Consider the following 72,089-nt stretch of genomic DNA (forward strand, 5'->3'; position numbering starts at 1 on the left):
TCCCGATATCATCGCGCACTTGCGCGATACCTCAGACGCCGGGCACACACAGGAGTTGGCAGCCTGCCCGCGGACAATTAAAAGGCCTATTAAGGCTAGTAAAGTAATAATTAAGTTCACTTTTTCGCTGCCCGTCCAACCTTATGGTTGGCGGGCAGGCGAAAAGGCCCCTTTGGATCTTTTAGGAAACCTCATCCACAGGTTGAATGAGGTTTCCAACAGCAAATAAAAATAAAATTAAAATGTTTAAATTTCATTCACAACATGTCCTTGCTTATGTGACAGAGGACGTGGCGGCTGACCTCTGGAACCTTCAGGGAGACAGGGACACCAGGGAGGCCTTCCTTCAGCTAGGCTGCCAAGGCACTGCTTTTACCTCAAGCCAGGGGTGCCGGCTCCTTACCAGATGTTTGAAATGACCCATTCCATTGAACCCAAAGTCCACTCAGTACCTGTGCAATAAAGCTTAGAGCCACTCATGTCCAGCATGACATATTGGTGTGTCCTGCACCTAAAAAACAAGTGAAGCATACTCAGGCCATTAACACAAAAGAAAAATTTATATAATGTTGACACTCACAGGAAATGAACATAACAATATAAGATGTTAATGGTCACACCAGTAAACAAATTAACCAAACATGGCAGAACAGAAGATCAGTGAACCGTCCCTCTTGTGCTCCCAGTGCCTTAAACTTACTTTTGTGAATGCTGCATCTTGGTGACCACCCCTCGCTGGCATTGGAGGCAACCTACTGAATGTGTTGTCCTGTTGGCCTTGATGACCTTGGCGGCCGTCCTCTGGCCAGTGGAGTATGTGCAGGCCCCAGCTGGGAGAGGGAGTCCAGCAGCTGGGCACTCCTCAGTCATCGTGGCCTCATCAGATGCCACGGTCACTGGCAGAGGAGCAATGGAGCTACTGCCATCATCCAGAGTGCCCTGAGAGGAGCCCCCAGAGACAAGCAGCTCGAGCGCCAATGTGAGGTCGGTCTGGACCTCCCTGCTCATCATTGATGGACGGGCACCTAGCAGAGATACTACATACCTCATCTCTCACACTGGCAGAGACTTTCTGTGGTCATTGCCTGTGTGAGGGTTGGAGGTCCAAACTCAAGCCCAGGAACTGCTGATTCTGTTCCAGGAGCTGCCTCTCCTTGAGAATCGCCACTCTCTTGATGCAGGAGGCAGTGTGCTCGGTGCTGAGAGTCAACGCAGAACTCATGCTCCTCATGGACTCCTCCATGACATAAACCAAGGCACGCAAACCCTCAGGAATCTCCGCCAGACCCTCCCATGCATTCTGCTGGACATCCAGCATCTGCCTTCTAATAGACAACTCCAGAGGCTCGTCATCTGCCCCGGACTTAGCATGATCCAGATCTCCAACAGTCCTCCGACTGCCGGCGCCCAGGGCACTCTCTGCCTCCGCCTGCTCCTCATGCAAGCGTGCCATGCCCTCATTGCTGTGCACCAACATTGTAGCTAGTATCTGCACTGGCACCTGGTGCAGAGAGGGAGTGTGATGCAGGCACATCTGACAGCCACTGGTCCTCCAGCGTCAAGGGTGGCTCATTGGGGTCCTGCAATCGTTTGCAGGGTGGCAATTCTAGGGGAGAAAAACATCATGTCATTAATATTAGTCATCACACTGTCACTGTGCATGCTAGACGATCTGGGGAGACAATGGAGACCTGCATCACGTTGCCATCATCTTTCAATGAACAATAGGGACTCCAGGTTTGAGGTTTCCATTACAGATGAGACAACACAACAAATGTTGACACACTCTGACACTCTCACATCTGTGCACTGCACTCTTACCTTCATCAGAGACTGGTGGACTGAACTGGGTGCCGGCTCTACATCTTTAAGGCATCCATCTTGCACTTTGTCGATATGAGCAGGTTTGTGGGGCCTAAGCCCGTCCTTGACCTCTCGATGTTGTTATGGTTTCTCTTCTTCTGAAAAGACAGAGGAGCATTGATTAGTCCACTCTCTACCAGCAGCGCCATTGCAGCCTGGCCAAATCCACCTGAGGAACACCTTGCAGGGCACATCCAAGTTGGGCCTTTGAGCTGCAAAGCACTCAGGCCAAGCAGCCAGAGCTCACCGCCTTGGCTGGCACTGATGTAATTGACAGTTGGCACTCAGATTCTCACACCCCTGAGCACCAGGAGGGACGGAGAGCCAATAACACTTCCCTACACAGCTCCATGCCAACTCAATATTCACCCTTGCCGAGCGCAGCACATCTTGAACCTTTTGTGGTACCGCGCCAATGTGTGCCACGCAACATCATGGCCGCTGACCTGGGCTGCCACCTCTGCCCATGCTTTCTTGGTCAGGGGCAGTGGCCTCCTCTTGTCATCCCTGCGGATCAGGATGTCCTGCCTGGCACTGACCTCCTCCACGAGGATACCCAGGCACTCATCTGAGAGCCAGAGGGATGGGTGGGTGGGGGGGGCAAGTGCCTACAGGACATTCCCTCCAGCCTGGCATGCCCAACGGGTGCAGATGCCCTTGCAGCTCAAAATGGCATCTTTCGTCAAACAACTCCAAAGCTACAAGGTGTCCCCTGTCAGCCTTCAGGGAGCTGCCTTTGCTGCTTTTAAATCCCCCAGCGAGTCACCATTGGACCTGGTGCCCGACAGGCTCCCACCCCCGACCGACCATTGAGCAGGTGCATTTCACATGACACACCCCTTTATTGGTCACCCAGCGTGAAATAGCGTTGGAAACGTGATCTCACCCAGGAGCGGATTATACATCCGCTTCTGGACCTGCCCACATGGCTCGCACGTCAAGCGTGAAACTCAGCCCAGGTGGGCCCAGAAACAGGAGAAGCACTGATGCCCAGGTTAGGTTCCACCAGGGCCACTCAGCTCCTGACCTCATTACAGCCTTGGTTCAAACATGGACTAAAGAGCTGAACTCCCAAGGTGAGGTGAGAGTGACTGCCCTTGACATCAAGGCCGCACTTGACCAAGTGTGGCATCAAGGAGTCCTAGCAAAACTGCAGTCAATGGGAGTCAGAGGGAAAACTCTTCACTGTTAGCAGTCATACCTCGCACAAAGGAGGATGGTTGTGGTTGTTGGAGGCCAGCCATCTCAGCTCCAGAACATCACTGCAGGAGTTCCTCAGGGTCATGTCCTCGGCCCCACCATCTTCAGCTGCTTCATCAATGACCATCCTTCCACATGGTCAGAAGTGGGGAAGTTCGCTGATGATTGCACAATGTTCAGCACCATTCGTGACTCCTCAGGTACTGAAGCAGTCCATGTCCAAATGCAGCAAGACCTGGACAATATCCAGGCTTGGGCTGACAAGTGGCAAGTAACATTCATGCCATACAAGTGTCAGGCAATGACCATCTCCAACAAGAGAGAATCCAACCATCGCCCCTTGATGTTCAATAGCATTACCATCACTGAATCCCCCACTATCAACATCCTGGGGGGTTACCATTGACCAGAAACTGAACTTGGCTAGCCATATAAATACTGTGGCTACAAGAGCAGATCAGAGGCTAAGAATTGTGCGACATGTAACTCACCTCCTGACCCCCCAAATCCTGTCCACCATCTACGAGGCACAAATCAGGAGTGTGATGGAATACTCCCCACTTGTCTGGGTGAGTGCAGCTCCCACAATACTCTAGAAGCCTGACACCGTCCAGGACAAAGCAGCACTCTTGATTGGCACCACATCCACAAACATTCAACCCCTCCACCACCGACGCACAATAGCAGCAGTGCGTATAATCTACAAGACGCACTGCAGGAAATTACCAAGGCCCCTTAGGCAGTACCTTCCAAACTCACAACAGTTACCATCGAGAAGGACAAGGGCAGCAGATAGATGGGAACACCACCACCTGGTAGTTCCCCTCCAAGTCATTCACCACCCTGACTTGGAAATATATCGCCATTCCTTCACTGTCGCTGGGTCAAAATCCTGGAACTCCCTTCCTAACAGCACTGTGGGTGTACCTACACCACATGGACTACAGCGGCTCAAGAAGCCAGCTCATCACCACCTTCTCAAGAGCAACAAGGGATGGGCAATAAGTGCTGGCCTAGCCAGCGAAGCCCACATCCCATGAATGAATGGAAAAAAAAACTAAATAAAAAAACAAAGCCTTACTAATCAAACAGGCAATCTTTTTATTTAATTCCAAAATAATATAAGTTCCTGATTCATTGGAATATAAATGCCAACAATCACCTTCCTCTATGTAATCAGTTAATATGTGTCAGCCCAATAGTATTCACCTTCAACTAGTAGAGATGCCAAGCAATATATTTAGGACAGAATATTTAGCGGATGCGATCGACGGGTCCATGATTAGCCGGGGAACGGACTGCCGACTGCAATCGGCCCCCAACTGCGATTTCACATTGGCTGGTCGATTAACGGCTCAGCGCTGCTGGGGCGGGAGCAGGAGGAGGGCTGACATCGGTGCGGGTGTGGGTGCGGGCGAGCACTTGCAGAAAGCTCCCTGAAGGCAGAGAGCTGCCTCAAGAAGCTGAAGACTTGCGTGCCTGCCGACCGAAATATCATGCGAGCGCAGGATGACGTTGGGACACTCACCTGACGTCATCACATGTGATTTTGCGTCCGATCGGCTCGGGCACGCAGTCACCCGATCAGCATAAAATTCTGCCCTTAATTTTGTTTTCCAAGCTGTAGATAAATATCTCAGGCCTACCTTGGAGCCAGGAACAAAGGTATAGTGGCAGCAACCTTTTCAGGCTCGCCCCTTTACCCTCTCACCGCTCTCAGCTGGACAAGGGAGGAGATGTGTTGAAGGAGGATGGTGCAGTTGGGCTTTGTCAATGGCTGCATTGACAATGATTGAGAATGTACCACAATCATATTGGACATTTCAATGCTGTGATAAGGACAGAAACCTAACTGGAAAGGTTCAAAGCCGTGCGGAAGGTGGATAGGGATTTGGGAAGCTTTGAAGAGCAAATGGAGGTTAGAGATGGGACAGTTAGTTGCAAGGGCAGAAATTCAGGAGTGGGGTGTTTATAGAGGGAGAAGAAATTAGAGAAAGACAGTGATTCAGGGATAGGGCTAGGAGAGCATGGAGGGGCAGCCATAGGATCGTCTGAATCTTGATGAGCTCATTGCGCTTGTTGTTGGAAGTGAGGGTGGTGGGAACAGGAGAGAGAGGTTTAAGGAGATTGCAGTTAATGGAGGCCCATAGGGTTATCCTAGCTGCCTTGGATGATCTTGGAGAGGTGAGGCACTTGATCTGACTAAACCAGATCTGGTGAAGATGGCTAAACGAGTTATGTGCTCAATACGCTCAAATCTGCACCATTTGGACTTGAGGAAATGATGATGGGGGCCAAGCTGGGGGGAATAACTAAAATGGGAGAGAGTAAAGGTTTTGCTGTCAGGAATGAGCCTTGGCTTTAGTGGTTGTATTATCACATCTGAGTCAGAAGGTTATGGGTTTGTGCCCACTCCAGTGCAAAAAATGATTGCCTCATGTACCATCATGAATGGAAGAGAAAGATAAAGAAGGAAGGTTTTTCTAAGACCAAGAGTAGCAAACGTTGAGCAGGTTGATGGCTGCAGAGCTATTCAGGTGAATAGAGGGTCAGAAGCTAAGTAGTTAGGAGTTGTTGGCACTGACTTAGGAGGTGAGATTTTTTCCCCCAAGGGTAGACACAGAAAGAAGCGGTGTTGAAATAGAGTAAGGACTTTTAGATGGGAACAGATACAAGGAATGGGTCAGATGTGGCTTTGCCATTGATCAGGTCTAAAGGTGTGATGAGGACACAAGAGCTGTTTCAGTGAAGAGGGCACTCAGGACTGTAGGTAAATAGTTTATGTGGATGGAGAGGTATGAAGTGTGGAAACATCACAAGTGAAGGAGAGGAACAAAATAAACCAGAAGCAGAATTTGATAATATAAGGATAAACGGAAACTTTCAACAGGGAATTGGATATATATTCGCAAAGTAAAAAATGTTACAAGACTATGGGGAAAGAGCAGTGGAGTGGAACTAACTGGATAGCCCTTTCAAAGAGCCAGAATATGCACATGGACTAAATGATCTCCTTCTGTACTGTAGGATTCTATGTAACATGCTATGCTTGTGGCTTTAGTGATGTGATTCAAAGCAAGATGCTTAGTGCGAATACTTAATGTATCTATTTATGGTATGGATATTTCCATTTCTCATTTCTACAAAAACCTTTGTTTTGGCTGCACAATCATAACATTAATTCATAGAAATTATGTTGAACTTAGTCCAGAAATTCATTAACCAAGTTATCAAAAAGTTACAATCTTGGTCCGTTTGTCATCAGCCTTACTGCCAGCGTTAAAAATAAACTTTCGTTGAATTAGTTCAGCAGTTCATGATATTATTGTTAGAGTCACACCCCCATTTGTTTTAAAACTTGGGTTTCCCCAAGCAGTAAGTTTCCAATCTCAATCAGGTCATCAGGAGCAACACTCTGCACCAGCGAGTGTGAAGTGGTTGTTTTGAGCTGTCACTATATATTGATGAGGTTTGGCTTACTCTATAAGTGACTTGAGTATAGTTTTTCTTGAAATTATTTAAGAACTATTCACAAAGACTTTATGGTAAGCACATGGTTCTATGGACACAGACTATTCTGTGTCGTGCTCTCTTGGAGCCTCTTGGTCATCTGACCCTGATGTCATACTTACATCAGCATTAACATCATTGTCTTACTATCATAACCATTAAACCTTTACATCTCCCCCAAGTATAATCTCAAAACTGTTACACTATTTTGATAAATTATTTACATTGCTTCCCCGCGTTTATTAACCTCATGCACTGTTCGCAGTTTCCATCCAACTCCTACCTCCACCCCAGCCAAGTCACTGTCACCAAAGGTGTCACTACTCACAGTGTTCTCAGCTCTCTGGGAGGATGTATAGGATGCACGTGTTCCCTTATCTTCTCCTTGGAAGGCAAACACTTTGGTGGAGTGTGATAGCAGCTTCCCACGATGGCTGGCTCGTGGGCTGTGACTCTTATGACAACCCGAATGTAAAGGCTGTGAGAACCGATCGAGGAAAAACTAATTCAAGAGAGAAACCTTCAGAAATCAAACAATCGCAACCCTTTGAAAAGGAAGACAACAAACTAAAATTCTCTCTGTTATCATCTTCTGCTTTCCATTCTGGGGAAAGGTGAACGCACCAGCTTGAGAAAATGAAGCACTTTTGCCCAGGGCCCAGGAGTGGAGGGTGCAGACGATGCCAAACACCAGGACCTGGGGCCTGGGGAGGCCTGGGCATGGATTCAAGCACTTTCTTGTCCACTCTGAGCAACCGGAGCTGCAGACCTGAAAGACTGGCTTAAAAACTCAGACCTGTCAGGCTGACAGTTCTGATATTCTTTAAGCCAGTCTGTCAGTGTCAGGTCAATTTCACTAGTGGCTGCTGCTGCTTCCGACCTTTGGGCAGCTTCGTGATTCCAATTTTTTTTTTTGAAAAGTCACCAGGAAACCACGAAGCTGCCCTAAGTCACGAAGCTGCAGCAGGAGCAGCAACTGAGAGTGTCTCTGCTTGAAAAATGCTAAGCTAAACCACTGTAATTTTAGAACCAATTGGATGCTGTGTGTCTGTGAAGGTGGGGGGGAGGAGGAGGGAGGGTGTGTAGGGAGGTGGGAAGGTTGGGGAAGATTGGAAAGGGGGTTGGGGGAAGATTGAAGGGGGGGTTGGGGGGAGATTGAAGGGGATTGGGAGAAGGTTGAAGGGGGTTTGGGGGGAGGTTGGAGGGGGATGGGGCAGTTTGGGGAAGGTTGGGGAGAGGTTGAAAGGAGTTGGGAGAAGGTTGAAGGGGGTTTGGGGGGAGGTTGGGGGAAGGTTGAAGGGTTGGGGGGGTTAGGGGAGAGGTTGAAGTGTAGGTTTGGGGGATTGGGGGTGGCTGAAGGGGGGTTGAGGGAGGTTGCGGGGTTGGTGGGAAATTAGCTGCAGATTTGAATTGTTTTTGTAAATGTAGTGATTTCTTTATAGCCAGTTTCCTGACATCAATTGATTGTTCTGTGATTAATCATCCTTAGAGAATCAGCATTGGGCCTCCTATTTCACCATTGTTACTCACTCTGCCTACTGCACGCAGTTGTAATGAAAGAAAGACAAAACCTATATTTTTACAACACCTTTCACAATGTCCCAAATTGCTTTACAGTCAATTAAGTACTTTTGAGTTGTAGTCACTGGTATAATGTAGGCAATGTTATCAAATCACAGACCAGGCTCGGGAGGCCGAGTGACCTACTCCTGCTCTTAATACCTATGCCGTAGGTCATTCCGGGATGGATGAGATGAACTGGGCCAGATGGCCTTCAACATCCATAATTATCTTGCGAACAAGAGGGTGGAATCATTTCTATATGTCTTAGTTCTGATGAAGGGTCATACGGACTTGAAACGTCAACTGTGTTCCTCTCCGCAGATGCTGTCAAACCTGCTGAGTTGCTCCAGGTATTTTTGTTTTTGTTCTAGATTTCCAGCATCCGCAGTATTTTGCTTTTAGCTTAGGGTGGAATCATGGCTGGAGTTCTGTTTAATTTGTTGCAAATGAAAGTTTACTCTGAGCAGGATTTGTGGGGTGAGATTGTCAAGACAGGAGTGCCTAATGGGCTCATAGTGAATTGGTAACCTGTTTTACACTGCACATGATTCTCAAGAGTCTTTTCCATTGACTTCATTCTTGTCCTTTTGTCTACTTACCTATTATGCCACTTTTGGTGCTTTTTATGAGTTTTTTGAGGTATTGAAATACGATAAAGTTGTGTTGCATGGTAGATATTGAAAATATATTGTAGTGAGAAGCAGCAGTCAGCTGAGCCTTCAGACTTGTTGATCAAGAAAACACAGACACAATTGTGAACCATTCAGTTTTTGTTCTCTGGCCTTTCAAAAGCTCTGTTGCACAGACACACCTGAGGGCCCAGAAACAGGAGAAGCACCAGGGCGTATGATTTCTCTCCCCGCCCTTGCTTTCATCCCCTATGAAGAACCTTGCAGCTGTATCATTCACCGTTATTGTGACAACAAGAGAAGTATTCAATGCCTGACACAGTGCCTGGGGTGATGTGGTAATGTCACTGGACTAGTAATCCAGAGACCCATGCTAATGTTCTGGGGCCACCAGTTCAAACCCCATCATAGCAGCTGCTGGAATTTACATTTGACTATTAAAATCTGAAATATAAAGCTAGTCTCAGTAATGGTGACTGTGACGACAATAATTGATTGTTGGAAAAAACCATCTGGTTCACAATGCCCTTTAGGGAAGGAAATCTGCTGTCCTTATCTGGTCTGGCCTACATGTGACTCCAGACCCACAGCAATGTGGGTGACTCTTAAATGCCCTCTGAATTGGCCCAGCAAGCCACTCAGTTCAAGGGCAGTTAGGGATGGGCAACAAATGCTATCCTTGCCAGCGATGCCCACATCCCATGAAAGATTAAATCACTTTTTTTAAATGAATCAGGCGGACGAAAAAAAGAACGAAGAACATCCTGAAGACACTGCAGTATACGAGGAAAGGGAGACTTCCTTACTACTCTTTAGCGTAGTAATTTCACCTTCTGTAGTTAATGATATCATTCCCATGCTTGTTTCAGTGTGAGGCTGCTCCACTGCAGACAATGGGATTGCAAGGTCAGCATGAGAAAGGAGATTGGCACCACCATCTACAATGGAATAAACCCCCAGACCTGGATATATATGAAGTTCCTACATAGGCACTCTTCAGCTGTAGAGGCTCTAGTTTGGGCCTCTGCTTCTTTATTGAAAGATGATTTGAGTACATCCAAGACTTGCTGGTGAGATCCAAGTGTGAGCTGCAGCTTGCATTCATACAAAGTAAAAAGCTCTGAACTTCCACTAATGGTTTGATCCAACTGGAATTAAGCATCTCGTTCTCCTTGGGGTAGCTTTTTGCTGGGTGCTGGCAATTGTTGTTGGATGTCATCGGTGGGCTCAGTGGAATAAGTAGACAAATTCATCAACTTCTTTATCAACTTCTTCAACGAAAGGATGATCCTCCTCAAAAGCGACAGCAAAGTCTTCACTGGCAGTGGAATCAAAGAGTGCAGTAAGATCTATTCTCCCCATAGATCCTCTGCTTCTGCAACAGATTCATTTGTTTGAACTCTGTCCCAGAAGAGCCAACCAAGGTCTAGAAACTCCTCTAGCGAATGGTCACCATCTTGTTTAATGCATCCTGTTTCTGCCTCTTCTAGACTGTTCTCAAAGAAAAGTGAGAGATCTGAATCTCCTCCTGTGGTCTAGTGGATGGGGTTTCTGCAATAAAGCCTGGCTTGCTGCGTAATGAGTGCACTTCCCTTCCTGCTATAGTGTTGGGCTTTTCCAGCCCTCGGACCACCTTTGAAAATTCATCCTCGAGTATTGCTCCGTTGCCCTCTATTGTTACCTCATCGACCTTTTGGAGAAGACCAAGTCCTAAACACACTGTCCTGCTGAGCAAGGAAATTTACAGGTTCTGGAAACGAAGTTAAGAGCTTTGTTAATTTCTTCACCTTCATGCCTAAGGGTTGTAGTGAACTGACCCTTCACTTTGAGGTCCGTGCCTCCAGGCCCTTGCAGCTTTAGTTCAGATGGTTGGAATTCCAATTTCTTAAACTGGACCTGAAGCCAGTCCATTTTGTCCATTTAGACTGTGACCCCAGTGCCAGTGTCCAGTTTAAATTCTGTTCTTTACCCTTGGACTTCCAAATCTACAGACTAGAACTACTTATTGGGATCTGTGATTTCCCCTAGGAAATCGTTGGCTTGAAATGCTGCATTTTCAATTTCCTGGACTTCAAAATGGTTGGAATCCCATTCCAGTTTTCTTCTTCTAATTTAGACTTCAGATCTGCAGAATTGTTAAAATGTCCAGGCTTGCTACAAAGAAGGCTTTCAGCTCCCTCTCTAGGCAGTCTTTGGGGTGGTGCTGTTTTTGGAACATTTTAACATAGGTGGAAGAGTTCTTCCTGCCCCTATGGCGGTTTGGGCAGGATTTCTTGCAGGCTATCCGGTGGGCGGGGCTCCCAATTTTGGGCCTACATACAGGATCAACCCCTCCCGAGCCTCAACATCTCCCCGAAGTACACCCCAATTCTGCTGTCACAGCACCACCTGCCTTGCAAGTGGTTTGCCCTTCTCTAACGCTAAATCCTCCTTGGAATTCAAGAAGTTCAACAGCGCGCCATCGAGCATGCTGCTGACAATGCAGTCGCGAATTAACTCACGCTTTAAATATTCATAGCCGTAACTACTGGCTAGTCAATACAAGTCATTAATAATGGCTACTCTGTTTGAATCTCGACCCTCCAATGACTAAATTCTTCTTAGGGCTGAAGTCATTATCAAAGGCCCTCATAACCTCGACACCGAGGTCTCCTCAATTCCTAGTCACGTCAGGGCATCATCTGCTATGGCCCCTGTTGTATATAAAAGGCATATACAGATCTGGTGTTTTTCTGCCTTTCCTTGTAAGGTCGAAGCTGTTCAGTGCCTTTCAAACTGTCTCCTCCAGAGCTCCCAGCGTTGTCCTGACTGCAGACCCTCGATGTGTTGGAAAGGCCGTGGAAGGGCTAGCGGCTGTCCAATGGCTATTGACATTGTGCGAGGCTCACTGTCCCCTACCAAGGTACATTTCAGTTTTATTCTTCTTCGTTGCAAAGTCGAGCTGTTCCAAGGTCTTCGCCCATGGTTTACCAAACCGTGGTCTCAGTTTCTTAGACTGCAGCCTGCAGTGTTGCCAGCATGTTTTGAGCTGTCACCATGTTTTGATGAGGTATGGCTTACCCTATGACTGACTTGTTTTTCTTAAAGCTATGGCTGGGATTTTCCAATCCTGAAATTCCCACCCGAAGTCAGCAAAACATTGGCTGCTCCGTCAGATTTTCCATCCCGTCCACGACCATCCCCACTGTGAGTGGGGCTGGAAAATCCCAGCTATTTATTAAGAACTATTTACAAAGACTTTATGCTAAGCATATGGTTCTGTGGACACAGACTATTCTGTGCCTTACTTTCTTGTTCATCTGACCCTGATATCATGCTTACATCATCATTGCCTCATTAACATAACCATTAACCCTTTACTCTAGAGTGGTCAACGGAACAGGAAGGATAAAAACAGAAAAATTGCTGGAAATATTCAGCAGGCCTGGGACATCTGTGGAGAGAGAAACAAGACAGGAGGAAGTTGCCTTTTATTTTGTTGTCCTGCATCCCTAACCATCAGTCACAGATATAACTGGAGTGAAAATTCAATTTATTGGGTCACTCCACTGAATTCTTTTAACGTCATAAAGTACTTGATACAACTATAATTGAAAAAGTATCGAGTGAGTCCTTCTTTCAAACAAACTAAATGATGTGTGGAATCTGAGATAAACAGGCCAATCATCAAGCCATGAGTTAGAACTGGTGTCATTCCCAGAAGTGAAAAACAGTAAAAATTGGTTCGAACTGGTCTTGTATACCTTGAAACGGAACACCAGTAAAAATTGGGAAATAAGAGTACTGGTCCAAACTGTTTTTCCCTTCTGGGATTAATTTACCTGAGTGAGAACTAGGATGATTTAACCCACCAGACTGTTGTTGCATTTATCAGGTGTTCTCAGATTAGATAGAACTCTGCTTCCAAACAGCTTACCGATCTCTGAAAAGTACATTATTGGACATAAGCTGTCAGAAGTTACCCCTCTCTTCATCAATGGCTTCACAACCATATGCTGTATTACATCAGGTGTTCAGTATCCAAGTCATAATAACAAGCTGAGAGAAATTTTGATGAGAGAAAGCGAGGGGTTGTGATTAATGGTTATGGACCTTTGTATTATTCAAAAGGGGGAAAGTATATGTTAGCCTCCTGAGGATGAGCAGTGAGAGATTGAGAAAGTCTCAGAATGTGTGGAAGTTCAGACAGTGCATTTTGCCCAGAGGAAGCAGAACCCTGAAGCCCTTGCCTCAACACGTTTGGCAACAAACTCCCCGCTGTTGGGAAATATCCAAGAATGAAGGTTAGAGCTGGGAACACTGGGGAGTGGTGGACCATGAGGAAGTTGCATTCATAGATAAATGTGTAGATTTCCCAAATAGCTGTGCAATAATTCTACAATTGCCGCCACGGCCACTCTGATGGATTTACAGGAAGGTTACAAAAGTTGATTTTTAAAGGGAATGACTTCCTGTTTTCCAAGCAAAGAATAAGTCATCAGTCAGAGACAAATGGAAAGGTAGAGAAAGAGGGCAAAAATGTCTGATGTGTGTTTATAAGATTTGGCAAACATGCCTATGTTATTAGTAATACTCAAAAAGTATGCAATAATGCTCAGTTTTGTAATAGGGCCAAAGCACAAAACGTGGTTAATCAGTCTGAAATATGACTGTCCTCTAACCCATCCCTGAGGACTTTTTTAAAAATCTACTGTCAAAACTTTTAAAGGCCAAGTTGATGCTTTTTTCCTGTGAACATGCCAGCAAAGAGTTAATTATGCAATAAGAAAATAATACCAAGTTCAAATGAATAAATTACTGTCATATATCTCCAAAAATTGTTAAAGTGTTCTCAAAATGAACCAAGGAGTGTCCAATTTCAGCACAAACATTCATTTAAGAGAAGTCACGTGATTTACGGGGCCTGTTTTTGATTTCCTTTCTTTTCTTCAAAGCTCTGGAATACGGTATTCATTTTACCTAAAAGTCAAAGGGTGAGGTTAACTGTGTGAATTAAATGTGCTTGGATATTTTCTTTGTGACGGTGTAAATTGGATGTTGTTTCAAAATATGAGCCAGGGTTTTTCTGGAGGTAACACTACCACTGCATTTAGCCTCACCTCTGTCAGGTAACTGCATTCAGAATCAACTGTAGTGCAAATGGCTTACCATTAATGTGGGTGAAATAGGGTAATTGGGATTCCGGCAACAGGACTCACACCACTCCTGATTTTTGCTCTTTACCACTAAAACAATGGTAGAAAGGACAGTGTTGTTTATAAGGTGATAAGGACAATGTTACGTAATGGCAAGAGAGGGAAGTGTTTTGTATGGGTCAGGGATATCTGCGCTCTTCCAATCCTGGCCTCTTGAGCATCCCCAATTTTAATTACTCCATGACTGACAGCTGTACCCTCAGTTACCTAGGCCCTAAGTTCTGGAATTTCGTTCCCTAAACCTCACCACCTCTCTAACTTTCTTTCCTCCTTTCAGACACTCCTTAAAACCTATCACTTCGGCCAAATTTTTGGTCATTTGTGCTAATATCTCCTTAAATGGCTTGGTATCAAATTTTATTTGATATTGCTGCTATGAAGTGCCTTTGGATGTTCTACTATGTCAAAGGCACTACATAAATGTTGTTGTGAGAGCAATGCTACTTTTTGGATGGTGAAGATAGTATATATTGTGTAGGGACGTCATTGCTACGTGTTGTAATGGAAGGCTCATGCTATTTATTGGGTGAGAATGCTAATGTTATATCTGGGAAGGGCAATGTTGTGTAGGAAGGTCAAGATAAGGTATTTGGTGAGAAGGCCATGTTACTTATTGGGTGGGAAAGTCAATGTTACACATCGAATGAGTGGGTTAATGTTATGTTTGAAGGTCAATATAATGTACTGAGTGGGAAGACCAATTTTTTGCAATGGGTTGTATGGGCAGTGCTTTGTATTGAGGTCCAGAAACAAACCAGCCCACATACTTCATTAAGAATACTTGAGCAAAATTAATTTACCAAATTACTATCTTCTCCAAAACAAGAAGACACAGGGAAGAATCTTATCAGATGCATGAGGTGGCTTTGTGGGGAGGGGGTGATGGGATCTTTAGAAAGTTATTTACCGGGATACCTAGCCACTGCCAAATATCCTTGCCACAGGCAGATTCAGAATGGAAAAGGCAACCCAGCTGGCAGGGGTAGGTAGCAAATTAGTGACAATTAAGTGTGGGATCTTTCTGACAGCGGACACACCCATGGATGAGGTCAAAGTCCAGCAGGTGGCTGGAGGTGGCTTCCCCATGGCAGGTCAAGTAACCAAGAGGCCTTCTTTAACTGCCACCTCCAAGAAGCTCACGCAGGCAGCAAGGACTCATACCCCTTCAGGGTGGTCCTAACATCTGAAAATCATCTAAGGTGGTAAGATTCCGCCCATAATATGAAGTCATTCTGTCTTAAATTCTATTGTGTGTAGCCCTTAACCTGGCTGCTGCCTACTGTGCAGAAATTATTCTGTTTCTTGTGCTTTGACCTATATGATTTTTCCCAGAATGTTCTAATCAGTCACATGTTGAACACATGGAATTTCCAAATGGGGCATTTGTATTAATTTCCTCTTATTTACAAAAAATATTCTTCCTCTTTCTACAGGAATACAATAAAGGCAAAAGGTTGTAAATGTGAGTTCTACAATGCCTGCCATTTGGACTCCCTTCCCTCGAGTAGTGAGTTCGACACGATTTGAGCCAATGCTTCATCGCAAAGGAAATGAAGGAAATGTGGAAGTCATCAGGCTCGAGCATAGAATGCAATGATGATGGTAAATCTGGTGTATGTAATGAAATGTTGCGCAACATTTATTGTTGTCGCAAATATTATATCTGACCTGAAATGCAAGCATGTTAGTCTGACATAGACCTGCTGGGCTGAATGCTCTGTTCCTGTGCTGTAAATACTATGTAATATTATGTGTGTATGTGTAATACAACTATTCAAAAGTTTTATTTGCTTCACAAGTTCTCAGACTTCTGGTTTACTTTGAGAATGTTGGGACAAATGTACATGTACCTAAAACACTAATCTCAAACTTTAATATGAGCTAAATCACAAGATAGATAGCAATGAGAAAGACATGTCTCATTGTAATGCATCCACCAAGAAAGGAAAACCAATCATTTCCTCAAATCCTCTTCAGCTTTTGAACAATTCCAAGGTTGAGGCCTCCACTGCAACTCCCTGGAATCTATTTCGAGTGTTAATTGTCTTTTACGTGAACAAATTCTTCTTAACAAAAACAAAAATACCTGGAAAAACTCAGCAAGTCTGGCAGCATCTGCGGAAAGGAACACAGTTAACGTTTCGAGTCCGAATGACCCTTCAACAGAACTAAGTAAAAATAGAAGAGAGGTGATAATGAGGACTTGAAACGTCAACTGTGCACTTCTCCGCCGATGCTGCCAGACCTGCTGAGCTTTTCCAGGTATTTCTGTTTCTGTTTTTGTTGTAGAGGTGAAATATAAGCTGGTTTAAGTGGGGTTGGGACAGGTAGAGCTGGATAGAGGGCCAGTGATAGGTGGAGATAACCAAAAGACGTCACAGACAAAAGGACAAAGAGGTGTTGAAGGTTGTGATATTATCTAAGGAATGTGCTAATTAAGGGAAAGAAAGCAGGACAAGCAAGGTACAGATAGCCCTAGTGGGGGTGGGGTGGGGCAAAGGAATCGAAAAAGGCTAAAAGGTAGAGATAAAACAATGGATGGAAATACATTTAAAAATAATGGAAATAGGTGGGAAAAGAATAATCTATATAAATTATTGGGAAAAAAAGGGGGAGGGGGATTGGAAAGGGGGTGGGAATGGAGGAGAGAGTTCATGATCTAAAATTGTTGAACTCAATATTCAGTCCGGAAGGCTGTAAAGTGCCTAGTCGGAAGATGAGGTGCTGTTTCTCCAGTTTGCGTTGAGCTTCACTGGAACAATGCAGCAGGCCAAGGACGGACATGTGGGAATGAGAGCAGGGTGGAGTGTTGAAATGGCAAGCGACAGGGAGGTCTGGGTCATGCTTGCGGACAGACCGAAGGTGTTCTGCAATGCGGTCACCCAGTCTGCGTTTGGTCTCTCCAATGTAAAGGAAACCACATTGGGAGCAATGAATGCAGTAGACTAAATTAAGGGAAGTGCAAGTGAAATGCTGCTTCACTTGAAAGGAGTGTTTGGGCCCTTGGACGATGAGGAGAGGGAAAGTGAAGGGGCAGGTGTTGCACCTTCTGCGGTTGCATGGGAAGGTGCCGTGGGAGGGGGTTGAGGTGTAGGGGGTGATGGAGGAGTGGACCAGGGTGTCCTGGACCTTCATCAGTTTAACTCTACCCTTGTCTCACAGACAAGGTTACTGACAAATGAATTGAATTTTTCCTTCTGATTTTATTGTCTATCCCTAAATAAGTCTGACCAGATAGAAACAAGTATAGATAAGACGTTGATCTTGGTAGCGCAATGGTCAAATGCCTGGGTTTAAAAATGTAACCAAGTGGCACTCTCTTCAATAAGAATTCTATTTCTAGTCCATTTTGCAACAGGGCCTCAAAGAGATTTAACATCCATAAGAAAAATAGGAAGTAGTAAAAGCAGTAAAGTTAGATTCTAGCAGACCTGCTGAGTTTTTCCAGGTATTTCTGTTTTTGTTTTAGATTCTAGCAGGATCAGCATCCTTGCAACTGGGGGATGGACTATTCTTTCAAGGCAAACACACAAAGGGGGTGGAGCTCATGGAGTTCACCCTCCTGAGACAGGAACAAACAACTTAAACCTTCCATACAAAGCAACATGCTTTCTACAACATCAGGAGTGCTATTGCACTCTGATATAACAGAACCTGAACAAATGTATTTAACATGGTACTCTTCCAACATTGAAAGTGATTCTTAAACATTTTCACCATTTGGAGGTAATGGAAATAATAGCCAGTCACTCAGTGTCTGTCTTCAACTGTATTAAACTTCATTAATAAGTATCAGTAATTCATTTAGACATTAGTGCAGACAAATTGATTGCACTCTCTGTGTCTGGGCCAACAGCGTTTAGATCCTCACCACAGCATTTAGATGGTAATTGGTACAATCTTTCTGTCAAAACATTCATTCATTTTACCACAGCCTTGGATGTCAGTTGTACTGTACTATTCGTATTAATGAAAAGTAGTTTTAGCTTCACATCAACACAAATTTTGCAGTGTTACTTTAGGGTGAAGTTAGCCACGTTGTATTTAGACAAAAGGTGCACATCCACGTCAAAGAACTGATGTTAAATCACTTTGAGGTTTTTTTTTTCTCTGGTCCGGATGTCTGGAGGAACCCATTGCCATAGTAACATAAGAAATAGGAGCTGGAGTAGGCCAGATGGCCCATTGTGCCAGCTCCAATATTCAATACGATTTTTCCACCCTATCCCATTTTTAGGAGTTTTAGAATTAAGCTGGCAAATCCACATCAGCGGGATGCCTGCTTTCCTCTAAAGGACAACGCCTTGACACTTTGCAGAGAGAAACCTCATGGAAATGGATGTGACAACTGAGGGGCAGGTTGGCAAGCCACTGGGCCAGATTTTAACTCTGTGTAAGTGTTTTGAATGAGTTAAAATCTTGCCCATTACCTCAGGACTTTTCGCACGCTGCTCTTTAGGTCTCCCATCTAAAGCATTAACATGTTAGCAATGCTTTTTTTTTCTGTTCTTTCTAGGCAGGGCTACAAATTTGAAGCAATCCTGAGCTGCTGATCCTGAGGTGGTTTCCAAGTGACTCAGCAGCTCAGGGTTCTGATGAAAGATCGTTGACCTATAACCTGTTAACTCTGTTTCTTTCTCCGCAGTGTGACTTCACCTGCTGAATCTTTGCAGTTTTTTCAGTTTTGATTCAGAAGTTCCACTTCCGGTTCAAGTAAGCAACGAGCTCTTAAATATATATGTAGCTTTTAAACACAAGACTGCTTGTGTCCAAAACAATGTCAAACCCTAGCAATCAGTATTCACATCACATTTACTTTTAAAGGTGAAATTCTTATAATATCACATTGGAACAGTAGAAAGGGAGGGATATATTTCAGCTTTTACGTATCCAAGTAATTTGAACAAAGATTTTAAAATAAAAACAGGAAATGCTGGAAAAACTCAGCAGGTGGGGCAGCATCTGTGGAGAGAGGAACAGAGTTAATGCTGAGTCCGACACAGCTGCTGCCAGACCTGCTGAGCTTTTCCAGCATTTGCTGGTTTTATTTCAGACTGCCAGCACCCGCAATATTTTGCTTTTATTTTAATGATTTTAAGAATTTTTCTGCGGATACACTGGAGGGAAATACCTGCATTTATATTGTGCTTTTCAAGATTTCAGGATGTCCCAAAGTGCCTTACAGGCTATGATTTATTGACTACACGGATAATAAAATATCCTGTAAAACTAGGACCGGCCAATATCATAACCATCACTCTTTTTCACACCAGCAGATGCAAAACACATTGGAACATTTGGCTAAACAGTGGCAGTTTTCAGTTTCAAAATAATTGCAGGGGAATCTGCGGGATGTAAAACCGCATTTGTATTTTCCCTATTTCCAAATGAAGGTATGTGTAGTTTGAAAGTAAAGTTTGACTTTTGGTCAACCGTCCCAACTGGTAGAGCGCCCATTGATTGGCCAACTGGCATAGTGCCTGCTGACCTGCTGACTGGCACAGTGCCCACTGAACTGTTCACTGGAAGAGTGCTTGCTGGCCAGTAAACTGGCAGAGTGCCCGCTGACTGGCAGTGCACTCACTGAAAGGCCGACAGGCAGAGCGCCTGCTGACCAGTCAACTGTCAGATCACTCCCTGACTTATCTGACTGGCTGACTGGTAGAATACTTGCTGACCATCTTACTGCCATAGTGACCACTGACTGTCCAACTGGCAGAGCACTCACTGATCATCTGACTGGGAGCACTCACCATTCAACTGGTAGGGCACTCGCTGGCCATTGGATGGCAGAGTGCCCACTAACCACAGACTGGCAGAACACTCGCTGACCAGATGACTGACAGTGTTCCTGCTGACCATCAGACTGGCACAGTGCCCGCTGACCATCTGACTGGCAGAATGCTCACTGAAAAGCAATGTAAAAGGAAGTAGTTCCTTAGAAAGGGTGACAGCATTAATAGCCATCCCCCCCGTGGAGCTCAGGGGTGTTAGAGTCTGACTGCCAACTGTCACTGACACCGGCGCCGGCCAAGGGGGTGAGCCCTGGCTGCTTGGCCTGAGTGCTTTGCGGGTCGAGGGCCATGACTCGGATATGCCCTGCAAGGTGTCCCGAGTGACGGGGGATGGGGTTTGCCAGGCTGCAATGGCACTGCAGGTAGAAAGTGGACAAATCAATGCTCCTCTGTCATTTCAAGAGGAGAAGCCATTAAACCAATGAAAGAACTAAGACAGGCGGCAGTCCCCCAAATCTCCTCATTCGGACGAGTTTTGAGACGGATGCCTTGGAGCTGGAGAGCTGCCACCCACCTCGGTCAGCCAGTCGTGGAGAGGCAGGGGTCTCTGGCGATGGTAAGAGTGCAGTGCACAGAGGCAAGAGCGTCAGATTGTGCAAACATTCTTATGCATTATTAATGGGAGCCTCAGACCTGGAGTCCCCATTGATCATTGAAAGATGATGGCACCATGATGCAGATCTCCATTGTCTCATCAGGGTGCCTGGCATGCACAGTGGCAGTGTGATGACTTAAACTAATGACATGCCCTTGTTCTCCCCTAGAATCACCAGCCTGCCCATGAACGCAGGACCCCAAAGAGCCATCTTGACACCAGAGGATCACTGGGCTTTAGATGTACCTGTGTCACACCCCGTCTCTGTGTCAAGCACCAGCGCAGATACCAGCACCTTGGTGGGCATTAGATCATCGGCTAGAATGTTGGTGCATAGCGGTGAGGGCCCTTCACACTCGCTTGAGGCGGAGGCAGAGAGTGCCCAGGGCACCGGCAGTCGGAGGACTGTTGGAGACCAGGACGATACTGATTCAAAGGCAGATGATGAGTCTTTGGAGTCGTCCATTAGGTGGCAGATGCTGGATGTCCAGCAGGATGTGCGGGAGGATCTGGCGGAGATCCATCAGGAAAAGCATGCCATTATCTCTGTTGTGGAGGAGTCCATGCAGAGCATCAGCACTGCGTTGACCCTCATGGCCCAGCACACTGCCTCCTCCACTGAGACAATGGTAACTCTCATGGAGAGGCAACTCCAGGGGCAGGATCAGGGGTTCCTGGGGTTGCGCTCGGAACTGCGAGCCTTCACACAGGCAATGACCTCAGGAGGACCTCCACGTCCTCACCGTGCTCCTGGTGTGGGAGATGAATGAGGCACCCAGTATCCCAGCTAGGTGCCCGCCCATCAATGCTTGTCATCTCTGCGGGCTCCTCTCAGGGTGCTCTGGACGATGGCAGCAGCTCCTCTGCCCCTCTGCCAGTGACCGTGGCATCAGATGAGGCTGCAATGAGTGGGGCGAGGCCAGCCGTGGCACTGGCTACTCCCTCCCTGGTGGGGCCAGCACAGGCTCCACTGGCCAGAGGACGACCGCCAAAGTCATCAGGACCAACAAGACAGCAGAGTCAGCGGGCTGTCTCCAATGCCATTGCCAGCAAAGGAGGGAGGGGGCGGCAACAAGATGCAGCACTTGCAAATGTAAGGCTAAGACCATGAGCACAAATTGGTCACAGGTGGTCTTCTGTTCTGCCATGTTTTGTTAATGTTTACTGGTGTGACCATTAACACCATATATTATGTTCATTTGATGTGAGTGCCAACATGATATAAATTTTAGTTTTGTCTTAATAGCCTGCGTATGCTTCACTTGTTTTGTAGGTGCAGGGCATGCTAGTATCTGGGCATAAGTAGCTCTAAACGTTACTGCACAGGGACTGAGTGGACTTTGGGTTCAAAGGAAAGGGTCATTTCAAATATCCAGGATGGAGACGGCAGCCCTGGCATGAGGCGGAAGCAGATCTTTGGCAGCCTAGCTGAAGGAGCATTGGATCAATACGTCCCTGGTGTCCCTGCCTCCCTGGAGGATACCGAGGTCTGCCTCCACATCCTCACCGTGCTCCTCTTCTGACTCACCACTGGATTCACCCTCTGTGGCCTGTGGAGCTGCCTCAAGATCCTCTTCCTCCAGTGGGTCCCCCCCTGCCAGAGTCAGATTGTAGAGAGCGCAGCATGCAACAGTTATCAGTGACACCCACTCTGGCAGGTATTGTAGTGCCCCCCTGAACGATTCAGACATTGGCAGCGCATCTTCAGAAGACCTATGGGCCTCTCTATAACTGCCCTTGTGGAGGCATTACTCCTATTATAACACTGCTCTGCCTCTGTTCTTGGGTGGCGGAGAGGTGTCATAAGCCACCTTTCCAATGAATAGCCCTTGTCACCCAGCAGCCATTCATCCAGTCGGGCTGGAGCACTGAATAGCCTCGTCTCAGGATGTAAACGTCATGGGTGTTGCCAGGGTACCTTGCACAGACTTGCAGAATCTGCATCCTGTGATCACACACTATCTGCACGTTCATGGAGTGGAAGCCCTTCCTGTTGACGAAGGCACCCTGCGCCTTGATGGCCACATGTGTGCAGTCGATTGTACCCTGGAGGCGAAGGGAACCCGTCAATCGCTGCAAACCATCTGGCTCGCTCAGCCTGGCTGGCCTCATCCATACAGAAATGAAAAAAGTCATTACCAACCTGAACAGAGCTCCTATCACCAGCTCGACGCAACAGTGGACAGCTGATTGGGAAACTCCACAAAGCTCCCCCACTGACCCCTGGAAAGAGCCGGAGGCATAGAAGTTGAGGACCACTGTGATCTTCAGAGCCACTGGCATGGGGTGTCCACCCACACAGTCAGAGCTGATCTCAGGCCCAATCATACGACAAATGGAGGTCACAGTCTCCCTTGAGAGGCGGAGCCTTCTTCAGCATTTCACCTCAGACATGTTGAGGTAGCTGCATCGCTGTCTGTAAACCCTGGCAGCAGGCTAGTGACGTCTTCTGTGGCCCTTTCCACCTTGGACTACCTGCCGGCCCTGTGCCCCTTGTGCCTGCGCCTCTCCTCCCACAGGTCCCTCCCCTGGAAGCTGCATAGGGACACCTGGCCTCCTCTCCCTTCTGCCCCTCACTTCCTCCTCAGAGGAGGTGCCACCAGCAGAGACCACAATCCCCATTAGCAGGGTAACCGAAGGCTGTCTGGTTCCAGGGAGGGTCCACATGGTCAAAATCCTCCGGGGGCCTTGGAGACACCAATGAGTCCTGAAATGAAGCCTAGAGATGCTAAGAATGAAGCTCAGAACTGAGATGAATCTGTCAAGTTCAAATAAGCAATCAGCAGCAAACTATCTCCTAAACTCCTCACTACTCACACTGGCAATGCTGCTGACCCTTTCTATCCCACCCTTGGATGAGGTTTTGTTAAAAGTGGGCTGCCCGCCTGCCCATTTTCCCCATGTGACGAGCACGAAATCGCACAGGCAACGTAAAATCAGGATCAATTGCCTTTTTTAATGGCCTTAGGTGGCACTTTAATTGTTGGCAGACACAGCTCTGCCACACGCGCACACCCGCCGACCTGAAGATTGCTTGCATGCGGGATGTCATCAGGACAGGTCGCCCGACATCATCTCCCACTATTTCATGCCCATTCGGGTCGGGCACGCGCCCGCCCACGAGACATAAAATTCTGGAGCATAAGTCAATAGGAACGTATGTTTTGAGTTTTCCTATTTGGATCTCGGTGCTGTCAGGCCTATTTTAAATGTAAATTTAGATGTTGCAGCAGATTTACACAATGCCCTTTTACCCGCTGGATCAGAGTTCAAATCCAGCCCAGATAAATAAGCTGAGTTGCCGATCTCAGCAAGTTACCATTATCCTATGTGAAATGAATTTGAGCAGTTTCAAGTGTTCAAAGTTGTTCAAAAAGACAATGGCTGCACTTCCTGCTGAAGTAGGTCAGGACTGCATTAGAATTGTCCTAGAAAAGGAGCTCGGTTCTCCATCTGTTCGGTAACTGGAGTAATAAAACCTGATGAGATCTAGTCAGTCACATGTAATGACAGCTGAAATCTGTCTAGAATAGGACACAGGGCCCTTTTGGTAAGAATATCTGCACAGTATGAACTTAAAGCTATTAAATTATTTGTTTTTATTTCTTTATGAATGTTACATTAGCTTATCTTAGCAGGGAGGATGTGCACAATAAAGCAACAATGGTTCTGGGTGTCAGTAGAAAGTATCTGTGGACTAAATTTTCCCTTTTGCCACCAATGGAAATGAAAATGAGCAGCCAATCCATTAACACCTGTTTTCCGCTCGGTGTAAAAGTTAAACCACCCCTGTGTGCTTTGGGAGACATATTGGAAATGATTTGGATTGAAGTTATAAAAGACTTTACAGATATCCTGGACAGCAGAATAAACTACACCAAGAAATATTATTACAAATAAACGGCAGACTTAAGGAAAAAAACAGCCCATCAGTCACCAACATTTTGCTTACCTTCAGAATGACTAGAATAACACCAGTGGAATGAGTGAGGAAATCTGCCTGTTCCTTGGGGGTAGGATAGGTTTGCTTTCAGACATAACTTAGCCAGATATTATAGATTTATAGATATGATAGATTTAATCATGCCCACCACCAGCCTGAGCAGTGAAAGCTGAGGGCTTCCCACTTGGTGCCATCTTCCACGCAACATGGGAAAAATATATGACGGGGGCAGGAAGAGGCATTTAATTGGCTATTAATTGGCTACTTAAGGGTCTCAATTGGGCAGGTGGTTTGTCCAACGACTACTTGTAAAATTGCAGAAACACTGGAGGCAGGCAGGTATAGGCACCTGGAATGCATCGATAGCATTACATTCATTATTACAACCCTCCGCCCACTTGTGAACCCTCCCCTAGAGGAGCATAAAATTTGGCCCTACGGCTCTATGGCCATTCAACGGGAAGAACAGTCCCCAACTATCTGCCTGATGGAGCATTCGCTGACCAAGTACCCTCTTTGGCAGCAAGGAGGTGCCCATGATTTGATGCCCTGGTCATATGTGAATCTAGCAGATCAGTTGCTGTCACCAGTGAGGTGCCTTGATATAGTTTGCCGCTCTTCAGCATCAGGAACGTTGGCAGGGGCCCACAGAGTGATGATGGAAGGACTGGGGGAATACTGTGCCATGGGGGCTGGGGAAGGGGGGAGGACAGTGCCACGGAGGGACAGTGTGCAGAGTACAGGGGGTGGATGAAAGTAGTGCCATAATGGTAGGGGGAGCGGCAGGGCTGAATGAAAACCATGCATAGGTTCAAAGTTGTGAAGGACAAGTTTAAGACAGACAGCAGAATGTTTCTTTTTACACAGGCAGTGATCAACAGCTTGGACAGGTTATCAAAAATAAAAACAGAATACATTGGGAATACTCAGCAGGACAGACAGCATCTGTGGAGAGAGAAAAACCAAGTTAACATTTCAGGTCAACCTTATATCAGAACTGGGAAAAGTTAGAGATGTAGCGGGTTTTACATCAATAAAGAGGCATGGAAACTGGGGAAGCCAGCGGAAAGGACAAAAGAGGAGATCTGTGATAGGGTGGAAGGTGGAAGAGGCTAAATGACAAAAGGGTTAATGGTGCAAGGCCAAAGGGGACGGTAATGGGATGAGTAAAGAAACAAAAGAAAGGTGTAAATGGCAATAGCAGAATCATAAAAACAAAAAGCTAAAAGCTACTGCGGATGCTGGAAATCCAAAACAAAATAAAAACAGAATTACCTGGAAAAACTCAGCAAGTCTGGCAGCATCGGCGGAGAAGAAATCAGTCAACGTTTCGAGCCCTCATGGCCCTTCAGCAGAACTGCTGAAGGGCCATGAGGGCTCGAAACGTTGACTGATTTCTTCTCCGCCGATGCTGCCAGAATAGCAGAATCATCATCAACATCTGCTGTCGGAAAAAAATTGGGGCCAGTTATTGTGATCTGAAATTGTTGAACTCAATGTTCAGTGTGGAAGTCTGTAAGGTGCCTAATCAAAAGATGAGGTTCTGTACCACAAACTTATATTGAGCTTTATTGGAATGGTGCAGGAGGCCATAAAGTGGTCATCCAATCTGTGTTTGGTCACCCCAGTGTAGAGGAGACCACATCATGAGCAGCGAATATTAAAGCAAATCAATGTTTCAGCTGGGAGTGTTTGGTGCCCTGGGTAGTGAGAAATAAGGAGGTAAAAGGGTAGGTGTTGCTTCCCCTGCATTTGCACGGGAAGGTACAGTGGGAAGGAGCAGGGGGTGTTTTGGATGACCGAGAAGTGGACCAGGATATCAAGGAGGATATATCCCAGTGAAATTTTACCCAAGTGGAAGCATATCATGACGGAACTGTATCAAGTGAAACTCTACCCAAGTGGGACCCTACTCAAACAGAACTCTACCCAAGTGGAATTCTACCCAAGTGAAACTCTACCCAAGTGGGACCCTACTCAAACAGAACTCTACCCAAGTGGAATTCTACCCAAGTGGAATTCTATTCAAACAGAACTCTACCCAAGTGGAATTCTACCCAAGTGGAATTCTATTCAAACAGAACTCTACCCAAGCAGAACTCTCCCCAAGCAGAACTCTACCCAAGTGGAACTGTATCCATGTGGAACTATATCCAAGTGGAACTCCACCCAAGTGAAACCGTCCCCAAATGGATCCGTACCCAAGTGGAACTGTACTCTAGGAAAATTTGAATATGTACTGGGGAGGAGAAATTTGGAAAAGAAAGAACTTCAGTAGTAGTCAGATAACATTTTATTTGTTCAGACTATATCACAGAGTTATTACAGTGTAGAAGGGGGCCATTTGGTCCATCGTGCCTGCAGCAGCTCTCTGAGCATTTTAACTTAGTGCCATTCTCCTGCCTTTTCCCCGAACCCTGCACATTGTTTCCATTTAAATAACCATCCAATGCCCTCTCGAATGCCTCAATTGAACCTGCCTCCACCACACTTCCAAGCAGTGCATTCCAAGCCCGAACTACTCGCTGTGTGAAAAAGTTTTTTCTCACCTCTTTTGCAAAACACTTTAAAACTGTGCTCTCTGGTTCTCAATCCATTTGCAAACGGGAAGTTTCTCCCAAGTCTAAGGGAGCATGACAACTAAAATCCGACTATGGTCTTTGGAGATCAACTTTGATGTAAGGTCATCAAACTGAAACATTAACTCTGTTTCTCTCTCCACAGACGGCCCCTGACCTGCTGAGTGTTTCCAGTATTTTCTGTTTTTATTTTAGATCTGAAAGTGGGCTTGTTTCCCCCAAAGTGCCTGAAACTGCCAGTAATAGACTGTCATGTTAAATCTCTCTGGAAAAACCAATCCCACATGAGCAACTAAAATGACTCTGTGGGATGTGTTCTTGGAAATTATTGGTTTCCAAGCACATATTCACATTCTCTTCCCAGTTCACAAAGTGGAACTAATGATATTATCTTCAAGTTACAAGGCAGAATCATTTGCTTTTGTAATGAAAAGCTGAATCTCTTTTACTGTAAGGCTTTGACTGCTTAGCAACATGGGCAATTGAGTCTGTCTGCTTTTAATTTTACAAATGCAGCAGGGAAAGGAATAATTAGGCACTGGCTGGTTTTTAAAATTGCAGTGTAGGGAATATAATTCCTGTCATTACAGCCTGAATTGAATTTTATGAAGTTTACAAATAAGGAACATTATCAATAAGTCTTTGCAAACTGGTGAAGTTCCTCTGGAAAAGTTTTGCCTCTAACATGATCTCAGAATGCTGTGCTGATCCAGGCCCCAAACCTCCATGAATTCCTCTACTGCGGGTTTCAGAGTATGGCTGTAGGATGGCCTGATGACTCAGTGAGTATTTGTATCGCTCAGTGTGACACTAAGCCTATAAGGAAAATTTAAGTCTTGCTGCTCGCTCTACGCTTACAGAGCTTCATCTTGGACTTCAGATACTTTTTCAGTAGAGTTTTAAGCCACCACAAGCCTACAGTTTGAAATTCTCTTTCCAGACCCACTCCTGCAACTGCAACTCTCTTCATTTTCCAAAAACTCTTCAAAATCTATCCCTTTAGTCACCTCCTGTATTGCTTCTCCTATCTCCAGCTTGATGTATGGCTATATCTCCTTGCCTCTTCCTACCTTTCGAAGCATCTCAGTACGCTTTACTGCATTAAAATGCTGCACAAGTGCAAGTTATTGTTGGGGTGTGCAGTACCTTTGCTTTTTCACAAAGTGGCAAAGCATTTACAACAGAAACAGGCCATTCCGGCCAACAGATCCATGCTGGTGCTTATGGTCTGTACAAGCCCAAAGATAGAGCAGGTAGGACCTTCACCGAATCTAATGACAACATGCAAAATTCTCCAAACAAGTCATTTGTAAACTTGCTTATTTGTTCTAGACTGTGGAACTTCACTATTTACCCTAATGGAGGAAATGGTCCAACAGGATAAGGATAATTGACAGAAAATAGAGAATCATCACATTTTGATTTCATAGATATGGTACATCAAAATCCTCGACACTGGAATGAAAACAAGCACAATACTAACAACATGCATTGAAATTATGTTTTCCTGGATTATTAGGTGATTTATGTCAGACAGAGGAGTTGGGTATGCATCTGATATTAGGCCTTGTCTTACACAAACTCTGGTGGATAGTTGAGAGGCTGGGTAATTAGAATGCAGATAATGAAGGTTCCACTGTAATGTAATCAGGGGGCAATCACACTTTAAGAACCAATAACAACAGCTTATATTTATATACCACCTTTAATATAACAAAACATCCTAAGTTGCTTCACAGGAGGATTATAAAACAAAGTATGACACCAAGTCACTTAAGGAGATATTAGGTCAGATGACCAAAAGCTTAGTCAAAAAGGTAGGTTTTAAGGAGTGTGTTAAAGGAGGAAAGCAGGGTGAAGAGCGAGAGAGGTGTAAGGAAGGTATCCCAGGGCTTAGGACCCAGGCAACTGAAGACATGGCAACCAATGCTGGAGAAATTAAAATTGGGGATGCTCAAGAGGCCAGAATTAGAGGAGTGTAGATATCTTGGAGGATTGTGGGGCTGGAGGAGATTACAGAGATAGGGATTTACTGCCTGTTAAGACATGGGCGGCAGAGATTCGGATGATCTCAAGTTTACAGAGGGTAGAATGTGAGAGGCCAGCCAGGAGTGCATTGGAAAAATCAAGTCTAGAGGTAACAAAGGCATGGATGAGGGTTTCAGCAGCAGATGAGCTGATTTTTGTGCAAAATCAAGCCAAGGAGGTGGAAATAGGCCATCTGAGTGACCATCATGTAACTCAAGTTATTCCATGATACAGTAATTGACCATTATCTAATTAAAATACAGAATTTATGTCAATGATCATGTAAACTGGTGGCATCAGAAACAGCTGTGACCAACTTTATTTTTTGAAGTTACAATTTTATGATTCTATAGGTTCCGTCTTACAGCCATTCTAAATTTAAACTTTCAATGCACTTTGATATGAGTACAGTGTAGCTGTACATACAAGGCTGATCAGCTCAGTCACCTGTGTTGTTGCCACTTTGCAAGTTGACAGCATCATCAGGTGGCCGTGACAAAGTACAAACAAGTAGCACCGTGAACATATTCGGCATGTCACATTCACAATCTTACCTGTGACTCCTTGGGGTAGTGACTATATCCTCAATCAGAGAAAGTCTCTGAACCCCCCAAAGAAGGGATGGAAAGGGAGCGTTTTCATCATCAGGGAGGATGAATTTAGACAGCTTTCTGATGCGCCTCCGGACTATATCGCTTTTATTTTTCCCCATATTCTTCACCCAAACAATAATAAATTAAAATTATCATCAGTACTCTTCACTTTCCATTGATGCCATTAGAATGACATCATTCATCAAATGGTTTCGACAGAACATTAATGCACTGTTGGACCTGAGCCAGCCAGGCTTGCTTCAGAATCCTAAGTTGTGGTTGATGCCTTTGAATAACATTTTTGATGGTGAACCAACCCTCCCCACCCTATCTCCTCCCCTCGCCTGCTGCCAAGAGGCCCTACCTACCCCATAGAAGGGCAGAAACAACCATAAACAACATTATCCCTTTTTTCCATTTTACAGTAGACTACACACTAATGGTCTATTCTCTTCCCATTTCACCAGCGCAGGGATATATAGGCACAAAATACTGAACATAAGAGATAGGAGCAGGAGTAGACCATTCAGCCTCTCAAGCCTGCTCCACCATTCAACATGATCATGGCTGATCTTTGGCCTCAACACCACTTTCCTGCCCACTTCCCATATCCGTTAATTCCCTGAGAGACCAAAAACCTATATAGCTCAGCCTTAAAAATATTCAATGATGGAGAATCTATAATGCTCTTAAATAGAGAATTCCAAAGATTCGCAACCCTTTGACTGAAGAAATTTCTCCTCATCTTAGTCCTAAATAACCAGCTCCTTATCCTGAGGCTGTGCCCCCATGTCCTAGATTCCTGAGCCAAGGGAAACAACTTCTCAGCATCTACTCAATCAAGTCCCTTCAGAATCATGTATGTTTCAATGAGATCACCTCTCATTCTTCTGAACTCCAGACAGTATAGGCCCAATTTACTCAACCTCTCACCATAGGAAAACCCTCTCATCCCAGGAACCAATCTACTGAGGTGGTACCGCCTCCAAAGCAAATATATCCTTCTTTAAGTATGGAGCCAAATTTCTGCACAGCACTCCAGGCGTGGTCTCACCAAAGTTCTATAAAATTGTTGCAAGACTTCCTTATTATTGTACTCAATCCCCTTGCAAAGGCCAACATGCCATTTGCCTTCCTAAGTGCTTATTGTACCTGCATGCTAACTTTTTGTGTTCCTTGTATGAGTACACCCAAGTCCCACTGACCTTCAACATTTACATGTTTCACGGTATTTAAAAACCTATTCTGCTTTTCTGTTCTTACTGTCAAAGTGAATAACCTCACATCTGCCACCGTGTTGCCCTCTCACATAACCAGGTGGCATGGCAGATTGAGAAAGTGGTTAAAAAGGTAATCAGGATCCTGGGTTTTATAAATGGAAGCATAGGGTACAAAAGTGGAGAAGTTATGATGAACTTTTATAAAACAGTGGTTCAGCCTCAACTGGAGTATTGTGTACAATTCTGGGCACTGCACTTTATGCATGAGAAGGTGCAGAAAAGGCTTATGAAAATGGCTCCAGAATGAAGGACTTCAGTTAATGGATAGATTGGAGGCACTGAGTCCATTCTCCCTAGAGAATAGTTCAAGGGAGATTTAATAGAGATGTTCAAAATCATGAGGGGTCTAGACAGTAGATAGAGAGGACCTTTCTCTCTATTGGCGAAGGGTCAAGAACAAGAGGACACAGATTTAAAATTATTGGTAAAGAACCAAAGGCAACCTGAGGAAAACCTTTTTTACACAGCAGGTGGTTAGGATCTGGAGTGCACTGCCTGAAAGGGTGGTGAAGGCAGATTCAATCATGGCTTGCAAAAGGGAATTGTATAAGCACCTGAAGGGAAAATATTTGCAAAGTTACAAGGAAAGGGCAGGAGAGTGGGACTAGCTAAATTAGCTAAATTGCAGAAAACTAACATAGGCTTGATGGGCAGAATGATTTCTTTCTGTGCTGTAAACATTTTATGATTCTACGTTTGCAACGGTATACTGACCTTTGTGTTTATGGTGGAACAAAGGGCCTGTACCTGATTAATCCAAGAGGTACCAAGTTAGCTTCAACTCTGTTTTTCAACACTGGTAGTGTGTCACAGAAGCATAACTCAGGTTTCAAAAGCTAAAGAGGCCTAATTTACAACAGGAAGAATGAGAGGAGCCACGTGCTTAGGCAGCTTTTCTTTGGTAACCAGCTCGTGTAATTGGCTTCTGGGAGTGGATCACATGTCTGCCCCCACACAGGGGAACGGTGTGTAATGGAAAGAGAGACAAATAAATCAGACAGCCGAATAATCATTCTGAGAATTAGTGGAAACGAAATAAATCAAGGACAGATCAATAGTGGCAGTTTAAGAACTCACAAAGATGTTACTTGTATGAACAATGTCGGCACTTATTGTGTCAATGCTCAGCGGTCAGATCGGGTTGCATCTTTATAGTTCACCTTACTTCCCAACATTTGGACACTATCATTGATCTGATCTGTGTATCTGAATGGCGGCAACACAGTGTTGGATAAAAGGGTTCAAATAAGTGGAATTTGGCAATTGAATAGTTAAACTTATTATGCAGAGTTCAGAGAATTCCATAGAAAAGATCAAAATACCGCGGATGCTGGAAATCTGAAATAAAAATAGAAAATGCTGGGAAAAACTCAGTGGGTCTGGCAGCATCTGCGGAGAGAGAAACAGAGCTGATGCTTCGAGCCTGTTTGAGTCTTCTTCAGAGCCATGTTTTCTGAAACAGATACATATTGTACTCCATTTGAGTGAGAAGTGATTAATGCTTTGCTAATAAATGACCAAAATAAATTTCTCTTTACATTTTTCTCAAACGGCATAACGATGCTGAAAACTCAGGCACTGCAGTCAGCGACTGTAGAATTTACAGGCATAGCGATTAGAAACTCATAATTGGCCCACTTACAAACATCAGATAAGGACATTAATTATTATAGAGGCCAAGAAAGGCTGATTATTCTCCAGAGGACACTTCTCGGTTCCCTTGTTCTCATAAAGCAGCTTTGTGCAATTCAACTGTTCATTAATTAATTTCTCGGCGTGTGACAGGGTCAGCCTCAGGGCAGCTCTGCTTGATGTTTTTCCATTTAATTTAAATCAACTGCAATGTAATGTTCCGAGCAGTCACCTGACTTCCCAGCCTACAGCCTGAAGAAGTATCAGTGTGTGACAGCTGATCTAGCAGAAAGCTGTCAGTTATTGATAAATGCCTGGCACAGCAGAGTGATTATCAGACGTATGCAAGCAATTTGCAACAGGAATAATTGCAGTTATGTGATACTTTCTCTCATGTCCTTTCCAAGCAAAGACCAGATGGGGAATTTCAAAACCAAGCAAATAATTGTGAGAGGCTAGACTTTCTGATCTGTTCAGCGATAAATTATTTTGATTAAAAACGAAATAATATTTCACTCTTCATAACTGGTACTTGGCCTGAAGTTGATTTATACAGTTTTCAAGTAATTTCAGAGAGGTTTGCGCTCTTTTTCTCCCCGCCATCCCTATGCCACAAGCAAAGCCTCTCGATATCATATAACTCCTTTCAGTTACAGGCGGAAGTCTGAGTCCCATGGAAGGATTCTTGAGGGTTTTCAAATAAATGGGCGGTGTGGGGGGGTTGGAGCAGTGATAACACGGTGCTGTGGAAGCATTCACACTGGGAATGCCCATATGGCCTGCTCTGTCCCTGCTCAGTTGGGAGTCCATTGAATGGATTCCAGGTTTGTTGCTGGCTTCCAGTACTGTGGCCAGTAAGAGCATCCTGAGGAAGAACTCTGCATGCCTGCATTGTCACTTTTGAATCATACATAATTGCTACGATTCCACTGAATCCCAAATCTCTGAATTATTTACCATGTGTATTTTTCACCCAGCATTTTTTTTCTGAATGGACGCACACTGGAGCTAAAAGCTGTCAAACATCATTTGAGCCTCATCATGGAAGAGTTAACTTAAGCGAATTGGAGTCAGCTGCTGTTGCCATGATGCATTAAAATTCTCAACACCATTTCTTTTAATTCTTCATGCTCAAAACAGAACAGAAAGATCTTCTCTGGATCTGTCTTCTTTCTTCACAATTTCCATATTAATTCTGTCCCATCTCATCTCTTAGTCTCCATAGACTTTATTTCACCATTCTCTGCCCTTCTGTTGCCTCCCCAATGCTGATTGGTGCCAGGGATGAGGGATTTTAGTTAGCTGGAGAGACTAGAAAAGCTGAGAACATTCTCCTTAGAGCAGAGAAGGTTAAGGGAAGATTTAACAGAGGTGTTCAAAATGATGAGGAATGTTGATGGAGGAAAAAAAGAGAAATTAATGGACCTGCCCGTCCAACCTTAAGGTCAGCGGGCAGGCCGGGAGCCCTGGCGGGCTTCAGAAAAAGCATGAAACCTCATCCACGGGCGGGATGAGGTTTCATGTAGGTTTTTAAAAATTTAATAAAAGTTTGATTAAAAGTGATGGACATGTCCCAATTCATGTGCCAGTGTCACATGAGGGGACATGTCAGGGAAATTTTATTTTTGTACACTGACCATTTTTACATTTGGAGCTGATCTCCCTGAGGCAGCACTTAGCCTTAGGGAGATGAGTGCGCTCTTTCGCGCGCATGTGTGAAAGAACGCACTTTCGGCTGAGGGAATCCTCCTCCCTTGCCCATACAGGGAGCGCATAGCGCTTCCTGGCAGACGTCACGCTGGGCGGGCCTTAATTGGCCTGACCACGTAAAATGGTGGCGCGCCCCACACACCCACTCCTGCACTTCCCCCCCTCAACACGGGAAAATTCTTCCCTATGTGAATGGGACTAATTGAATAGTTCTTTCAAAGAGCTGGCATACAATGACTCGCTTGATGGCCTCCTTCTGTGCTGCATGATTCTGCAATAACTCATTTGCTCTTCACCGCCATAAGTTACACAACCAGCAGGACTTTGATTTAAAACCTGACAATTCCCCATGCTCCAGTTTTTTTCTTTATTTATTCATGTGATGTGGGCACTGGCCAGGCCAGCACTTATTACCCATCCTTAATTCAGAGGGCATTTAAGAATCAACCACATTATGTGGGTCTGGAGTCACATGTAGGCCAGACAATTTCCTTCTCTAAAGGACATTAGTGAACCAGATGGGTTTTTACAATGGTCATTAGGCTTTTAATTCCAGATTTTTATTGAATTCAAATTCCACTGTCTGCTGTGGTAGGATTTGAACGCAGGGCCCCAGAACATTACCCTGGGTCTCTGAACTACTAGTCCAGCAACAATACCACTATGCCATCACCTCCCTCTATTTCCCATCCTTTGTGGATTTGATCTGTTGCTCTTCCTCGTAGCGATGTGCTTGCTCATCACACGGTGTTTGCAGGTGTGCACGGGAGTTCTCAGAATCAGCTATATAGTGACTGCACTTTTGTGAAAATCACCAGCATGGTTTTATTTTATTATATATTTTATTATTCTCTGTAAATGTTATTTTCACCTTGTTGTCTGGAACCAGGCTCCTGTTGCTTCCCACATATCTAGTGCCTTTCCAAATGAGTTTCCTGATTCCCAAAACATGCAGGAGGTTCATTGCAGTACCTATCACAGCCCAAATCAAGAAAATAAGATCTCCTTCCACTTCTAAACCAAGTACCAGGACTAATGTGCTACTTCAGTACTGTGTATAGTTCTGGTCACCATATTACTACAAGGATATAGAGGCACTGGAGAGGGTAAAAAAATGTTTACAAGGGTCATCAAAAATACGAGCTTATACTTGGCAGGAAAGGATAAACAGGCCAGTTCTCTTTTCTCTTGAAAAGGGAAGGCTGAGGGGTGACCTAATCGAGGTCTTTAAAATTATGAAAAAGGTGTTAACAGAGAGAATGTTTTCACTCGTGAGGAAGACTGTAACCTGTAACTAGAGCCTGTCGATATAAATCAAATACGGAATTCAGAAAAGAAACCCTCTTTACCCGGAGAGTGGTCAGAATGTGGAATTTGCCATCTAAGTTGTTGAGGCAAATAGTGTAGATGCATTTAAGGGGAGACTAGATAATCATGGGAGAGAGAAGGGAATAGAGGTCAAACTGATAAAGCTACATGGTGAATGATGGGAGGAGGCTCAAGTAGGTCACTATCATTAGCATGGACTTCATTGGGCCAAATGGCCTGTTTCTGGGTTCCATATTTATGTAATTCACGTTGACTCAAATCTGAAATTGTTGGAAAATTTATCCTTATAAATGTTCAGAAATCTCTCACACTTCGGTTGTCACATTTCAAAGTGTCAATATATCTTTAAAAAGAGAAAGAAAGGCAGTCATCTCACGTTGCATTCCTCTGAGCATAGGTGGGAACTTACACCCCTCTAGCATTCCCTCACCGCCAGCAAATAGTCTCAGGGTGTAATGAGAGTTTGGGGCCTTAAAGGTAGAGGCCACTCAAACATGTCTGTACATTAACAGCAGAATAACACGTCATAATTCTACAGTCTGTCACATTCATGTCCTGAGATACCAGTGTTTTATATCTGAGGACCAATGAGCAACATCACAGGAGATTTGCTGGTTTTAACGGGAAGAACTGGGAGAAATTATGCATTGTACTGGAATCTCACTCACCAGCAATCTAAGTTACAAAGGATTAAACTGGAGGCCCTGATTTCATGATTATTCAATGTCAATAAAGACCAAGTATACAAATGGGAATAGACTAAAATTCCTAAAATGTAACTTAGTAAATTGCTAAGGTTTTCTGTTAGTAGAGTTTTCTGGAGTGTAGGGTTCTGTAGCTTACAAAAATGACAACTAAGACCAGCTGGTCCATGAAGCCTATCCCACACCATGATGGCTGGATCATCATGCTGAATACTTCTTACCCCCTAAATCTGCCCTCCCTCCCCCTCCACATCCACCCTCACAATCTCCTGGGTGAGACAAAAAAAACCCCAAAAATCACAAGGCAAATAAGGGAAAACAATACTCTGTAAAATTCCTCTCTGACCCACTCAGGCAATGAAACTAGTCTAGGAGATCACATCGATCAATTATTACCTCTAAAGTCGCTTTAGCTTCTATAAAATGTAATCTCTGTCCCGGTGAGGAACTAGCCCAGTTTCCTTTTGAAAGCAGAGCGTCAGTACCCATCCCACCAGCTGGCAAAATATTCCAGAGGCTCATAATTTTCTGGGAAAAATAGAACCATCCAATATCCAGTCAGTTCATACTCTTAAATAGTTTAAACTCACATCTCCTGGTCTAGAATAATCTATCATTAGGGACACTATCCAGCCTTTTAACTCTTTTATATACCTCTATCAGGTTTCCTCTAAGGCTATGCTGTTCTAAAGTAAATAGGCTAAAGGTGCTTAAGCCTATCTGAGTAGCTGAGATTCCTTAAGCTAGGAATCGTTCTTGTAGCTCTCCTCCAGACCGTAAGACACCTATATCACCCACTATGTGATAGAGACCGAAACTGGGCACAGTCGTCTAGATGCAGTCGGACCAGTGACCTGTACAGTGTCAAAATCATGTCCTTTGATTTAAATTGAATGGGTTCTATTAACACGAGAGAATTGCTACAGTTTCTCTACATTAGACATGAACCTTCAGTGACTTGTGCACAATAACCCCAAGATCATTTCTCACTCAAGCTGCTTCAGAAATGGAAGGTTGTACAGAAGAATGATGGAGCAAGGGAGAGTTTTCAGTGTCAATTATTCTCTCAGCATCATCATCTCAAAACACAAAGTAAACATCAGCTACCTTGGCAGACGCCATTAAATTTTTTATCACTCAATTTCCCTCCCACATGGCTGAAAGATTGTAGACCTGCCAAGTGAGGTTTCACTATAGCATTTCTGATTGGACTTTAACTCTGGAATTTTGGGAGCTCCATTCATCGTTTAATTTGTCACCTTTTTATTTGTTTTGATGGATCTTTGGTAGCTGCAATTTTCATTTCTACAACTGAAATTATTGACAGCGTCCCTTTAAATTCTACTGTTTAGTTCACAATATATTCTTTGCCCATCCCCCTTGGGCTAGTTCTAGCATCCAGCTCAGACCCAGAGCTCACTTTGTGAACTAAATAGACGCCAATCCAAAAGATCGGTTCTGTAACTTCAAGTAAATTGCTCTGGCATTTCTTGCTGTCTATTGAGAGCCAACATCTGTCAAAAGAATAATAAACAAAAACAGAATTACCTGGAAAAACTCAGCAGGTCTGGCAACATCGGTGGAGAAGAAAGCAGTTGATGTTTTGAGTCCTCATGACCCTTCGGCAGAACTGCCGAAGGGTCATGAGGACTCAAAACGTCAACTGCTTTCTTCTCCACCGATGTTGCCAGACCTGCTGAGTTTTTCCAGGTAATTCTGTTTTTGTTTTGGATTTCCAGCATCCGCAGTAGCTTTTAGCTTTTTGTTTTTATAAAAGAATAATAACATTGTTTAAGTAATACGAAGTGAGTCCTGGCACAATGAATCCTTTAATCACTCTCTGAGCCAAACATAACTACAAAAAGACCTTCCAGTGCAATTTACTGGAAAAGTTATGTCACACCAGCTAATAATCTCCGCTGAATCAATCAGATTTCTTCATCCATTGCTGTTTCTCCTATCATATGACAAACTTTATTATTTTAACATTCCTGGAAGGATAATCTTTTCAATGTAATGAATGAGACTCACTTTTCTTTAATATATATATGTTTGCAATGCCAGATTCAGTTAGCATATTGTTACGACCCACCCTAAGGTGAAGTTCCCCAAAGTGGTTGATCCAGGTGAGACCCCTCAATTTGTCACCATCTGGCTGGGGCACCCCCAAATTGTTATGCCCTGGGTCAGGAGGGATAAACAGGCTCCTTGTCTTTATTCAGCACCCCGCCCACTGTTGTTGGTCGCAACAAGATTTAATCTAAAAAGGATCCTATTCACAGATACATTTTTCCCAGACCCAATCATTCTGGTTTTGAAGGAGACAATTCGATCAAACTTTCTTGAGTTAAAGATAAGAGTAAGTTTATTAACTACTAAAGGCAGAAAAGGATAAAACACATGCATATGCAGTCATACAGGTTAAAAATAAGAATTTAGCTTGAAGTAAATTAATATATATATTAAAAAAATATACAGAACAGTCCTTGACTCGCAGGGAGCAGGTGATTGAGTGTTGCGGCCATTGTGATTCGAGATTCCAGTAGAATTGACTCCAGTAGACGAATAGTCAGATTCGAGGTTCCAGTAGAGTTGACTCTGGTAGACGAATAGTTGGGTTCGAGGTTCCAGTGGTGTTGAATTCGATAGAGACAGAGAGAGGTGATTTTCAGGGGTATTGTGTGTGGCTGTTACTTCTGAGTCAAACTTCCAGCACTTGCTGTCTCAGAACACCCACCAACAGACAGACACCGGGGCAGTTTTCCAGCTCACTTTTAATCCCTCCTTTGTATATTCCAAGTGGAAAGCGGAATTCACAAATCTGTCTGGGCATTGCTCACAGGATTTCTTGATGAGATGATGTTTATCTCCCATTATGCCCATTGTCTCTACCGGAGGGAGCAATTAGTTTCTGGATGTCTTAAGACGTACCTTGTCTGGCAACAGGGTGGGGTTCCAGTGGCTCTTTAGGGAGTCATCCTGCAGCATCCCAGCCAGTGGCTTGTGTGCATTTTAAAAACTCAGGTCTTATTTTTAAAGTCCGATATTTCTGGATGCAATTTGGTGTTTTTCTTTCATTATCATGACAATGTATTAATAAAACGTCTTGGGGAGAATTTTTAGCTCCTCAGGTGGGTGTGTGCCTGACCCGACCGAATGTAAAATGACACGCGGTGACGTCAAGTAAGCATCCTGACGTTATCATGCACTCATGCGATATTTCAGACAGCGGTCACGCGTCGGAGTCAGCAGCTTGCCCGCTGACAATTAAGAGGCCTATTAAGGCCTCTTTTCACTGCTCGTCCAACCTTATGGTTGACAGGCAGGCGAAAAGGCCAAGCCTTTGCGTTTTTTAGGAAACCTCATCCACGGGCAGGATGAGGTTCCCAACAGCAAATGAAAATAAAATAAAAAATTTTAACTGTCATTCATGTGACAGAGTCACGTGAGGGGACATGTTTTATAGCATTTTAGAAATCTTTATTTTTTATTTTGAAAAATGTTCATCTCCCTGAGGCAGCGCTGTGCCTCAGGGAGCTTTTCCAGTGCACACCCACGCGCATGCGCAAAGTTTACACCCGCCCTTCTCCCCTCCCCCCCCCTCCCCCCAACACAGGCAGCGTTGCCGCACACGTTTCACACTGGGTGGGCCTTAATTGGCCCGCCAACGTGAAATCGTGGTCCGGCCCCGATCGCAGGCAGCGAGCGGCTTCCCGACTACCCCCGCCCACTCCCGCCGAGCCCACCCATAGGGGGAAACATCCTCCCCCTTCTCTTGCAGCAGATTATGAAGTGGGATAAGCATGAAAAGCAATTAGCTAAAATGTCGATTTATTAATACAGGGCGCTCCCTTGATTTGTAAATGGGAAAATGCACCATACATGGTGTGGTATGTTCAGAGAATTTCAGGTTGGGTTCCTAGTCTGTACTGAGCTAGTTAATCTTCCTCCACAGAAGCCTACAATTGGCTTCAGTGCCTCCAGACTAGGGAGGAATCAGGATTAGCCAAGGTTCCTCTCCTGACTGCTAACCAGTGATCCATCCTGGAAGGTGGTTGACAATAAGCATTGAGTTTAGCTCTGATGTCCTATTTCCATTCCTGAATAGCTTGCTAAACTCATTGGGGTACCTTAAATTACACCACTGGCTGTAAGCTGGGCATTGTGGATCGGGCAGAATGCTTAACAAGCATCCAATCCACAACACTGAAATGTGACCAACAACCTACCCCACTGTTTACAGAGACTGGACCCTGGGGATCATTTTCTTCATAAAGTGGGAAATGCTGCTTTCTACTTATGTCTGCTTAATAGCAAACTAGAGGAAGTTTTGTCACACTATCAAACACCTGTTAATCGTAACAACAGAAGAACAACTGAGGTGAGAAAAGACAATTTGACACATCCATATCTGTGGTAATTGCTCAACAACTGGCATTTATATAATATTTTTAAGATAGCAAAACATCCCAAGTGCTTTACAGAAGCATTATCAAACAACATTTCACACCGAGCCACAGAGATGGAAGGACAGGTGACCAAAGGTATAGTCAAAAGGTGTGAAGAAGGTGGAAGATGTAGAGAGGCAGAAGGAATTCCAAAGCTTAGCAGACAGCACAGCCTCCAATTGTGGAGCAATTAAATTTGGGGATGTGCATGAGGCCAGAACCAGAAGATTGCAGAGATCTTGGATGGTTGTGACTCTCAAAGAGATCATAGAGATAGTGAGGGGTCAAGGTTAAGGAGAGTTTTGGAAAAACGGATAAGAATTCTAAATCTGAGGAATTGCCAGATCAGGAGCCAGTGTAGGTCACTGAGCACAGTGGTGATGGGTGAACGGGACTTGGTGTGAGCCAGGATACAGGCAGTAGAGTTCTGGATGAACTCATGTTTGTAGAGGGCAGAATGTTGGCCAGCCTGCGGCCACACCAACATTATCTATTGATCTCCGAAGAAACAACCAAATTCCCTGCATCCCCCCAAAATAAAATCACCTATGCTGTTAATATCTCTCCACTGCTCAGTTTTCTGTCTAAGAGGTACTAATCCAGTTCTCTTCCCCAATGTGTAGGTGAGCCTGAGCCAACAATTGCACCATTTTCATTCTCTTCCCACTGAACATATCTGAGGTGACTATAAGTGAAGTTTCTGTTCATGAAAATCAGAAAGAAACCAAGTTTCCCAAAAGGGTTAAATTCAAAGCTCAGTGTATTTTTGCAAGAATAAAAATCAAAATGCAACAATATTTTCTTTGACTCTTTTCTTCTCCACCGATGCTGCCAGACCTGCTGAGTTTTTCCGGGTAATTCTGTTAATATTTTCTTTAATCACAGGTTAACAGAATGATATGCTTTATATAACATTTTATTGAAAAAGGGAATCTAAATGCCTGTTGGCCCTCCCGCTGTTAGAGTTAAGGGATTTTTGCACAATTTTAATGAGAGAATTCATAAGACAAATTTTAACTTTAAATTTTGGCTGCTGCCAGATGATGTTACCAAGATTTTGGCAAGCTTACATTAATTACACTGTTTTAAGTTCAACTTCAGGAGATAGTCCATAAGAGAATGCCAAGCCCAACCAAGCTTTAAGAACTTGGCAGGAAATTGCACTTTGGCACCAGTTGCGGCTGTGGAAATGTCCACCCCAATGTGTGTCCTGCCCTTCACCCGAAACAACCCCTGCCCCTATCTCACTGCTGCGTGTGGGACCTTGCCATGCACAAATTGGCTGCGGTGTTTCCCTTCATCACAATGGTCACTACATTTCAAATCCACTTCATTGGCTGTAAAGCATTTTGGGACATCCTCATGAAAGAGAGGATGGAAATACAAATTTTTCATTCGCTTCCAGGTGGACTTTTTTCTAATGCTGCCAAAATAACCAAATCATGACCTAAGTGTGAAATCCTGCACTTGTGGAGATTTTCAGCAAGGACACCTGTAATACAGTCAGAAAATAATGTTCAAGCAGCACGCTTTATCTGATTAGTCATGGCAATTGTTGACTTAGCTTCCCAGAAAAATAACGATTCCAGCAGCTTAGTTGCTAAATTATGCATGAGCAATACAATCATATGAATTACACGACTCATGGGAACACTTCAAAAGCCACGTTAATCCATTACACCCAAAGTGTGGTGAACATCTTAAGCAGATACATGTGCCCCATTACATTCAAATTCAACTCTGCATGTATAATAGCAGCTCCACTTTTCTCCATGCTCAAATTGTACAGTGCTGTGGTCATAGCACCTTAAGCATTATGTCTCATTCTGGTCACCAAGAAACAATGCAGACAGTTAAGCACTGGAGGCTATACAGAATCCAAGTGTTGTGATTTGAGTTATGAGGAAAGGTTAAAGGACTAGAATGTAAGGGGGTAGACTTCATGTTTCAGCTATACAAAGCACTGGTTAGATCACAGCTGGAGTACTATTGGCACCATACCTTTTTAGAAGGATATAATGGCCTTGGAGGGTGTGCAGATAGATATATCAGAGTGGATCTTAAGGGTTAAATTGTGAGGAGAGATTACACAAGCTAGTGTTGAACTCCCCAGAATTTAGAAGGTTACAAGGTGGTTTGATCAAAATTTTCAGGGTATTAAGGGCAATTGATAAGGTAGATAGAGAGAAACTATTTCCGTTTGTTTGGGAGTTCAAGATTAGAGGGCATAGTCTAAAAATTAGAACCAAACCTTCCAGGGGTGAAATTAGGAAGCACCTTTACACAAGTAAAAGGTGGTAGAATTTGGAATTCTTTTGGAATTTTGGACACTAGGTCAATTGTTAATCTTAAATATAAGATTCATAGGTTTTTGTTATCCAAAGGTGGGTATATGGAGTTAGGTCGCATGATCTCATTGAATGTGGGAAGAGGCTAAATGGTCCACTCCTTTTCTTATGTTCCTACATGGCAATTTGTGCTTTTCAGCTTGAAACAAAGGCGTTATAAAGGCACATAAGATAACTAAAGGGATGGAAAATCCACAATACTTTAAATTGAACTGTGAGAACAGGACAAAAGGACACAAGTTTCCTAGACTAGGGTGGGGATAAAATAGATGTGCAAGGGTTCAGTGATTCCTCCTGGATGGTGAGCCTCCAATGACCACAGGAATGGGCTTGACTTTGATGCCTTCACAGTCAAATAGCCAGCCTACACTCAATATCGAAGCTCACACTGAAGAATGGCTATTTGGATGACATAACGGAATTGCTGGGGCCATAGAAACACAAGAATCTGTGCTTCAGGAGAGAAAATTAGCAACAATAGTACTCATTTATGGTAAGTTCACTAAATTTGCCTGTGCCAAATACTATCCTCAATCAATCAGACAGGCAAGACCTTATCCATTCTCTCATTGTCTGGCAGTATTGCTCAGGGATCACTCTCTTCTCATTTATTCCTGTTTTTCTCTGGGGAGTCTCTTCTCTATCTTCTCTAACGTGACTGTTGTTGGGAGTTCAACCAATGGAAGATGATTGGCATGAACATCATACCCCATGCCATCACCGCATAGTACCATGCTGCCTCACCCCTGCCAAGTTTACATAGCCAGTGATACTGAAAGTTGCTGCAGGGAGGTGGGTTTGTTACATTGCGCCTGTACTGAAGCTAAAAACTAATGGGGCAGAATTTTACGGCTCTGTCATGGTGGGGGCGGGGCCATAAAATGCGGCAAGTCGTTCAAAAGTCCATTGACTTGGACGGGAGTGTAAAATCCCACCAATGTAAAATTCCACTCATGGTTTAATGCAGGAGGACCCTCAGCCTTTTGAAAGGGATTTGGAAAGACTCAATTCCTGATGACATTTTAAAAAAAACAAACTCATTATTATTCATCACAAAGTACCCCTATGCATGTTTTGTAATTTGGGACACAGAAGAATATTTTAAACCAGCTGAACAATTAAATTGTAAGGATTTCAGATTCTAGAAACCTGCCTGAGCACTGTGGTGAATTACAGAATCACAGGATTGTTATGATGCAGAAGGAGGCCACTCAGCCCATCATGTCTGCACCAGCTCTCCGTATGAGCATCATGACCTAGAGCCATTCTCCTGCCTTTTTCCCGTTCCCTTGCGCATTGTTTCTATTCAAATAATCATCTAATGCCCTCTTGAATGCCCCGATTGAACCTGCCAGCACCACACTTCCAGGCACTTCCAGACCGGAACAACTTGCTACGTGAAAAAGTTTTTTCTCACATTGCATTTACTTCTTTTGTAAATCACTTTAAATCTGTTCCCTCTCGTTCTCGAGCGGGAACATTTTCTCCCTATCTACTCTGTCCAGCTCCCTCCTGATTTTGAACACCTCTATCAAACCTCCTCTTAGCCTTCTCCTCTCCAAGGAGAACAGTACCAACCTCTCCAATCTACCTTCATAGCTCAAGTTTCTCATCCTTGGAACCATTTTTGTAAACCTCTTGTGCACTCTCTCCAATGAGATCACATCCTTGCTGTAGTGTGGCGCCCAGAGTTATACACAATACTCCAGCTGAGGTCGAACTAGTATCTTATATAAGCTCAGCATAACTTCCATGCCCCTATTAGTAAAGCCCAGGATACTGTATGCTTTATTAACTGCTCTCCACCTGTCCTGCCACCTTCAATGATCTATGCACATATACACGCAGGTCCCTCTGCTTCTGCACCCCCTTAGATACTGTACCCCTTATTTTGTGTAGTCTCTCCATGTTCTTCCTACCAAAATGCATCACCCCACACTTCTCCGCATTGAACTTCATCTGCCACCAATCTGCCCACTCCACCAACTTGTCTATGTCCTTTAGAAGTTCGTTACTGTCCTCCTCACAGTTTGCAATGCTTTCAAGTTTCATAGCAAACTTTGAAATTGTCCCCTGCACACCAAGTTCTAGATTATTAATGTATATCAGGAAAAGCAAGGGTCCAAAATCGACCCCAGGGAACTCCATTACAAACCTTCCTCCAGCCCGAGAAGTATCTATTAACCATTACTCGCTGTTCCCTATTACTCAGCCAAATTTGTACCCCTTTTATTCCATGGTGAGGCAAAGTTATTTTCAGAATATGTTCTCAATGCTATTTTTTCTTCATTGGTGAAACCTAGCAAGAAGTAGGCACTGTGGTTTATCATTTCTTTCTTTTTAAGGTAAGTCCAGTTTCAGTATAACTAGGCAAGTTTCTTAGGATGCACAAAAATGGCAGATTTAGGAAGTACGAGTGACCACAGAGTTAACTGAACACACCTGAGAGCAACGACCCAAAATTGGAATTGGCTGCACCTGTTGTCTACAGATGCCGCTGAGAAACCAAAAGGGCATCTATAGCAAGCACACGTACCTTTGTGGGGGAGTTGTGCCAAATGCCATATTGATGAAGCTGACATAATTCCAGCAGTGCCATTTTTGAGTTCAATGCTCCAGTGAACACCCTCTCTTAACCTTGCGCAGCTGAATGCACAGTCAGTAGCAGGAAAGACCCCGCACCAGCACTGCTTAAACAGATCATCAACTATTTACAATTCATTTCTGGCTGTTGCTTCAATTTCGCAAGTGCTTGCTGCTTTCTGTTTTTGTTTAATGTTGCAAAAGTCTACAGGAAACGGTGTGGCAAATGTTTTGTTGCCTTCAAGGATTCTGCACAAACCAGTTGCTCCCAGACATGACATAAAGACGTTCCCCTGGGATTACAGCATGACTGGGAGAATGAACAGAGGTTATACAGAGCAGGACAAGCTGCTGGAAGAGGGAGGAAGAGGAGGGGAAAGGGCTCTCACCAGGAGGCTGTATTCACCCAGGGTGCTCAGAGAGCAAATCTGCTACCTGAACCTCTGTGACGAACAGTGTATGAGACATCTACACTTCAGTAAGGATGTCCTCGCTGAAATCTGCCACTTGCTGCAGACATCAGAGCAGGGTGAGGACAGCATTGCCAATAGCCATGAAGGTGAGTGTGGTGATGAACATTCATCTGCTTTCTTCCAGGCTGGAGCTCGGGATATTTGTCTCATCTCTCAGTTTGTTGCCCAATGTTGCACATGGGAAGTCACTGAAGCTCTCTATTAAGAGAGCTAACTATATTTCACCCTCCCTTGCCAGAGAGAAGCAAGCAGAATGATCATGCAGGTATTGCATGGTTCCCATGGTGCAGTGTGGTGTTGACTGTATGCACATCGCTTTGCAGATGGCACATGTCAACTCTGCCCTATACTGGAACCAACAGGGATTCCACTCCCTTTACGTCCAGCTGGTGTGTGACCATAGGCAGAGAATCGCGAAGGACAATGCCTAATGTTCTGACAGCAGTCATGATGCTTTCATTTTATGGCAATCTGCTGTGCCAGCTGCACTGAAGCCAACATGGCAAACCGAAGGATGGTTACTGGGCAGCAAGGACTATCCACTGACTACATGGCAGATGACTTGGTCCACAATGTACACACTTGTGGGCAGCATGCATGCAATGAAAGCCATACTGCCATATGAAATGTGACAGGTCAGACCATTGGCATGATGAAACAATGCTTCAGCTGCCTGGACTGTTCTGGAGGAAGACTGCATGAACTCAGCAGAGCAGGTGTGAAGACCTGTGATAGTCTGCTGCTTGCCGCACAACCTCGCCATTGTGTGGAGACAGACCTTGCCACCAGGCAAGCAACTCAGGAACATAAGTATGAGAAGAAGGAAGAAGAGGAACAGGAGCAAGTGGAAGGAAGGAGCCAACTTAGACAGTCCCTTTCTACCCAGGCTTTACGTGAACTACTCATCTGAGTTCAATACCAGTAACCACAACCCCAATGTCCCATTCACCAACTGTCCCATACCTTACCTTCCCTCTGTCACTGACCATTATAGCTTTTACTTGGCCACAACTCAAAAACAAAAGCAAACACAAAATAAATAAGTGAAGAGGGCACTCGGTAGAGTGTTAACTCAACATCCTTACAGCTACATAGCTCTTCCTTGAGGCTTTTCCCTGAATGGTTGATGCTCTGTGATTACAAAACTGAAATAAATAAATCTACTAAAAGCTTGCATCTTACTGAGGAGGCTTCAGGCCAATCCATATACAACAACCTGCTCTGAAAACCCTGCTCATATTTTGACAGCTGGGACAAATTCCACCACAGCAGCTGAGACAATCCGCAACATTCTAAAACAATCAGCAACATTCTAAATCAAGCAACCCACAACATTCTTAGAATTCACCCTATCTCCCAATATTAATGGATCCTTTAAAATAATTTCAGGGTCTGGATCTGCATCTTCGCCAAAAACTAATCAGTTCTTCCTAGGGCCTTACCCTATCTGTGTACTGAGTTTCATTGAAATCCATCCATTAAGTTTTGAGATTTTTTTTTACAGACTAACAGGGCTAAAAATATTACCTTTGTTCACCTTCAGTGGTGGGGGTGACAATCGAAACTAAATTTATAAATCAAATCATTCCATATATAAAGTTCAACTAATCAGCCTTGTATATTCATTTACTGCCTGTCTTCCACGTGCCTTTGACTGTCCTCGTGTGACTATGTTGTACTACCTCAGTGATCGCAGCGTGGTGCTGACTTTCAGTGGGGGAGACTGTAGATAGCCTTGCAGAATGACCTTGAGCAGTTTGGTGCCTAATTACAGAAATTGGAAGGTGCAAGGCCTTGGAGGGGTTTGAAAACAAAGATAAGAATTCTAAAACCCAAGGCATTGCCAGTTCAGGAGTCAATGCGGGTCAGCGAATACAGAGGTGATGGATGAATGGCACTTGGTGGGAGTTAGGACACAGGGGGCAGAGTCCTAATGAGTTCAGGTTTGAGGGGCCATTCTGCAGAGCATTAGAATAGTCAAATCTATTACCATTAAATCTCTTTAGAAAGAGTGAATATCTTGTTTAGGAATTACTTGTAAATTCACCTGCAGGAAGGAAATTCCTCCTACGAGTTTTCACCAGTTCAATATCTGAAGGCACTGCTTCAACCTGGGGTACAGTTCCTCAAGTCTAGCTACCCTGAAATACCTGAGGGTTCTGGCTCATGCTAAGCTATGGTTCTGTGAATGTTGTCAGCCTTTTGCATCTTTGTATCAAGGTCCGTAGCCCATTTCCAAGCCCAATGGTGTCTTCCCCTCATACATACAGGAATTTCAGCAGAATGTGTTGAGTAGCAATCGCTCGTGGGAATCCTAGATGAGACCAGTTGCAATGTCACTACCGCCAGCCTGCCTTACATCAGATAATCTAGTGCAGATAGTGCACTAAATCTGAAATATTCCTGGATTATCACTCTGGAAAGAACATTTAACAACTAAACCAAAGTGATTACTTTCTTTCCCCAGCCATGTTTTTCCACTTTAAACAGCTTATTTGCTCATTTAATTGTACTTCTGATATAATGGAACAACCTAGATAATCTTGAGTGGGATTTTCCAGGCCTGCCCGCTGCCAGGATCATCCAGCCCCACCGAATAGACTTTTGGCTGGGCTGCTGAAGTTCCCACAGCGGGACCCCCACCCCCCCGACCCCACAATGGGGCCGGAAAATTCCATTCAATAGAATCCTGGAAACAATGCATCATAAAGTGACTTACACTTTAGGCCTTTTCTGCCCTTCTTTCTCTAGATATTTTGGTTTCAACATTTTGGACTTTAGTCTTAGCTTTCTAGTCTTAGCTTTCTAGTCCTCGAGAGTATCTTCACAGGCTTTGATACCTGAGCAAGTATTGATAGAGTATCCTGGATAATGAGCAGAAAACCTTTCTTTAGATTTGGTCTATCCAAAAATGCAGAGTTCATTAACTGTGATTTAACCAACGCTTTCTACCAATTCATCATTATTGCTTTATTTTTACTCTATGGCTGAGCTCATAAAACCCCCAACTTTATTGGATTTTTATGATTTGATGTATCCACACTTGCACTTTCAGAGAATTGTATATATGAACCCTTAGATATGTTTATCCACATCCTTCAGTATCTTTTCGTGATAGTCCCACTCTTTGCTCTTTTTTCCCAAAATGTATTACCTCACATTTATGGGTATAAACGATAAAGTAACTGGTGTTTAAATTCCTTTTTCAATCGCAGCCCACCCAATAACTCAGTGGCTCCTTTACAAATTGTATATTTCCCTTTCATAATGGATTGAAGTGCGTCAAAATGTACGGGGTTTTTTTTACATACTTATATAGGGACAATGGAAACGGTTATGATTTTTTTAAAAGGCCAAAGTGGCTCATGAGGTAAATGCACTGCCTGGTATGGTAACGGATCAGAATGATGGATTGTGGCTGTAAAATCGCCTTCAACGAAAGAATTATTCCACAGTTAATTGCTATAACAATTAAGGGCCCTACAAAGGGAAGAGAAATCAGAAAAACACTACTATTGAACAAAAATGTGGTATATCGTGACCAATAGCCTCACGGAAATCTGCAGAGTTGCATTTGAGAAGATGGTTGGCTTTAGTGCAAGAAAATACAATTTGTGAAGGAACATATTTTTCATTAACAATCTTGTTTTTCCCTGAAACGTGGGAGTCCTGCCAAGTTTTAGGTTCATGAAGTACTTCCCTTTTTAGGCAAGGTGCTCCATTCCATATGTAAAGTTTCAAATTGTCTTTCAGTTCCTTGTACAAAAGGTCAAATATACAGTGAAGCCAAAACAATAATATTTTGCTGTTTTAACCCATACTCTCACAGTGCTTTATCTTCCTGCTTTTTTCAATTTGTTTCCACTGGTGCCCTCTGTATGTGGAAATTCAAATTATCAGGAAAACAAGGTTTTTTTAGCACTCTTTTGTCTCCTAAAGACAGCCATTCAAAGGAGACATACTGCCCCAATCTCTTGTGCAAATAAATCTTTTTCAAGTGTGAGCTGGACTGAGTTTGCGTAGGTTCATTGACTGTGACAGGGCAACAAACGAAAGCACACAAGTGCTTTCTAGTGAGGAGTGGGAATCTCTGGATGTTGATCAGGGACAGGAACACTAGCCAATTAGTTTTCCTACCGTAATGACTCGACAGAGTGGACAGGTTTTAACAAGAAACAGATAAACTTTATTACAGAGAGCTTTTCAGGTGCTACATGCTTGATCGTGACTCCCGTCAGGAAGCCCCACCATCCCCCCCCCACCCAGATTGCCCACGCTTAGAGCTCATTGGTCAGAGCCTCACAGAACATCATGTGACACCTGATAGACAGCAGGAGGGCCTAAACCCTCAGTTACTACACCTACATAATCTAATTTAACCGCCCATACCACCACACAGCTATGAAAAGGTAACTCAACACTAGACTAGAGTCTGTATGTATCACATCACATGGTGCACTCACTCACTGAGCTAATAAGGGAATCCAATGTAATATTTTCATTCTCCATGCACTATGGACTTTGAAGCAGTATTGAAAAACTAGTGAAAATTAGTGCAAGTTTGGAATTTATAAAGACACATTCCCCCAATATCATAGACTGTTCAAACAATTTCCACTGGGAACCTCAAAGAAGCTTCGCATTTACTTGGCTCAAACCTGAGCATTGGCTCCAGAGGTTAAAGGTCAGAGCTTGTGTTTGTGCCATTCAATCTGCAGCTGAAGTGTACCTTTTCCATGCTTTAGCCATGATGTGTCTTCCTAAAGTACAGTGAGGCATCAGTCAGCTCAGGTGGTGTTTAATGTGATGCATGTTTGTACTCTACGATGTAGGTTTTAACAATCATCCTTCTAAATCTGCATACTTCAGACTTTATTTCATTTTACTACATGTTTGGCCTTAACTCAAGGTCTCTTTTGATTTACTGTAACCTCTTATTTCATTTTAATGTTTAACATTTGAAGATTGCAGTCAAAGGCAAAGTACATCGCAAGGTCAAATCCTTTGTCTTTTTCAAAGAACTGTGGCCAACATTGAGCCGATGCTCAACCAGTAACCTCGGTATTGCTCCACAATGACATTAGGGTTTCTACTTTCCACCTTTCCTATTTGAAGCTATATCTATACTTCAGTGTTTTGTATGCCCAGGCAATGATAGAGCCATGTGGAGAATGCAGTTTTCAGAGAATATAATAAATACGAGGAGTGTTTATTTTCTTGATTACACCTCTATGAAGCATTTAAGAACATTTTCTATATAGCTTTTACCACACGGACTGCAGCAGCTCACTGCCACCACCTTTTGAAAGGGCACCTAGAGATGAGCAATAAATGCAAATTGTAATTGTTGATCATATTGATGATCATGATGGTCCCACGCTCCCATCAGAGAGGTTGCGTCCAAAGGGAGTACCAATCAAAGATAGCGGCCAACATGACAAAGTTAGCGCCATGGAGCACAATTGATTTTTTTTATCTGTATATTACATTTTGTTTATTTATTAAGAAAGAAAGACTTGCATTTATATAACACATTTAACAACCTCAGGCTGTCTCAAATTGTTTTACAGCCCATGAAGTACTTTTTATAGCGTAGTCATTATAGTGGTGTAAGAAATCAAGATGGTGGCTGAAACCAAATGTGCTTGACTAACACCAGGAATGGAAAAAGAAAACACGAAGAGAATAAAGGTGTAGAGACAATACTTTTGGGTTTTAAAAGCTTGGAGGAAGGTAAGTAGTTCTATAATTTTGCAACTCTGGACAAGAGTGAATCAGGAGACTGTATGTGGAAGCCAGCACTGTGTAGATGTATGTTTAATCGGCTTTAAAATAGTCAATTTAAATCATTTTGTTGGTTTTACTCGTGTATTTTGAAATGTGGAAAAACAACTCTGTACCAGGGGATATACGATGAGAACGTGTGCTGGAAGGAAATGAGAAAGGCTTGCAAAGCTGCTTTTTCTGGCTCAGTTTGATTGCAGATTTTCCTTGTTTCATTAACTGGGTTTGTAAATTAAACCAGATTTTGAGCACAGGTGGTTTTATTTAATGAACTGTTCACGACAATTTATGATCGAACTGGATAAGGCACAGCTTGGTTAGCAGGAAGCTATGATGCATTTCTCACTGTTAGTTAATATCATCAATCACTCCATAATAAAACTTTAGGTGTTGCTACAGCAGAAAAGGATGCCATTTTCAGTCTGTGTTGAACTGTGAAAAAATGTTCAGGATTATTTGAGGCCCATTTCCCCTTCACCTAGTCCTCAATAAACTGTCTCTCAACTCCTTAACTGTGGGATGTTGACCCAGCAGAGTGTGATCTTAATCTCCAGCAAAATAATGCAAGGGAATATTATTTTGGAAAGGATTAGCCCTGCATGCATACATAAAATCTAATGCACCCATTAAAGTCCGATTATTTAATAGAACTATTTGTCTTATTAATTTGTTTTCTCTTCCATTTAAGAGGTGACTTGTCAACATCCAATGGTAACAAGGTTGAACTCAGGAGCTCACAGGGATGGAATCACAATCACAGACCCACACCCCATTAGTCTGTGGTGCAAGTGCATTTGACTGTTCTTGAGAGTGGCCCTTGAGAAAGACACGGGTCTGAATTGTGGAGTTGAGAAAAGTTAAGAGTAAAATTGACACACGACATTCAATGTAGACCACAAGTAGTCATCACTCAACAAAGATCACATTAGAATGTCAGCAACTCATAGGCAGGTTTGCATGAAGTTGCATGTAAACGATCTTAAAAAGAACATATAATCCTGAAACACCAGGTAGCAAAGAGGGCGGAAAACCTGATTTCCACCTGGGGGGGGCGAATCCAGGAACTTGGAACCTGGCTACATAGCATTTCATGCTGTTTACACTGGCCCTTTAAATTTCAGTGGGGGTCATCCCATGGATGGTCTTCTGCCCATCCTCCCCACAGATGTGTCTCTTGGGGAGTTACTGGGAATTTGGGTTAAGGCAGAAGGAGCTCCACTCTGCCATACCAGTACCAGCTCAATAGCCCATTGGGAATAAGAGGGCCTACCACTCTGCCCACTTGGTGAACTGGATAATGCCACCCAGCTTAGAGTTTACTTCTCAATAACTGCCTGCAATAGCAGAATGTACTGGCTTTGTTAATTGAATATCAGCATTTAGAGGACACATAAACACAAGCAGCAAAATGTTTGGGACCTGTGAGTCACTGTTTTTAATTTTCCATCCTTTGGCAAAGATCCATGTCCAAGCACGAAAAGACATGATTTTACATAAAAAGTTCAAGGCTTGTTGGCACCAGTCTCAGCATTGAGCTGCATGTATTACACACTGGTATTACATGACATGTCAACAACAATAAAAATTGTTTAGTAACTAGAAAAGAGTGTTTCTGTGTTTTTGTAAGCAGGGAGAGGCATAGTAATAATCTTGGAGAGGGATGGAGAGATATGGTTGAAGAAATTGATCTTTGCAAGACCTTTGAAGGTAGGAGGAGAGAGGTAACAAGGACAATTGGATTTGAAAGACAATCTCAGCCCAGGGCACCCAGTTAAAACACCTTTTAATTACACTAATCTGGGGCCTAATACCTGTCTGTGGACCCTGAGGGGAAAACTGAGGATAAATTGAGAAGAGCATAAGTCACACTCAGTTTTTCCAAGTTTAACACTGGTTTAAGGTTGAATTGACCTTTGGAAGCTGCTGAGGAATTGGTATGTTTTTTTTGCCTTTCACTTACATCAATATGGAGGCAGCAGGAGTGTCTCCTTGTCTTTAATGTCTTCATACAAAGTCCTTGTTCTCCTCATGCCTGACCCTCTTCTACTGCCTGTTGCCGAACACTTTGGTTTACATGCTCACGGCAAAAAAGTTAGTTTCTATAAACAGACCAAATGGCAGGTTTTCCTCACCTGATAATGTGATATCCCTTTGGCTATTGGATTATCTGGGGTACAGGCAAGTCAGAAAATCCAGGGGTCAGGAGCCCTTTATGGATAGGTACTCCACTTTGCCCAGGCAGGCAGTCCAATAGCAACAAACACTGGAACGGAAAAATCTGCCCCTGTTTTCCTACAATCAGAACTAAATGGGCAACGTCTCAGGATAAGGAGGTCGGCCATTTAGTGCTGAGGTGAGGAGCGATTTCTTCATTTCAAGGGTTGTGAATCTCTGCCCCAGAAATCTGTGGATGTTCAGTCCAGGAGTAAATTTAAGAAAGAGTTCAATGGGTTTTTGAACACTATGGGAATCAGTGTGTATGGGGATAGGCAGGGAAGGTGGAGCTGAAGATCAGCCGTGATCTTGTCGAATGGTGGAGTAGGCCTAAGGAGCTGTATGGCCTACTCCAGCTCTTATTTCTTACGTCCTTATGAAGCCTGCACCTCCATACTTGGCCAGGTTTATTTTTATTTATTTGTTCACGGGATGCGGGTATCAACATTCCCATTAACTCCCAATAGTTCAGCGGAGATCGCAAAGAATACCAATTTCTTCCAAAATGCAGAAAATATCACATTATCAGGCCAATGGGAACAGGCGAATATCAACTCACAATTAAATAATCCACAGGCCGTCAAATTATAGTGAAAATATTCCATCAGCGCAATACATAAAAACCATAGAATTGGAATCAGTCCACAAAACCCTTTCAATGTACGAATTCCAGAACAGGCACCCAAAATCTGACAAATGAGAGCTGAGCCAATCGGGGGTGATGTTACACAAAGGCTTGCGGAAAGGTGGAACTCTGTCCCCCAAACACTGTGGAAGCAAGGGGTTGAAAATTTCAACACTAGTCTGGTGACTGAAGGCACGTCATCAGTGGAGGAGCAATTAAAATTGGGGATGCACAAGAGGCCAGGATGAGAGGGGCACAGATTTCTCAGGTGCGGGTTTGTCATGTTGGAGGGTATTACAGAGAAAGGCAGGGGCGAGGCCATGGAAGGACTTGAAAACAAGGATGTGAATTTTAACATCAAGATGCCGCTTGACTGGGAGCCAATGTCGGTCAGTGGGCAAAGGGGTGATAGTGGAACAGGAACCGGGTGCAAGTTAAGACATTGGTAGATGACCGAAAGGGATGTGGGAGGCCAGCCAGAATGCGTTGGAATAACTGAGGTAACAAAGGCACGACTTAGGGTTTCAGCAGCAGGGGAGCTGAGACTGGAGTGAAGTTGCGTGATGTCACGGATGTGGAAAAAGATGGTCTTAGTGATGGCACTGAAAGTGAGGTCAGAATTAGTGAAGGTCAAATGTAACTCCAAGGTTGTGAGCAGACTGGCTTAATCTCAGACTGTCGCCAAGGAGAGAGATGGGGTGGTAAGTAGCTAGGGAATAGAGTTTGGAGCAGGGACCAAAAGTTATGGCTTCAGCCTTCCCAGTATTTAATTGGAGGAACTTTCTGTTCATCTAGTATTGGATGTTGGATAAGCAGTCTGATGGTTTAACAACAGTGAAGGAGTCAGGGGAGGTGCTGGTGAGAGGTGGTGGGTGTGTGTGTGTATGTAAAGGGGGGCCTGAATTTTGACGATGGTGGGCTCTTGTTTCCCTTCAGCTGAAGAGTCAGAAGGGAACACATCCCCACCAATTCCGACTTCAGAAAAATATTATGTAAATTATTATTCTTTCATTACAGTGTTGGTGTGTGTGTGTGTGTGTGTGTGTGTGAATGTTTGTGCTTACACAGGGGATGTATGCATGTGTGTTTATGTGTGTGTGTGTGTGTGTGTGTAGGTGTGTGTGGGTGTGTGGATATTTGTGTGTCTGTTGGTGTGTGGATGTGTGTGTGTATTCATGGGTGTGTATGTGTGTTGGTGTATGTATGTAGGTGTGTGCATGGGTGTGTGTTTCTGTGTGTCTGTGTTCGTGTGTGTGTGAGGGTGTGTGCATGTGTTCGTAGCTGTATGTGGCTGTGGGTGTGTATGGGTATGTGTGTTGGTGTCTGTGTGGGTGGGTATTGGAGTGTGGATGTGTGTGTGTGTGTGTAATCGTAGGGTATGTGTGTATTGGTGTGTGTGCATCCATGTTGGTGTGTGTGGGTGGGTGTGTCTGTTGGGGTGTGTGTGCATATTGGTGTGTGTGTTGATGTGTATATGTGTGGGAGTGTGTGTGGGTATGTGTGTATCTGTTGGTGTGTGTGTTGGTGTGTGTGTTGGTGTGTGTGTTGGTGTGTGTGGGTGTGTGTTTCTGTGTGTCTGTGTTGGCGTGTGTGTGTGTTGGTGTGTGTGTGTGAGTCTGTGTGAGTCTGTGTTGGTGTATGTGTGTAGATGCGTGTGTTGGTGTGTGTGTGTGTGGGTGCATGTGCATGTGTTGGTAGCTGTATGTGGTTGTGTGTGTGTATGGATGTGTGTGTTGGTGTCTGTGCCGGTGGGTATTGGTGTGTGGATGTGTGCGTGTGTGTGTACATAAGGCGTGCGTGTGTTGGTGTGTGTATGTAGGTGTGTGTGTTAGTGTGTATATGTGTGTGTGGGTGTGTGGGTGTGTGTGTGGACATGTGTGTGTCCGTTGGTGTGTGGATGTTTGTGTGTATTCATGTGTGTGTGTGTGTGCGTCCATGTTGGTGTGAGTGTGGGTGTGAGGGTGTATGCATGTGTTCGTAGCTGTATGTGGCTATGTGTGTATGGGGTGTGCGTGTTGGTGTGTGTGTTGGTGTGTATGTGTGTGTGTGGATATGTGTGTGTGTATTTGTGGGTGTGTGTGTATTTGTGGGTGTGTATGTGTGTTGGTGTGTGTGTGGCTGTGTGTGTTGGTGCAGGTATGTAGGTGGGTGTGTGTTTCTGTGTGTCTGTGTTGATCTGTGTGTGTGTTGGTGTGTGTCTGTGCATCCGTGTTGGTGTGTGTGTGTGTGGGTGGGTGTATTGGTGTGTGTGTGCATGTGTTGGTAGCTATATGTGGCTGTGTATGTGTATGGGTGCGTATGTGTGTGGTTATTGGTGTGTGGATGTGTGTGTGTGTCTGTATGTAGGGTGTGCGTGTGTTGGTGTGTGTTGGTGTGTATATGTGTGTGTGGGTGTGTGTGTTTGGATATGTATGTGTCTGTTGGCGTGTAGATGTGTATGTGTATTCATGGGTGTGTATGTGTGTTGGTGTGTGTGGGTGTGTGCGTGTTGGTTTATGTATGTAGGTGTGTGTGGGTGTTTCTGTGTGCATGTGTTGGTGTGTGTGTGTGGGCATCCGTGCTGGTGTGTGTGTATGTGTGTGTGTGTGTGAGGGTGTGTGCATGTGTTTGTAGCTGTATGTGGCTGTGTCTGTATGGGTATGTGTGTTGGTGTCTGTGTGAGTGTGTCTGTTGGGGTGTGTGTGTGCATGTGTGTGTATTGGTGTGTGTGTTGATGTGTATATGTGTGGGTATGTGTATGGGTATGTGTGTGTCTGTTGGTGTGTGGATGTGTGTGTGTATGTGTGTTGGTGTGTGGATGTGTGTGTGTGTGTATTTGCGGGTGTGTGTGTGTGTTGGTGTGTGTGGCTGTGTGTGTTGGTGTAGGTATGTGTGTGGGTGTGTTTCTGTGTGTCTGTGTTGATGTGTGTATGCGTTGGTGTGTGTATGTGTGTCCCGTGTTGGTGTGTGTGTGTGGGTGGATGTTTTGGTGTGTGTGTGTGGGTGGATGTGTTGGTGTGTGTGTGTGGGTGTGTGTGCATGTGTTGGTAGCTGTATGTGGCTGTGTGTGTGTGTGCATGGATGTATATGTGTGTGGTTATTGGTGTGTGGATGTGTGTGTGTGTGTGTTGGTGTATGTATATAGGTGTGTGTGTGTGGGTGTGTATGCGTGTGTTGGTAGCTGTATATAGCTGTGTGTGTGTGTATGGGTGTGTGTGTTGGTATCTGTGTTAGTGGGTATTGGTGTGTGGATGTCTGAGTGTGTGTGTGTATATATGTAGGGTGTGTGTGTGTTGGTGTGTGTGTGCATGTGTTGGTGCATGTACGTGGCTGTGTGTATGGGTGTGTGTATGGGTGTGTGAGTTGGTGTATGTGTCTGTGTGTGTTGGTGTGTGTCTGTCTTGGTATGTGTATGTAGGTGTGTGTGTGTGAGTGTTGGTGCGTGTGTTGGTGCATGTAAGTGGCTGTCTGTGTGGGTGTGTGTCTGTGTCTGTGTGGGTGTGTGTATGTAGGTGTGTGTGTGTGGCTGTGTGTGTGCCTACAGGCTCAGCTGTGATGCTCCCTACAGTCAAATCCACTGCTGAAACACATTGTTAAAGCTGAAAGATGAACAGTGGCCTCCTGGTCGAGATGCCAGACAGGGTGTGATGTATCTCAGCGAGAAATGTCAACAATTCTGGTAATAGGCAGCGGAGAGGAGAGATCTAGAGAGAGAAAGAATATTTCCTTCCTTTAAAAGTTCACACGAACAAATCTGACATCCACCACAGCATGAACATTGTCTGTCACAACAATGTGTGAACATTTCAGCTGTCCTTCCAGAGCAGAGCAGACTCGGCAAAAAAAGCTGAAGACAAACTGTTCTAGGAAATGAGCCATTTAGCTGATAGTGTCCGACTATCTGGTAACGAGGGTGTGGTATCATTGCAAGTTTGCCTGTGGTCAGTTGCAGGATTCACGCGTTACTGGTTAAAGCAGATAGCTTTCGGGCAGGTAACAGGAAAGGCCAGCAGAAAAAAAAATTGCATCTTGCTGATAGAAACAATCATTTTAAGATGTATCTTCATGGTAAGTAAGTAATGATGGCTGGTGGCTCAGTTGCAATGCTTGCAAAGACTGATGTCTGCCTGAGACCCAGGGGCAGATGGCTGCAGTCCTATGTGAACAGGCTGAAAGATCGGAAGGAAAATTTGGTGCATTTAGTCATGTTGAAATATAGTGCAAATGTTTGGCAAAACTTTATTCTGCTTTTGGGATGGAGATGAGCTGTGTGTTACTATGATCCCACTGAGACAAGCTGGGCTTGAAGGGATGTTTAATATTTGCAATGGCGTAAACACTGGTTGCACCATCATTTCATAAGCAGCCAAGAGTGTCATTCATTTGTCATTGTCATCATCCAGGTGATAAGAGTGTTCACAGTGTTGCTAAGACTGATGCTTGCGCTGGGAAACACAGCTCAGCGGTGGGGAGAGGGAAGCTGTTAGAGAGCAAGGAAAGACAGACTTCCAATTACTAGCTATAACAGAAATTTCATCATCGCCTCATACATTTCCAAACAAAACTGAAATTCTGAGCAGTTTTACAAGGAGAGAAGGCATGGCTCATACCATGAACTCCATAACCTTGTCTCTCCTCCCTGCTTCCTCCCTTGGCTTAAGCCTCACGTCAAACCCGGGATCTAATTCAACTCTGAAGCCGGCTTCCAATCTATATTACTCATCACAAACACTGCCCACTGCCAGGGAAACTGATGGGGTGTTTAGTGAAACTATTTCTGCTGGTCAGGGAGTTCAGGCCAAGAGTGAGCCAAACATTACAGGAGTAAAATTAGGAAACATTGCTACACGCAAAGGGCGGTAGGAGTGTGGAACTCTCTTCCAAGAATGGCAATTGATGCTGGATGAATAGCTCATTTTGAAACTACGATTGATACTTTTCTGTTAACCAAGGGTATTAAGAGATATAGGGCAAAGGTGAATATGTGGAGTTAGACTGACCATGATCTAACTGAATAGCAGAGCAGGCTTGGCGGCCTAAATTGTCTCTCCCTGTTCCTATGTTCTGTAACATCACTCACTTCTGTCCCTACCTCAGCCCACCTCCTGCTGCATTCCTCATTCATGTTTCCACCTCAGACTCCGTTATTCCAATGCTCTCCTAGCTGGCTTCCTGCCCTTCACCCTCTCTAAACTTTAGCTCATCCAAAACTCTGCCGGTTGTATTCTCTCTGAACCAGGTCTTGCTCACCTGTCACCCCCTGTGTCCACTGGCCTCCTTTGGCTCCCCAGTCACCCAAGGCCTCCAAGTTAAAATTCTCATCCTCGTATTAAAACCCTTTCATAGCCTCACTTCTTCCTATCTCCAAAACCTTATCCAAACCCTACAAACCCCCCACATGCACCCCTCCCTCCCCCCACCCCAAACTCTGTTCCTCTGACTGTGGTTCCCTATGCCCTCTCCTCTTTCCCCGCCAGCAGTGGCCACACCTTAAGGCCGTCTAGGCCGCCTGCTCTGGGGTTCTGCCCTGGTACACCTGCACCTCTCTCTTTTCCTTCAACCTGCCGCTTTCACAAAGGTTAGGCCGCACTAAGTGCGCGCCCACCTGTCACGGCCGCTCGCCATTCCCGCCACAGGCCGGTGCGCAGCCAATCGGCATTCCCATTAACGAGATGTGGATGAAGGCCCGGCCGGAATTGTCTCCCCATCCTCCCACCCCAGCCCGATTGCTCGTGCCGCCAGCGGGAGCTCGCGCCGGCCCAGAACACATCTGGACTGATGTGATTTGCGAATGTCGGAACTTGCCTGAAGAAGGCCTTGGGCAACTTTCAGAGATCAGAGGAGGAGACGGAGGCCTCCAGCGACTGGATCCTGGGACACCACATGCAGCAGAGGGTGGGCGGATCTTCTCGCTGCAGCGGCTTGCAGGAGGTGGATCTTCACGCTCCAGGTGAGCGGCTACAGGAGGTGCTGTTGGGCAGCAATGGTCTGTCCTGGGGGGCGGTGGTGTTGATGGGGCGGGGGGTGGTGGTGGGTGGTGGTGATTAAACGGGAAGAGAGGAGTGAAGAAGTGGGGTGGGCACGGAGGCCAAGAAATGGCGGGGGGGTGGGGGGTGCTCAGGGCAGGTTAGGGTGACAGAGGAAAGAGAGGGATTCTAGAGGGGTTGTGGAATGGGGGAGCTAGTTTGGAGTGGGAGGATGGGAATGGTCGTATTGGAGTGTGAGCGGGCCAAGGTGGTTGCAGGTGTGAACGGGCATGGTGGGGGTCTTCAGGTGTGGACGGGCATGGTGGGGATCTTCAGGTGTGGACGGGCATGGTGGGGGTCTTCAGGTGTGGACGGGCATGGTGGGGGTCTTCAGGTGTGGACGGGCATGGTGGCAAAGAGAGAAAAGGAGTTCAGAGGGAGGGATCTGTGGCATCATTAGATGTGTCCTCGGAGGCAATTGGTGATGGGAAGGGATGGTGAGGGTTAAAGGAGGCAGAGGGAGCCGGTAGGGTGGGAGGGTGAGGGTCCTGTGGAGGCGCTGAGGGTTGTTAGAGGGGAGAAGGAATGAGATACAGATTCTAGGGGTCGGAAGAATGAGGGGGGTGTATCAACTGTGATGGGGGTGGACTCTTCGGGAAGGTAGGGGCCTTCAGTGTTGACCTGCCTGGGATGGAGGTTGATGGGGGAGGGTTGAAGGGTAACTTTGGGGAGGCCAAACATGATTCCTGGGGGGGTGCGGGGGTCAGTGGTTATTGAGGGAGGGTGTGGGTGACAGGGGGTAGGGAAAAGGTATTCAACTCAACTTGGAATTTTACTCACACCATGCCTGCTCACAACTATGTAGAACCTCGTGGTGGAGATCTCGAGATGCGGCATGGGAGTTGGATCATCGAGGGTGGGCAGAGATGCAGATCATCTCAACTTGACAAATGAAGGGGAGCCCAGCGCATGGTACTTACAATGCTAGGGTTTTGGGATAGATGAGCGTGTGAAGGGCAAAGGCTCAGTGTGCACGGGAGACCTGATACACATTGCTCGCAAGGGCCCTGGCGAATAGCTTTGCCTTCCTGGACATGCATGCATGATTCCAGGGGACATGGGTGTCCCTTGGAAGATGGTGGGAGGGAATGAGGGGTATGGGCACGCACAGGCTTAAGGACTACTGCAAATAAACCACATTAGACCTGATTAAAGTGCAAGTGAACTATATTTACAGAAGTGTGATAAGTGTAACAATCACAGTGCACCCGTGCAATCATTTGTGAAATCAAAACTTGTTAATTTTTCTTTCCCGACCACTTCTTCTAGGTGCTCCCCCGACATCTGCAGCAGGGGAGGAGTCAGCCTGCTGACCACTTTGCTCTGTTGTCTTGGGTGACTTTGGTGGCTGTCCTCTGGAGACCTGAGGCCTGGAGGGCCCCAGCTTACTTTGGCTGTCCTGCTGTGGGGCAGTTGCTCCCTCTGTGGTCACAGAGGCTGAGGCTGAAGCGGCCATAGACAAGGAGGATTCTGAAGGCCAGGCACCCTCAGAGAGTGCTGAGTGGAGGTCCCTGGGATGTCCAACTGCCGCTCCTCCTCGCTTTGGGTGCCCAAGGGCCCCTGACTGACTCGTTGAGAGGAAGGGGTACCTGGAGAAAGGTCGAGGTGCCCCATCCCCCTCCTGCCTAGCCATTGCAGAAGCTCACCCATGACTACAGCGATGGAGTGCAGGTCTGTGCGCATCTCTGGCAAAATCTGCTGGACAAGGGTCTCCATGGAGTCCACCAACATCCCCATGGAGACCTCCATGCACACACAGGTTGGCACCACTTCGTCAGAGAGCAAGCGGACGCACTCCTCCACCTCCCGTGCCGCCCTGTTAAGGGCCTCCGACATCTCTGCCTGATATTCCCCTGCCTCTTGCTGCCTCTCCAGCATCTCATGGAAGGTCGATTCCAGAGGCCTGTCGTTGGACTGGAACCTCGCAGATGCCTCTTCCCCAGCATTCCTCTGAGCGCTGGTGAGCTTGGCTGACCCTGCCTCCTCCTGCTACTGACAATATCTGTACATTGACCAGCAGAATGAGAAATCCTTCCTAAACTAGATCTAATACCCACCAAGGCGTGTGTCTCTGGGCTGCTGGAGGGTGCAGGCAACTGCTGTGACACCTCTACAGGTGCACTTCCTTCGTCCGCAATGTCCTCAGTCCCACCTGGGCTTGTCCGAGTGCTGGACAGGGCTTCATCTGTTTCAGGCCTTGCCCTCTTCCTGCTGGCACCTGTAAGTGAGGGAGGAGGGAGCGAGAGACTGCATGGGCTGACCCCAACATGGAGAACCCTTAAGTGACATGCATGGGTCCTTATTGGATGGAGGCCGACCTCTCCATCTCCGCAGGCTCTATCCTGGCCCACTCCTGCCAGCTGGGCTGCCTGCTCCTTGAGGTCAGTGAGGTCATTGAAATGGGGCTGGTCCCCTCCCATCTCCCCTCCCCCCACCTCCTCTCTTATTATGGCTGAACCTCTCCTGCACAAAGAGGGAAGATGGGGTTGAGAGCAATTGGGTTTCATGTATCTTTCTCATGCTTCCAGTCTTACAAATAACCCACTGGATTGTGTGCCACGTGATTGATGCACTGCACGTTGTCCACAAGGGTTCAGGGGCAGCAGCTTCCAGGGCGGTTAAAACTTCCCGGTGTGAAGATAAGGCTCACAGAGGCATGTCACTAGTGGTGCTCAACACCTGAGCCCCTGCCACCCCCTCTGCCCACAACAACATGTGAGCTCTTTGTGTGGAAGGGCCAGGGGCCCACAGAGGCCTCTCCACCTGTAGAATGGATGGACTGCAGTGGGGCTGTGAGGCATCACCTTATTATGTTGCCACTGAGACCTATGTCCTCTGGACCATTCAGTGAGGTGACCGTGAGCAGTTGAGGCGGAGTAGGTGAGGTCATTCATCCACTTCCTGCATGCCTCTGGTGCACACCTTGGGCACTGACTGCCCTGAAGACTCCCTCCCATGCCGGGTTCATCTCCCTGCTCAGCCTCCTCCTCCCGTCCTCTGGATAAGAGGACGCCCCTCCTGCCCTCCACTTCCTCGAGCAGGATGTCCAGGAAGGCATCGCTGAATTTGGGCCCTGGAGCTCCCTGTCCTCTTCGGGCCATTTCCTCCCTCAACATTGGTCAGGTTGCTGTTCAGGCGCCTTTTAAAAATGGTGCCCGGATATGGCAGCGGGGCACGCACCATCCAGCCAGCCCCTGCCACGCAATATGTTGGGAAACCCCCAACTGCAGAACTTATGAGGCCGCATGATACAACGCGAATTCCCAGCAACCTCCGCAGTGGGAAACACTCCCTGGTCCACACCCCCGCCATGGGACTTAGTCCCAGAATGGAAAACTCTGCCCTACGTCTCTGTGAATCACCTTGAGAGGTTGGTTTACATTAAAGGTGTTATATAAATGCACGCTGTTTCTGCTTATCTTCTTCCTCCAGGCCCATGGGAATGCTGACAGCTGATAGGAAATGTATCCATGTTATAAGTTACGAACTAACGACTGGGATTGGGTCACAGAAAATGTTAAAAGGTATCAGAGAGGCAAAGCAGATGCTCAATCCTTTGAAGCTCAGGCCCTTTACATCAGGTAAAGCACTGAGGCTGTAGGGCACCTAGACCAGGGCACCAGGCCCAGCCCTCACATCTGAGCTGTGGAGCAGAAGACTCAGCCCTGAAACCCAATGCCATCAAAAAATACTCATTCATGTATTTGAGTGGTAACCTGCTCCAATTTTATTCATAATTCGAAAATTGGGTTTATGATAAAAATTATGCATTTTCAACAAGAATTTCTAGTCCTCCATTTAAAAGTAACCTGCTTTTAAATCACCGAAAATGGATTTGAAAGCTACATAGAACCATTTACTAGCTTCATTGAATACGTAAGTGAAATTAAATATTTTTAAAAGCAAAAGCTCTGAAGAAGGGTCATACAGACTCGAAACATTAACTCTGTCTCTCCCTCCACAGGTGTTGACAGGCCTGCTGAGTTTTTCCAGCATTTTCTGTTCTCATTAAATATTTTTAATACGTGCAAACTTTTAAAATGTCTCAACTGGTGCCTGTGTGTCTAAGAAAACGAGCGCAATTTGAAGAGCCTCCTTGAACTTTCACAAGGAAGCACGATTGGCAAAAAAAACACTCAGTCCCCCTTATTAATTTGATCCAGTTTCTGGAGGTCTGGACTGTGCTTTGGGCAACATGATTCTTAAACCAGCAATAAAGGTCACAGAAACGTGATTGACGTTTGACATATCTTACAGTTTAGCTTCTGCGGTCTTTAGTTTGGCCCATCTGATTTCATCATAATTGCGCAGACAAAACTTGGCACAACTTGGTGGAAACTCTAGCTTAAACATTTATATTACCAAAAGCACCTTGGAGTTGTTGAAGTACAGTTATTGTTCACCCCAAGTTCTGTTATTAGAAAATGATTACTCATGTACACTAAAGTAACAGTTAGGGTGTTTCATTCATAGAAGTGCTGCCACTGTTAATCATTTGTGTGACTGGGCACAGCATTTTCTGCAGATCACAAAATAAGGTGATATTTCCAAACAATCACTCAGCAGTGTATTAAAGATCCATTTACATTTGCATGTGGGCATGAACAACAGTTAACCACAGCAGACCACACAGTGTGTGTTTTGTCTCTGGGGCTGTCCTTTTGCACATTTAGAATTAACGGACAATAATTAATCCAATTTTCGAGGTCATAATCTAATGAAGTTGAAGCAGTTTGAGAACAATTGGATGCTTTAGGGTAAATACTTGTTAAAGGACAGAGGGATGAACATTGTCAGTAGCAGGTTAACAACGGAAGGGCAGTCCTGATTTACACCTCGCTTGATTTTTGGTCCCATTGACCAGTTCTATCTGCACAATATCTGATGCAAGAGCTTCTGTCAAATTTAATGAAAATCTGCTCAAGCGTCTGTTAGGTTACAATGGCCTGAGTCTTGCGTTCCAAGGCAGGGCACAAGCCCGACACGAACACACGTAAAAATGTGTCCGGAAGTCATCGCACACACGTGCAATACTGAGGCCGTTGGGCGCGTGAGGGAGTGGGATCCATGTCTGCCAACAATTTAAGGGCCAATTAAAGCCATTAAAAAGTCTATTGGCCGTGATTTTACGTTGCCCGTGCAATTTTTAGCTCGTGCGCGTGTAAAACAGTTGGGCGGAAATCACGTTTTAATAATTTCCTCATCCATGGGCTGGTTAAAAGGCCCCTGGAGCAGCAGCACTTTCTCTGTCATTGCCAGTCCTTTGCTGTGTGAGTACAGAGTTGTCTCATAGTTTCTTGGCATCTTGTTTGATTGTCAAACCTGCCTTTCGGCATCTCAGGTCCTCATCTTCCCTGGTAGGTTCCTCTGAGTATTGCAGCCAGTGCCCCTTCATTTTCAAGGTACTGCTCCTCTGCATCAGGTCTAATGGGGATAGTGTATTCCGCTGGTGGAGGAAGAGAGGGGCAGGAGGGAAAGGAGGCCAGATGGGCACGGGTGGGAACTTTAAGAGGAGAGGCATGGGCTCGGTTGGTGCAGTGCCAGCCGGGAGGCCAAGGCGGAAGGGCACGCTGAAAACACCAATACCCAGCATCTAGATATTCAGGCAGCACTCCAACTACCTCCAGATGTCCGAGGTCCAGTGCCGCAGGGGACTCCGCGTCTCCGGGGACATGGCGACAGCAATATGTCACATGATAGGACCGAAAATCGCCTCCAACTGTGTGGGCGGACACCCCATGCTGGTGGTTTTGAAGATCACATTGGCCCTCAGCTTGCTTCAGGCTCTTCATAGGGCTCACTGGGGGATCTGTGTGGCATTTCTCAATCAGCTGGACCCAGTTGCGTTAAGCTCGTGACTGATGCTATCTTTAGACACGTCCATGTGTTCATCCATTTCCAGACAGACAACGTGAGCCAGGAAGAGAGAGTACAAGGCTTCACTGCGATGGCTGGGTTCCCCTGCGTCCAGGTTGTAATAGATAGCACTCACGTGGCCATCAGGGCACCAGCAGGTGAGCCTGGAGCTTTCGCAAACAGAAAGGGGTTCCACTCAATGAATGTTCAGATCATCTATGACCACAGGACACAGATTCTCCAAGTTTGTGCCCGTTACCCTGGGAGCTCACACGATGCTTATGTCTTGCGGCACTCACAGGTACCAAGGCTGTCCATGGCTCCAGCACGAGTGCATGGATGGCTCCTGGATGATAAGGGCTATCCCTTGAAGAGGTGGCTGATGACCCTACTCCGTCACTCAAGAACTGAGGCCGAGGAGAGGTACAACAGTTGTCATATCTCCACAAGGGCAGTGGCGGAGAGGACCATCGGGCTGCTGAAGATGCACTTCAGGTGCCTGGACTGGCCAGGGGGAGCATTGTAGGATCCTCCAGAGCATGTCTCCCTCATAGTTGTCACGTGCTGTACCCTGCACAACCTGGCTCTGTCAAGGGGGGACCCACTGGAGGGTGATGAAAGCGAAGCAGCTCCACAGGCCATGTAGGATGACTTAAGTGATGGCTCAGAGGAAGAGCCTAGGGAGGCGCAAGGTGAGGACCTCGAGGCAGAGGACAGGAACCTTCATGGAGGCAGGGACACCAGGGATGTTTTGATACAGTGAACCTTCTGCTAGGCGTCCAAGGCATCAATGCCTCATCAAACCAATAGCACTGTCTCCTTTGCTAACAATCAATAAATGAGAACCCAACCCAGTATGCCAGCACCACACAATGCCATACTTTTACAAGTCCGTGCTGCATCTGGCACTTATTCATACCATCCAGTCAACTCAGTCCATTTAAGTCAAATAAATGTTTATGTTACTTCACATGAACAAACAAAGAGCAAACAAAGTGTCCATCCCTAACACAAACATCAAATAATTAATGCAAAAATTGTCACCTGTGACATGCCCTTGCTGTGTTCAAGGTGCCTTCAACTTACGTCTGCAGGTGCTGTATCTTGGTGTCCCCCTCACTGACAGTGGCGTTGGAGGCAGCCTGCTGATTCTGCTGTCCTGGTGGTCCTGACAACCTTGGCAGTCATCCTCTGACCGCCGGACCCTAAGCAGGCTCCACCTGGGGGGCTGCATCCAGCCCCATAGCCTCAGTCGTCGCAGCATCATCAGATGCAGCGGCCACTGGCAGACGGGCAGAGGAACTGGTGCCCTCATCCAGAGCGCCCTGAGAGAAGCCCATAGAGATGATAGGCAGCTCGTCTGTCAGTGTGAGGTGCATTTGCACCTCCCCGCTCACCACTGATGGACGGGGACCTAGCAGGGAGACTAGGTACCTCATCCATCTCTCACACTGGCAGTGACCTCCTGAGGTCACTGCCTATGTGAGGGCTTGCAGATCCGAGTGCAACCTCAGGAACCCCTGAGTCTGCTCCTGAAGCTGCCTCTCCATGAGAGTCGCCGCTCTCTCAATGGAGGAGGCTGTGCACTCAGTGTTAAGGGTCAACGCAGAACTCAAGCTCCGCATGGACTCCTCCATGACGGAGACCATGGCACACAGACCCTCATGGATCTCCACCAGTTCTCCCTGCGCATCCCACTGGACATCCAGCATCTGCCGCCAGATGGACGACTCTAGAGGCTCATCAGATGCAGCATGGTCCTGGTCCCCAGCTGTGCTCCCACATCTGTCCCTGGGACCTCTCTGCCTCTGCCAGCTCCTCATGTGAGTGTGATGTGCCCTCACCACTGTGCATTACCAGCAGAGCTGTATAACTAATGCCCACCGACGTGTGAGTATCTGCGCTGGTGCCTGGTTCAGAGAGATAGTGTGACACTGGTGCGACTGCGATGTCTTCCTTGGAGTTCAATGGAGGGTCATCAGCGTCGCCAGTGGTTCCTGCAATGGGTACATCTGTGGGAGGAAGGTCGAAGATCAGTACATTCAATCATCATAGTCACTATGCATGCTCAGCGGGCTGAGGAGACAGTGGAGACCTTCTGCCTGGTGCCATCTGTATTGGAGCTTCAATGGGCTCTCTGGCTACGACAGTTCAGTTTCTTATCAGAGAAGCCCATTATGTTTCCAGTACCCACCATACATGCATCTGTCACCCACCGTCTTACCTTCATCCGACACTCCCGCCTCACTGCGACCAAAGGGGTGAGCTGGCCGGTGTCATTCCAGCTCCAGTGCATCACTTTTGTGCTTCATGATGATGCACAGATTTGGCACTCCTCCACCTGTCCTGTGGTGTCCTGCAGCGTTATGACTGCTCTTCTCCTGACAGGTCTCCCTGAAGGTCCTTTCCTGGTTCCCACCCACCCTCCCACCCGGGAATTAGGTGGGCCGTATCGCTGAGTCGCATCTCACCCTGCAATGTACTGAGACCAGTCGCACTGACATCCCAGCCTTGGCAGGGCAGGTTTCAGTGCCAAGTTGGCATACACACTCTTAAATCCCTGAATGTGCTGAGCAAAGGGCACCAGATTAAAGTTCTCTGCACAGGTCCATGCCATCTTTGCACTCACCCTTGCTGACCGCAGAAGATCACTGAACCTTTTGCGACACCGAAGCCATGTGTGGTGCACCACACTGTGCCCACTGACCTGGGCGGCGACCTTCATCCAGGCCTTCTTGGTCAGGTGGGGCAGCCTTCGCTTGCCGCTCCTGGCCATTAAGATATGCCACCTGGCACTGACCTCCTCGACCAGCACTACCCGGCACTCATCTGAGAAATGGGGGCAGAGTACCCACCCAGCTTGCCCTCCCACCTTCCATGACCACCAGGTGCTAAGGCCATGGCTGCATGCCAGGACACTTCTTGGATAGTTTCAAGACAGCTCCCTCAGCCTCCCCCACAACTCCTGGCAGCTTTAAGGGAGCTGTCTCTTCTGCATTTGAACCATTGGATGCGGCACCCAAGGTATTCCCACCCCCACCCACGAAAAGTACATCCGGCAGTCGCGTTTCACGCTAGGCAGCCTTAATTGGCCATCCAGCGTAAGATCGCGTTCACAGAGCAAACTTGGCCGGGAGCATGTTTTACATCTGCTTACAGCTGTGCTGACATCAGGAGCACCCCAAGGGTAGAATTCAGGCCAATGTTATTTTGGAAATTTTGGCAGACATTGTATTTTCCAGCATGTTACTTTTCAACAGAAAAATCTTACATATCAAGTGAGGGAAAATTGAATAATGGTTTACCACTAGGGATTAAAAGTCAGGTTTGAGAATTATACACAACACTTGTTACATTTCCCAAAATAGCTGTTTTCACAAATGACCAGTGAGCTGGATGGAGATTTCTTCAGGGGGTTTGGTAAATGCCCAATCAGACGTTTTTCAATTATGAAGGAAGACGAAAGATGGAATATGGTTCATGAATAGCCTGATTTTAGGGTTCTAAATTAGGTTTTTTTGAAGACAGAAGGAACCATTTTACGGTGATGTATTTAAAGTTTATTCCAGACTTGGGCTCAGAGTTTCACTGCTGGAGCAGCTGATGTTGAAACCCTTGAACCGGTCAGACAGATGTTATAAAACACTGGTTCAGCCTCAGCTGGAGCATTGTGTCCAATTCCAGGCACCACAGTTTAGGAAGGAAGTGAAAGGGTTTGAGAGGGTGCAGGAAAGATTTACTAGAATGGTGCAGAGGATGAGAGACTTCAGTTACAAGGATAGGTTGGAGAAGTTGGAGCTGAATTCTCTTTAGAGAAGAGAAGGTTGAGAAGAGACTTGATAGAGGTGTTCAAAATCAAGAGGGGTCTGAATAGAGCAGATAGGGAGAAACTGTTCCCATTGATGGAAGAGTCAACAAACGGATGACACCAATTTCAGGTGACTGGCAAAAGAACCAGAGGCGACATGAGGAAAAAACTATTTTACACAGTGAGGGTTTAGGATTTGGAATGCACTTGCTGAGAGTGTGGATTCAGTCATGGGAATTGCATAATTATCTGAAGAGAAAGAAGATTGCAGAGCTATGGGGAAAAGGCAGGGGAGTGAATCTAGCTGAGTAACTGTGATCTTATGATTCTATGTTGACTGGTTTGGTTGTTGAGTTTCATTCGGGTTTCGTTGGCATTAATGTAACATGTTTATTCACTGAGGCACGAAGCCCGGTGTTTATATAGAATGGGTGGAGTCAGCAGGAAGGCTGGGGAGAGTCATGCTAAATGGGCAGATCTTTAATCCAAGGAGGACGAATTGGTAATAATCTGGCCATGAATTTCCCTTGCAGCCAATGTGGAAAAATCTTCAGATTTGCGATCTTCCTGAAGCTGAGTTCCATGTTCTGTTGGCAGCAGCCATTACCTCCTCACGAGATTTCGATTCCATTCTTTTCTGAATAGCAAAGTGCACAGTTACTATTTATGCATAAGAGAGCTGCTCTTCTTTGTTGGTCTATTAAAATAATGACATCTTCCTTTTGGACCCTTATGGTCCACTTAATGACCATTCTTGTTGGTGAATGAGTCTTGTGGAAGCAAATTTCAGCTGATAAAGGCTAAAATTCAAAGTGAGGGTACGAACCATATGGAAACGAGGTTCTTTCTGCACCCAAAAAACACGCCAGCACCTCACTGAATAGAACTGGCTGTCCTGAGTTCCTCATGATAAAAGTGGAAATTCCCTGCAAATGCTGCATTGACATGGAGAATTTGTTAAAGCTGATCACAAATAGTTTGAACATGGAGAGAGCGGAACCACTTTCCGGCTGGGAAATTCAGTGGGCTCGCGTTACAATATGGTTGGCATCTCTTGAGCGCTGAAATAAAACAGCAACGTGGTAGAATTGATTGGCCGTGTCATGCTGCTGCCTGCAAAGCATTCCACAGTGGGGATGAATTCACCATCTCTCCTGAAGATGAATGTAGGTTATGACACCATCCTGGATAATATTGCAGAAATCACCTATTGCACCTTAAGGGACCAATGGTTTAAGTGTTGCGTAGGCTTTGACAGACTCTGCCAGGCCATTCTGAGCCGTTTTGTCAGCAGGTCAGCATGCAGCAGTCAGCACAGGCCATTCAGGGCTTCCTCACAGAACAGGAGTCTACAACTCCTCACTCTTTTCCTCATTAACCTCCCTTTTGCCAGTGGACATTTTGTGCAGTGGGGAGTGATAGTGGCTTGTCTCATACTTCATTGATGTTGCCTCAGTCTCCTTTATATCCCTCTGATCTCATCCTCCTCCCTCATCAAGATTGTTGAACAGAGTTCAATTGTATCCTTTACTATCTGGGGGTCAAAGATTTGTGGGACAAGTGATAGTCCCTCACTCTATCCACCCTAACTAGTTCCCTGGAGCAAGTAAAATCCCCAAATAAATGTTGTCCATTCTGCAGGGACCTTTAAATTGAAAGGCTGGTCTGCAAAGCCATAATGCCTTATCTACTAAGGAAACTAAAGAATATCAATCGGGAATCCCGTACCCAGTTATCAGAAGCTCTCACTGTTGTTGGTGACACAAAAGTATCCCAGTTCCTCAGGCAGTCAGAGTC

The sequence above is a fragment of the Cetorhinus maximus genome, chromosome 24, assembly GCF_964194155.1.
Source record: "Cetorhinus maximus chromosome 24, sCetMax3.hap1.1, whole genome shotgun sequence".
Classification (NCBI taxonomy): Eukaryota; Metazoa; Chordata; class Chondrichthyes; order Lamniformes; family Cetorhinidae; genus Cetorhinus; species Cetorhinus maximus.